General features: G+C 39.6%; 1 protein-coding gene and 1 long non-coding RNA gene across 2 annotated transcripts; one reads left to right on the top strand and one right to left on the bottom strand.

Annotated features, from left to right (window-relative positions):
- Positions 1 to 17,431: 17,431 nt before the first annotated feature.
- On the top strand, positions 17,432 to 40,546 carry LOC120736929 (beta-1,4 N-acetylgalactosaminyltransferase 2-like). The gene is made up of 12 exons (XM_040037316.1): positions 17,432 to 17,706; positions 18,785 to 18,912; positions 19,281 to 19,424; positions 19,697 to 19,803; positions 20,678 to 20,715; positions 21,064 to 21,130; positions 24,704 to 24,817; positions 25,108 to 25,194; positions 29,051 to 29,232; positions 29,631 to 29,774; positions 38,194 to 38,422; positions 38,510 to 40,546. Exons 1-12 carry the CDS (start codon positions 17,704 to 17,706, stop codon positions 38,701 to 38,703), a joined length of 1,437 nt encoding a protein of 478 aa, XP_039893250.1. The 5' UTR covers positions 17,432 to 17,703; the 3' UTR covers positions 38,704 to 40,546.
- An 11,217-nt stretch (positions 40,547 to 51,763) lies between these two features.
- LOC120736930 lies at positions 51,764 to 53,016 on the bottom strand. The gene is made up of 4 exons (XR_005696644.1): positions 52,616 to 53,016; positions 52,459 to 52,520; positions 52,052 to 52,191; positions 51,764 to 51,965 (listed from the first exon to the last, which is right to left on the bottom strand). It is a non-coding gene; the product is annotated as an uncharacterized LOC120736930 (long non-coding RNA).
- Between the last annotated feature and the right edge of the window lie 19,073 nt (positions 53,017 to 72,089).

The following is a 72,089-nucleotide window of genomic DNA, read 5'->3' as shown; positions in this document are numbered from 1 at the left end:
CCAGACACTAAACCAAGGCACAATGTACATTTCAATTCCTTTAATTTTAAATATGTTTATATTGTCTATCCTGTAAAATAGTCAGATGTCTATTCATATTAATGTACAGAATTCACCTGCTTGCTGCTACTACTGCACATTCACCCAATGTATATACTATATATATATATATATATATATATATATATATAATGTTTTTCCTCTACACCCCCCCCCCAATTTTTTTGCACATGTCGAGGAGCGTGTCAGGCTACATTTCACTGTGTGTTATACTTGTATAACTATGCATGTGACAAATAAAGAACCTTGAACCTTCCTGGCCATCCAGTGTAGATGTCAGTGAAACTGTTGGGAAGTCAACGTTGGAGAATCGTTAACATTTTATTTTTACTGTATAATCTGCAGATTCTGACAGAAATCTGCAACTATCCTTTGAAGCACCGCTCCTCTAAAACAGCAATAAGGATCATTATTAGGTTATCTACATTATTATGTAAATAACAAAATAACTTAAAGCAAAAATTGGGAAACGTAAAGTCCGAAGTCTTTATATTAAGGCCATCAGTCAAACAATATTGTTTGCTCTGGGTCTAAACAGAGCACGTTGTGTGTGACATCTTCTTTTGCGCATGCGGGCCGCTTTGAGGGTTCACACTAGAGCGCGTTTGCTGTCGCATTTTATTTGTAGTGTGAACGAGCAGACAAAAAAATCGGATTTGATCAAACAATCGGAATTGAGCATTAAGACCTGCAGTGTGAACGTAGCCTAATTCCAGTCAGTACGCTGAAAAAGTGTAATGGAAATGTGTTCATTCTGTTAGAATATACACGTTAATAAATGAATGTAATCCTGAAGAATCTCACTTAAACAATAAGTCATATATAATGTCTTGTTATATGTGTAACTTTTGTAAGCACAGATCTTTTAGAGCACTTAGCACCAGGTTGTGGAATGCTTTGCCTCATTACGTTGCCTTGATTGCATTTATTCTTTTAAATAGCAGCTTAAGACTCATTTATTTAGACTGCATTATGTTTTATGTAAATGTGTTTTATATTATTTTGAAGCACTTTGTGATTCTTCTCCTGTGAAGAGTGCTATATAAATCAATAAAGTAAAGTAGTTTTGTGATATCGCAAGTAAATGCTGGACTATCAATAATTTAAAATTGCTTAAAGTCAGTGAAGATGTTAAATAAAGCTTAATGTGCAGCTAAGCAATTATTTATATCTTTATATGCAGTGGTAAGGGAGCTTTCACTGCTTTAAGGCTTTTCAATGCATAGGTCAGCTTGTATGCCTTCTGAAAAAACAATTTCCACAGAACTAAACAACAAGAGAATGATTCTGTTGTTTAGTCAGAAAATCAACAGAATGACTGAAAAAAAAAACATCTCCTTAAAAAATAATCAACTTTCATCATGCACATTCTTTGGGTTGTCAATGAGCTGACTGGTGCAGACCCATACCAACCGTGGCCAAATTCGAACACTTTAAACAGAAAGAGCTGAAGAGCTGCGACAGGGAGCTGAGAGGAAGGGACTTCAGTGGCAATGATCAGTTTCTCATAGAGATCCTGGAGCGACGCAAGGCAGCGACCAGAACACCAGGCCATGGCTCTACTGAATCGGGTCATCTATCCACATTAATGCCGTTTTCTTATGTTCTCCTTTCACTCTCTTTTTCCCCTGATTTAACAGAATTGTCTGCATAGGACAATTCTGTCACAGCTGCCGAGGCGAGCCGTGTGGTGTTGGAGGAAAGGAGGACTCAGTTCGAGTGATGTTTATTTACAGGGTGGTGTAATGGCAAACAGGCAGTGAGGGATGACAGGGAACTAAAGAAACCTAACTGGAAAAACTAAATAACAAACCTGAGAACATATGAAACAGGGGAGAGCGGGAGAGCGACACAGACAGGGAACAGGACACCGTGGAACACAGACGAACCAGCAACAAGCAGGAGAACACACAGGGCTTAAATGCACACAGCAGTACTCAGGGGATGAGAGACAGGAGGGCAACACACCTGGAAAAGTCAGAGCTGATGGGACAGGGGAAACGTAAACTGAACACGCTCACACGAGACAGGGACCTTCAGAATAAAACAGGAAACTCAGACACAGAGAACCAGACAAGACGCTGAACTAACTAAACAGATTCACAAACAGACAGTGTGACGCCATAGACAGACAGAACACAGAAGTGGGACCAGGGTAAGCACAGAACAGAAACCTAACAAATGGCAAATCATAACAGAATACCTACTCAGGATAAACAAAAGCATAAAGAAACACAAAACACTGAGTTGGCAGACTCAGGACCATGACACAGACATTTTAAACAATACATGACTGCTTTTGGTCTTCGCAATGCTTGGCATTCACATCACCACACTCTCGGGGATTAAAACTTCTTTTCACCAGTACACAACTCATACTGTCACTCAGACTACTTTTTAGTTAGCAGCTCCGTTATTAGGCACCCAAATTCATTCTATCCCTATCAGTGATCATGCACCGGTATCTATCTCTCTGACACAGAAATTATTATTTCTTATTATTATTTCTTGTGTCAAAATAGATCAAATCAAGCTTGCAAGATAGACCATGGCAGGACCCAGAACAAGCACTCTGTGGAAAAATAAAAAACTCTGCCTTTCATAAGCTCCAGTATTAAAAATCATAACTGCTTTAAAGCTTTAACCTCTCACTGCTGGGTGGGTCAGAAAAAAATGTCTGTCAGAAAAAGAAAATCCAAAATTTCTCATTATAGCACAAAAAGGGGATAAAAACAAAAATCTAGAAAATGGTACTGAGAAGTTTTGCCCTCTGGAGGTGGTGAGTGACAGGAGAACGGAACGGTGGCTAAACTATCCCTGTTGGACAACATCTTTCACCCCATGCAGGAGACTGCAGTGGCTGGCTGCGGCACCCACAATACGGGCACACACACACACACACACACACACACACACACACACACACACACACACACACACACACATCGCATACACTAGTGTAACATTTGCCCTGTCTCTCTGCAATTTTCCTACTATAACTAAGGATTTTATTCTATTTTGTGTAGTACTTTATTCTACTGTATATAGTATCCTATTCTGTTTTTTATAGTATGTTATTCTATTTTATCTTATCCTATTCGATTGTGTTTTTCTTAATTTTTACTGCTCTTATATATACTGCTCACTCACATCTCAGAAAGTGCTGTCAATAAGCTCCATCCTTTTCCTCTATGGCCTCATCTTGTGGCCATAGTTGGCTATTGTCACTGAAAGCTGCACGTACTTGCTCATGTGCGTTGTGGTCGTTCACAGTCAAGTGACTGTATGAGGCAACCTTCCGATTGCTCAGTTTTCACTGATCTGCACTTCATATGGATATTGACATTTAACCATGCCATACAGTGCTCAAGCCTTTCAAATTAGCAGATTGTTTTTCTTATTAATATTTTATAATTAAATGAATAAAAACACGTATATAATATACTTCTGAGCTCCTTTTCCATAGATATGTGGTCCTCAAATGAGAGCCACTGCAAACATATGATTTATTGAATATGATGCAAAAGATTAAACAGAATGTAAAATATTTCAAATGAGCTGAATTTTTAACGTATGCATTAGTAATATTAGTCCATTTAAGACTGATGATTATTCTGCAGAAGCATCCTTTTTAATATTCGACATTTCATTGAAAATTTTTCAGGTTGTTTTTAAACTGTGTTTTATTGGGGGTTTTTCCTTAAAGGAATGTTTTCAAAAATTCCTCCACCACATTGTTTTCTATAACGCTTCTGCTCCTGTTCCTGTAAGGGTAGTTCATTTAAGCTGGATAAACAAGTTTCCTCAGTGGTTAAATCCCAAATTTCAAAGGTCAAACACTTAATGCTGTACAAAGATCTTGAAAAACTGATACATGCCTTTTTGACCTCCATATTAGATCATTGTAACTCGCTCTACTCTGGAATCCAACTTGCTCACTCCAACGATTACAGCTCGTTCAAAATGCTGCGGCTCGTCACCTAACCAGGACTAGAAAGTTTGCTTCTATTACTCCAGCGCTCTCTGACTTACATTGGCTGCCTATTAAATTTCGTATTGATTTTAAAGTTCTGCTGCTTACTTTCAAATGCCTAAACCACCTTGCCCCTGACTATCTCACCGACCTCCTCAGTCTCTATTCTCCCAGCTGTTATTTACGATCATCTGGTCAGTTACTTCTGGCCCAGCTCAGGCACCGTCTGAAGACTAGGGGTGATCGTGCTTTTGCCTCTGTAGAACCAAACCTCTGGAATAGTCTTCCTGCTACCATTCGTGCCTCTGACTCCATTGAATCCTTTAAAGCACGTTTGAAAACTTACCTATTCAACCTGGCAAGATGGCGCCGAGTATGGCAGCCTCGTCGCGAGCTCCCCCAAGCAACGGCTTTCTTCTGTGTTTAATTTTACTTTTCCTTTATTTTTTCACGAGCAGCACTTGTCTCCTTGTGTACGACCGACAAACCTTACTGGACATAAAAGACGGTCTTTCTTATAACTTTCCGGAGTTCAAGTTTTGCAATACGGACGCTCCGTTTGCAGACCCCCCATTCATCTCACCTGAGACCCCTTTGTTCTCTGGCCCTGGAGGCCGCAAACGCCGACGCAGAGGGAGAAGATCTGGCGTTCTGGTTCGACTGAGACGGCGCACTTACAGACCACCGTTACCCAGTTTATTACTGGCTAATATGCAGTCTCTGGAGAACAAGCTGTGCGAGCTTCGGGCACGGATCTCATTCCAGCGAGAGATGCGGGACTGCTGCGTGATCTGCCTCACAGAAACCTGGCTATCGGACAAAGTACCGGACTCCGCAATACAACTGCCGGGGTTCTCTGTGCACCGCGCGGACAGGTCACAGGATCTTACTGGGAAAAGCAGAGGCGGTGGTGTGTGTTTCATGATCAACAACAGCTGGTGTGATTATGCGAACGTGCACCCGGTCAAATCCTTCTGCTCACCGGACCTGGAGTACCTGATGATTAAGTGCCGGCCATTCTGGCTACCGAGGGAATTTACAGCAGTGATTATTACGGCTGTTTACATTCCCCCACAAGCCGACACTGACCGTGCACTCAGGGAACTGTACAGCGCGATCAGCAGCGAGGAAACCGCACACCCAGAGGCAGCGTTTATCACAGCCGGAGACTTTAATAAGGGAAACCTGAAGAAAGTCTCACCAAAACTCCATCAACACATCCTTTTCAACACACGTGGAAACCGGCTACTCGACCACTGTTACACCTCTTTCCGGGATGCGTACAAAGCCCTCCCCCGCGCCCCATTCGGCCAATCAGATCACTGCTCCATCCTGCTCCTGCCCGCCTACAGGCAGAAGCTGAAACAGGAAGCTCCAACCCGGAGGGCGGTGCACTGTTGGACGGAGCAATCGGAGTCTGCGCTGCGGGACTGTTTTGATCACGCGGACTGGGAAATGTTTCACGTGGCCGCCAGAGACATTGATGAATACACAGACTCAGTCTGTGGATTTATCAGGAAATGCGTGGAAGATGTCGTCCCATCCAGAACAGTCAAATCCTTCCCAAATCAAAAACCCTGGATTAACGGAGATGTTCGCGTGGCACTGGCGGCACGGAACACCGCCTTTGCCTCCGCGAACACATCGGACTACAAACACGCACATTACCAACTCCGGAAGACGATCAAAGCAGCCAAACGTGAGTACAGGGACAGGGTGGAGCAACAGTTTGACAACCCTCGGAGTATGTGGCAGGGACTAAACACGATCACAGACTTTAGAGGGAAAACCAGCACACCGCAGACCACGGCCTCTCTGTGTGAGGATCTAAACGTATTCTATGCTAGATTCGACACAGCGAACACCATGAGACCGGACAGTGTGCGCACCGCGGATGACGTCAGTGCGCACACTGTGTCTGAGGAGGATGTGCGGAAGTGCTTCAGGAAGATGAACGCACGCAAAGCTACTGGTCCGGACGGGATTCCCGGCCGCGTCCTCAAGTCATGCGCGGCTCAGCTGGCTGGAGTGTTCACGCACATCTTCAACCTTTCCCTCTCTCTGTCTGTAGTCCCAGCCTGCTTCAAAATGGCCACCATCGTCCCTGTACCCAAATCCTCCACCATCTCCTCATTGAACGACTGGCGACCTGTAGCCCTGACCCCCATCGTAAGCAAATGCTTCGAGAAGCTGGTCAGGGACTTCATCTGCTCTGCACTACCCGACTCACTGGACCCTCTACAGTTTGCATACCGCCACAACAGGTCCACTGATGATGCCATAGCCCTGACACTACACACTGCCCTGTCACACCTGGAGAAGAGAGACACGTATGTGAGGATGCTGTTTGTAGATTACAGCTCAGCATTCAATACCATCGTTCCCTCGAAGCTGGACAGGAAACTGCAGGATCTAGGACTGAGCAGCTCCCTCTGCAGCTGGATCCTTAGCTTCCTGTCTGACAGACGCCAGGTGGTCAGACTGGGCAGCATCACCTCATCCCCCATCACACTGAACACTGGTGCTCCACAGGGGTGTGTACTGAGCCCTCTCCTGTACTCACTCTACACCTACGACTGCACAGCCACTAACAGCTCCAACATCATTGTGAAGTTTGCGGACGACACTACAGTGGTGGGTCTTATCACCAACGGTGATGAGACGGCTTACAGGGAGGAGGTCAGCGCCCTGACCCACTGGTGTCAAGACAACCATCTCACCCTCAACGTCGCAAAGACAAAGGAGTTGATAGTGGACTTCCGGAGGTGCAGAGAAGTACACACCCCCATCACCATCAACGGCGCTGCTGTGGAGAGAGTGAGCAGCTTCCGGTTCCTTGGTGTACATCTGGCTGAGGATCTTACATGGTCAGTACACACAAACAAAACAGTGAAGAAGGCGCAGCAGCGCCTCTTCTTTCTCAGGAGACTGAAAAGATTCGGCATGAGCCCCCGCATCCTCAGGACCTTCTATCACTGTGCCATTGAGAGCATCCTCACTGGATGCATCACCACCTGGTATGGCAACAGCACCGCCTACAACTGCAAAGCTCTCCAGCGAGTAGTGCGGTGCTCTGAACGGATAATTGGAGGTGAGCTTCCCTCCCTCCAAGACATCTACAGGAAGCGCTGCCTGAGGAAAGCGGGGAGGATCATCAAGGACTCCAGTCACCCCAGCCATAAACTGTTCAGACTGCTTCCATCAGGAAGGAGGTTCTGCAGCATCCGGTCCCGTACCAGCAGACTGAGAGACAGCTTTTTCCATCAGGCCATCAGACTGCTGAACACGTCATAGACACCTCAGCTTCACTACTGGAACTTTAACATTATGCACTCCATACTGTATATAAATGCCACTTGTTTTGCACATATTCAACTCTGTATATTTTATATATTTTATTATTATTATTATTATTATTTTTTTTATTATTTTTTTTTACTATTTAATTTGTAATGTGTATACACACACACACACACACACACACGTAGGAAAATATTTAGTATACACATCCAGAAATGCATACACTATTATATATTGTACATATATTTATTAGTTTCAGGTATTTGTATTTTGCTCGTTTGTGTTGTTGTGTTTGCACATCTCTGTTGCTTGTGGGGCTCGCACACAAGAATTTCACTCGCATGTGCTGTGCCAGTGTGCCTGCACATGTGATGTGACAATAAAAGTGATTTGATTTGATTTGATTTGATTTGGCTTTCTGACTCGCTAATTCTCACCGCTCATAATTGCTGTATTGTTACTCTCTCTCTGGATAATCATGATTCCTCTCTATCTCTACTTACTAATGATTTTGTTTGTTTCTCTATTTTACCTTGTTTTAATGGCTTACTGTTAAGTGTAATCATTTACCTTTATTCCTTACTGTGAAGCACTTTGGTGTACCCCCATGCTATATAAATAAAATTCTACTGTATTGTATTGTATTGTAATAAAGTACTTACTAGTTTATTACTATTTAAATGATGTTAGGACAGAAATACTAGCTTCTTTCATGATGAATTAAGTTCTAATTAAGTTTCCAGTAAAATGATTAATTGCAGCCACAGATTCCCAATCCAGATTACCTTCAATGCAATAACTTCAATTTTCAATCTTTGCTTCATTTAAACTGCATCATACTTATATCGATATATGTTGAGATGGAAATTCCTTTTTCTTTTATGTATTGATCATGTATTTTAACAATGGTATACATATAGAGGTATTAGTTAAAGAGATGGAAAAGATAGCATCATATGTGTTTTATATTTTATTCTACACATACGCAATTAGGTATTGTAAGTTAGACTGACACATCCAGGCACCATGAGACATTAGGCAGATAGCAAAAGCCTTCTCCTTATCTTAGAGAGGAGGGGGCCTTGAGGGAACGATTCAAGAGGTAAATCTTTAGTTAAATGAAAAACAACTCTCACTCGGGGAAGGGGGCATTAGAAACCTTAGGATGAAGTTTTACTGGACCCTCTTTCCTACTGAAACACCTATTTCACCTGAAAGTAAGTTAGAAGCTTGAAGTACAATGTACAATAATTATGTTACATAAAAACATCTGGCTGCCACTTGAGACACTATGTTGAGGGACTTGAGCCAACCCCGTTCAGTGTTTTCAACCCATCAAAAAGGTCTTGGCAGATTTGGCAGGGTATGCCTAACCGTTATTATGGTGCATGGTAGGTGATATGCTTAAAAGCTGGGTAGGATGTTCTGTGACAAACCACTGGTTTGTATTTATGGGAGGGGGTGTTACGGCCCTAGCTGGGCCTCCTGATACTGCCCTTGTGTGGGTGTGGTGTTTTTCTCCGCCTCCTCTTCTCTTGCTCCACCCCTCTGTCTCTCTTTTGCTCTTCTCTCTCCCCAGGACGCAGCTGCTGCTCATTGGACTCATTTACCACCTGGGCCCAGTCAGCAATCACCTCCCTGAGGTCATATAAGCTGGGGATGAGCTGTGAGCAGGGTGGGGTGTTCTTGATGTGTAGTTATCCTGCCTGAAGTGTGGAGTTGGGGAAATAGTATAGCTGCTTTACGTGAGTAGTGTGGGCTTGTGGACCTCGGCAGCAGTAAAGCTAGCTGCTGCTAGTGATAGGGTGAGCTTGTGGGCCCCTGTAAGTGCCTCCTCGTGGTGTGGAGTTTTTGTTTGGTTGTTGTGTTCTTTGTTGTTGCAACCTTTTTTCCCTTTTTCCAAGTGTTATTGGTAAAACAGTGTTGCTGGCTCTTTATGTTAAGATTATCTGTAATAAAGACTATTTTATTTACTAAAAACACCTGTCTGTTTTCCTTTCATTCTGTTCTGGACTCATTTGTTACTGGTCCCCTCACTCGCATGCCTAGACCCCTTCGGGGGGGACGTAACAAACATTTACATAATGCAAAACACTATGCGACTCTGTGAAATACTGTAAATGATCAGTTACTTAGTTCAACCATAAACATTTGCTTAGCAGAAATTCTAAACAGAATCAGATGCTGAATATTACAGGAACTGGCTTCTCTGTTGTGGTCACTGAATGCTGCTGTATTTTCTTTTGTTGGACATTCTGATGGTGAACAGTTAGAAAACACACATGCAGTAATTGGTTTGTATTACGGTCTAAGTCAGACTGCAGTTTTTGTGCTTTAAAAATTAAAGGTCTTATAATTTATATAACAGATTCTCTCTAAGAGTATCTTATTTGAAAGTGGAGACAAGATTATCCACTGATCCAATTCACATTACCTGAATATTTTCTTTGAAGCTGGATTCAATTTAGTTTCTTTCACCTTTTCTCCCCACGATAAAAAAAAAAAAATCATAGAACATAAAATCAGTCTGCTACAGACCCCTAGTCCCACCAAAACATTCAGCTTAAGAGGAAACTATACAGTACATTTTCCCAGAAATAAATGTGGTTCAAAATATACATAATATGCTTGAATAACATGTCTGAATCTATTTTACCTTGTGTATTACATACCGTTTCTTCAAGGCCAGTGTACAATATACAGTTTAACCTCAATAAACTTAAAATTCAAGTACATACAATTGCCATACTGACAGTTATGACAGTTATTAAGATGATTATCTAAATTGCATGTGACTGTGTTGGAAGAGATATAGCATAAATGCCCGTTCATCTCTCAAGAGCTGTTGAATGTATTCATTTAAGTAAGTTTTTTTAAAATTAAGAATGTTTTAATTTGGCAGGAGCTGTAGGGAGATGTTTTCATGAGAGAGAAGACAATTATATGCTCCAGTTATACTTTAAAAATTTATTATCAAAATGGTTCAAATTTAAAATACGTTTTTCATGGCGCCATGGACCTCCTCTCTCTGGCTCAGAGACAAAAGGCTGCAGTAAACACTTTTTTATTGCATGTCGCAGAAACGTGGTATTAACATGATTGATCAAAACAGTTTAGATTGGCCTTAGGTCTGATACAGTATCAGCTCATGTTTCTTCTTCTGAAGCTTTCTGGGCATCTCATTATATGGAAACGCCACTTCATCCTTCTGTCAGCACAACTCCCGTTGCCATGACAACCATCTCTGGTCCTCCGTCAACCTGCAAAAAGATCCAGAGAGCTTTTCCAAGCCCAGAAATTTACAACCATGTTTATCTTCTGGTGCTTTCACTAGAGAGGCAAGCCACCCCCTCAAATTCCTTGGAAACAAGGCCTCTCTCTGTAATGTCAAATAATATCAGAGCAGCAGTCCACCTCCAAAACTTCTCAACATTACACTGTGCGCAGTAAAAGACTAAAAACAAATGTCTAATGCTAATTATGAGAAATTAGCCTTACAGATAAAAAATAAATCCCAACAATTTCCTCCTTTTACACTGTGAATACTCTGTCACTTTTCTAATAAAACTTACTGGACCTATACAGGCCATCAGCCTAGCTCACCAGAAGAGTGCAACAACTCTTCTGGTGAGTCAACTGTCAACTGAAATGTTTGATGACACAATTGCTACATAGTGAAGACAACAAAAAATGTTTAACACATGAGAAGAAATCTCCTATTTCGGTATTCTTGTTCCGGTCTCATCCTCGATCCCATCCTCACTTTCCAGGTTCACCAACATACTCCAACAATGGGCATCTGAAGCTGTGCATTTAAAAATTAAGGAAAGTACACAATACCAAACACACCTTTCCTCTCCGCCAGAAGCATGTCTAAGACCTTCCTCAGTGACGTGTATACAAATTGTTCAAATAAACCTGCAATTGTATGTTAAGATTAAATTAGCCAATTAAACATTACAGTGGACAGAGTTATGAAGATCAGACCTAATAAATAAACTGCTGGCTGGCAAATGCCATTCATTCACTGTAAGAAAGGTCATTGGCAAAAAAAACCCCAAAACAAAATCAAGTCATTAATTATCCAGTAATTGAAATTATCCTCTTAAGCAACAACGCCCCCATATACGGAGCCAAAAGGGAGGAGATCACATTTAGGGTTAGGTGTGCGTGCTAAAGAGGTTAAGTTCTTTAAAATAAAACTACAGATCTCGCGTCTCCCCTTCATAACCACCTTACTATCTATCCTCATTGTTGGCAGTCCTAATCAGCTGCGAACATCTTCCTCCTGTACAAAATAAATGCAAGCCCACCACCTCTGCAACTCCTCTCCTCACCAGATTTGTGACTTTTAGCGTGGAGTGAATAGTTGGTGTGTTGTGTATTCATTGTTTTATTTTGTGTGTTTGTGACATTCATTAGTACCCTCACTAAGGCAGGTTACAGTGTAAACACTGTCTCCAGGTGGAGCACAGGAGTGATACACCTCCTGTTTTGTATATGACTTTATTGTTTTAAAAATTTGGGCTTAAGTTTTCAAAATTTAGAATTTATATTTGAATTTCAAGTTATGAAAATAATTTACTAAACACGTCTGTGGATTTTACCGTTAAAATCAAAATACAACTACTACTAGGATTTTGTTTTTTTGTGTTATTTCAGATCAGTTGTGTTAATAGAGTATGTCGATGAAAAAATAACTGTAAATTCAGACACCTGAGGTGGAGCTGAAAAGAATGACACTAAGCAAGGCAAGGAAAAAAAACAATTTGAAGGTGAAGTACACATGTAAAATCAAAAGTAATCAATAATGGCCAATTATATTTTGGACCTCAGAGGGTTATTATGTTTATGGGGCAATCACTTTTTTTTCCACAGAGGGCCATGCTGGTTTGGATGTTTTTCCCCTTAATGATAAACGCCTTAATTTAGAAACTGCAAGAATTAGGTGACACAGTCTGAGTGCAGCTTTATCTTTATCCACTTGGTAGAGCCCCAGAGCTAAACATGTAAAAGCAGGAAGTTGTTTTCAGGTCTGAAAACACAACCTTCTCTGAGCTCATTACAATAAAGCATTTAACCAGAAATTAATATTAAATTAATATCACAGCTTAAAGTGAGGGCCTTCACATGGATAGAATCACACCCCCAATTACAGATACTGAAAAGGACTTCCCACATAATCCAGGAGTTAAACATTATAACAATAGCCTACATGAAGTATTAAACTTTTTGGAATTAAACTATTGTGCTTGTTGCGCACATTGTTTTCCTGTATGGTTAGAGTAAGGGTGTACTTTTCCAGATATGGCTCTGATGAGTCATACAGGAAGCACCCATCCACATTAAGGGGACGGCTGTGGAGCGTGTGAGCAGCTTCAAGTTCCTGGGAGTCCACATCTCCGAGGATCTCACCTGGACGACCAACTGCTCCAAGCTGGTCAAGAAGGCTCACCAGCGCCTCTTCTTCTTGAGGACTCTGAGGAAGAACCACCTGTCCTCAGACATCCTGGTGAACTTCTATCGCTGCACCATCGAGAGCATCCTGACCAACTGTATAACAGTCTGGTACGGGAACTGCTCTGCCTCGGACCGGAAGGCGTTGCAGAGGGTCGTGAAAACTGCCCAGCGCATCGCCGGAGCACCACTTCCTGCCATAAAAGACATCTACAGGAAGCGGTGTCTGAAAAGGGCTGGGAAAATCATCAAAGACCCCAGTCACCCATCACATGGACTCTTCACCCTCCTGCCCTCTGGGAGGCGCTACAGGAGCCTCCGGACTAAGACCACCAGGTACCGGAACAGCTTCTTCCCCACAGCTGTCAGACTCCTGAACTCTGCCTCCTGACATCTGACCCACGTTAAACTCATGGACTGAACATACACACCCAACCACCCACACACACACAATGGACAACTGTACCCTCAAACACACAATAATAACATGGACTGAACCACCACTCACAACCACCAGCACTTTATATAGCCTCTGTAGAAACTATCTACACCCTCACTTATCTTAACTGCACTACTGTATAGCTCTGTGTAAATAATCATTCTGTACATTCGATAATCTTTAATCCTACAACTGTTTACAACTTGCATAGTTCCCATTTCTGTATAGCTGTATATCTCAGATTCTGTAAAGTTATTTATTTCATATTCTGTATAGTTTTTCATATTTATATCCTGTTCATAGCCTGTTCATAGCTTGTACTCACTACAGCCTGTACATACTTATAGTTATAGAATATTCACAACATACTTCATACCGTGTACATTATAACATACCATAATAGACCCATTTCTGTATTATACTCACATATCTATATTATTGCTAATATATATTGTAATATATCTATATCACTAAAGCACTTCTGGATGGATGCAAACTGCATTTCGTTGCCCTGTACCTGTGCATGTGCAATGACAATAAAGTTGAATTCTATTCTATTCTATTCTAAGCTAGCATAAGTACAAACCCACCACAAGATAGATGGCTCATCAATGGTTACAGTTTTTTTTCTTCTTAAAATTAGGTTAAAGTACTTCAAGCACCAGCACCCATTTGCTTTTCCTAAAACAATTGTGCCTTGTGTAGGGTTTCGTGCAGAATCCATGCACATACACAGTCAGGGTGCTCTGGAAAAGAACTGGAGGTTGTAAAACAAACAAAAAACCCGTTGATCCCGTTCAAGCAACCGTAGACAACTTTGACATCTTTAAAAAAAAAAACCTGATATAGAATATGGAACTGTAAACAGCATAAATAACACTTCACAGAAAAACACTTCATTGTGGAGCCTGGTATTACATGACGATAACATGACAGCTTTGGGGAGAGAACACGATTGCTGTGTTGTCATATATATATAACACTAAGGACAAAGACAAACAGTTTAAATGGTAAATTGACCGTTTTTTATGTGTAACATTTACATTTAACCCTTATCTTCATGCCGATATTGCATGCAAATGAGCAACATTTCATCTTTTAAATACAATGCCACAAGCCTGGTAATCTGAGGGTAGGAGTCAAATCTTTACTTTGCACGCACACACACACACACGCACAAACAAAAGTGGGTAACAGCCAGGAACCTTGTGGTGTGGGTTTAAGGTGAAGGCTAGACTGGAGAAAAGAGCCAGGGTGCTCAGAATTACTGTAACAGAAGAAACAGGAGTCAAGGGGTGTTCCAGTCACTGATCCAGGGTGAAACAGACAAATTGTGAACAGTCCGGGTTAGCAGTGAGTCAAGATTGGAGATCTGAGCTGTTCCAGTGAGTTGGGCAGGGAGGCAGGCAGGAGCATGAGCAGTGAAGCTGCCGAGCAGACCAGTGACTGAACAGAGATTTGGTTATTGGAAGTTAGAAGCTGGAGATCCAATAAACTGGAAGAAAACAGCACTCACCCGGACCATGACAATTTGTATGCACAGAAAGATTTTTGAAAGACAAAAAGCTACAACTGAATAAATTGTGTATAAATGTATTGAATGTACACATTTGTAAAATAGCTGTACATGTAGTTATATTGCTTCAAATTTGTTTGTGGATTGGCGCATGCATTTGTTAGTACTCAAAAGTTATACACAAATTTACGGTACACGTTTGCAAAGATTGTTTTAAGCTTATGGATCATATGGTATGCATTCATAGCCATTTTGGGGGTAAATATCTCTCCATAGTAATGTAGCATGGGGGACATGCAGGCTCAGCAAACACATGAATGTGGGGTACATGTAGCCGCTGCACAGTGGAGTCTGGGTGGGAAGCCAACTGTTGATCCCAGTGTTGGTGTGAAATGTAGGATACATCTGGGCACCGCAGTGTGTGACCCAGGCAAGGATGCTGTGGGCAGATCAGTTTTGGTAGTAGACTATGGGCTCAAATTGTACAGGTAGAGCTGCTCCAAAAACCCACAGAGCCCAGCAGCCAGCGCAAGAAATTCTGGATCCTTTGCTTTTAGTTAGCAATTAGCATTAGCAGCACATCCTGCGTCCGATCTGAAAGGACTTTTATGCTGCTCACTGTGACTCACAGCAATGGTCCCGGGTCAGCCCTGACTTTGTGTTAAACTAATCCTAAAGTAATAATGGTATTTCTAACCACTGACATACCACAACTTTATCCTTTCAACAGCTGCTGAAAGTAAGGGGACCTAACTGCTATCGGATATTTATATAGACATCCTCCAGCTTCAAACTGTATCACCCTTCAAGGACCTGCAGTTTAAAAAAGTGCCCCTCCGACAGCCAAACCCATCTGTTCTCTGATTGGATTGTTACATTTGTGATTGACATGACATTGACCAATCAGATGAAAGAAAGAAAAATAGGGGTCAAAATTCGTCATTGTAACTTGCAGTTTTATACGGTTTTTTTGGGCTAAGTCCACACACAAATCTTTTTTACACATACACAAATTCTTTTCACACATACACAAATTCTTTTTTACACATACAAATCTTTTTTACACATACAAATCTTTTTTACACACACAAATTCTTTTCACACACACACAAATTCTTTTCACACATACAAATCTTTTTTACACATACAAATCTTTTTTACACACACAAATTCTTTTCACACACACACAAATTCTTTTCACACATACAAATCTTTTTTACACATACAAATCTTTTTTATACACACAAATTCTTTCACACACACACAAATTCTTTTCACACATACAAATCTTTTTTACACACACAAATCTTTTTTACACACACAAATTCTTTTCACACATACAAATCTTTTTTACACATACAAATCCTTTACAAGTACAAAACTGATTTACAAGTACAAAATATTTATGACCACAATTTGTCCTCTAGACAACTCCAGAGGAGAAAATCACGTCCTGTTTAAGGAGCCAGCTCAGACTTATAATAATAATAATTCACAAACCAAAAGCTCAGTCTTGATGACCTGCTCTGACATTGGAAGGAAAGAAGGTGATGCGTGGGTTTGCTCACTGTGGAAACAGACTTAAGTCATGACTCAGAAGGTTAGGCTTTGTTTTTGGTTTCCCCCCCTTTTTCCTCCCTGTTGACATTCTGAGCTGGAGCTTCTGCTTCAACCTGTGGTGGAGTTCCTGGCAGCTCATTCCTTCCTGCACCTGTTCTTAATGAAGGAACCCATATTTGAGGGGCCGACAGGAGCCACAGTCCTCTGCCAGATAATCCTCTCTGCTATGTCAACAGTTAACCCTGTCTTGTTTTTGTTTAACCTTAGTATATTATTGCCATTTACCCAGGTTTTCTGCTTTCCACACAGGAACTTGTCTGAATTCACTGTTGGAAATTGGTTTGCTTAAACCTCATGTCACCTGTGCACTGTGGATGCTGCTGGCACCATTCCCTTTAGCCTGCTAGCTGAAACCTGTAAAGAAGGAAATCACCAGCTAACCACCTCCCTGCCCACTCTCTCTCTCTCTCTGTTCCATCCCAGGATCCGTGGACCGACCACGGCTGGACCTGTAAACCTTGCAAATTCTCTCTCATTTTTTTGCAAATAAACCAGGTTTATGGTCAAGTAGAGGTGGCACGTTTGCGGTCTGCTCCAGTCCGGGGATTACCTGTCTGTCTGTAGTGAGCTCTGTTTTCAGAGTGACGCGGTTTGTAAAGAATGTGGTTCAACAGTTTGTGGGAAAACTCTTGCTTGTGCCTTTAGTGAAACTCAATCAGACAAAAGTGGTGCAGTTTCTAGACGTGGTTTTCACATCTTTATTGATGCACCAGACAGAATCTTTTTACGAAACATTTAGTGGTAAATGTGGTAGGCATGCAGTGAGCTGTTCTGAAAAACAGGATCCATTGTGGTTGCAGTATCATTCGCATGGTTCAAATGTGCTGCATGCAGATGAAATAGAAAATGTCAGTGAAATGTGTTTCTCCCTTTTAATTCATTTTTCCTCATGGGTGAAAACATTAAAGAAATCATATGTTACATTCATATGTGAATCCAGGAACTTGCTGTTTATGTAATATTGTGAGGATTATTAATGTCTGATAACAAACAAAGTGTTTTATGAAGTTAATTTTATTTTCATGCAATACAATGTGATTTTTATGAGATATTCAGAATCTTTGATGCAGTTGTTAACATATATTATAAGCACATAAGCTGATAAAATCAGATATAGCAGTGTTAAGCTACTGCTGTCTCAACAGTCTGATGAGGATTCCACCCCCATCAGACTGTTTTTCGTTAACTACACCCCCTCCGTCACTGTACACAAGCGCCCAGCCCCTGAACTCTTAAGAGGTTTTTTCAAATCTCAGGCTGTTTGATTTCGTGGCTCCTTAATGTCTTGGATATTTATGCTGAATAAATGAGATAAGAGTGAAACTTTAGAAGGAAGAAATGGTAAGACATGGATCATTTCTATACTGTAGCCAGTGGTTAAATATCATTAGTTTTGTTCATTCTGTTACCATTAACACAATAATAAAATTTCAATGACATATGACATAAATATACATAAATAAATGTAAATGTTAATTCAGTTAATTATGATATTAATTATAATGTTAATTTATTTTCATCTCTTATATGACTACTCCTGATTTCTGTCCAAAGAAATAAAAAGTATATAAACAAGAGTTTTGTTGTAGATATCATCCACGTGAAAGTTAACACTAAAAGAAAAAGGGAAAGATTTGTGCAGACAAGGGCAGACGATTATATATTATATTTAGTTTGATTAATATTTTCTTCAGTGCCACATGCCAACATAATGGAGCAGGGGTGTAGTTTCCAGGGGGGTTATGACCCCCCAATAATCAGACCCAACCAATATAACCCCCCCAGTAAAATTATGAATTATCTTGCATAAATAGGCTGTTGATTTTCTTTGCTCGTTTCAGCTATTACCAGCAAAACAGTTGCATGTTTAATCATCTGGCAATTTAAAAAGATGTATTTATTTATTTAGACAGAGATCTTGACCCCACCAATGTTCAGCACAAAGTTACGTGCCTTTTAGTGAAACTATATAAATTTGATACATCAAAGGCAAAAGAGAAAGTGTAGTCATTTTGTTGCGCTGTGAATATTTTTTATATAAATGTAAGGGGAGTTAAAATGTCAGGATTTTTAGATGTTCGAACATTGTCTCAGATTTCAGTGTGCGAAAAAATGCTTTTCAAGTTGGTTGATGCACCATTTTTTAAGAATATGTGTATTAAGTATTGATATATGAAGCAATCACTCTTGTGTCCAAATTTATTACTGCAAAAATTTTATGTAAATGCATTGGGTATGCCAGATATTGACTCTCCCTATACCAGATGCTGACTTTGCATCTTTAGTACTAAAATAAATAAAAATAATCTGCCACCTGACAGCTGTTGGGGGCAGGAGCATTAGAACTGCCATCTTTGCCCTTAGGTCCTTTGCTAGCAAACTGTCTACAACGTGAGTTTGTGTGTGTGTATGTCCGCAGATGTCATTGAGTAGCACAAGGCTCCAGCTGGTGGCTGTTACTCTGATCATCCTGATGGTTTTCTATGTCATATATTTCTCTAACGTTGATGAAAATCTGTTCAAGTTTTCCAGCGCAACAAAACTAAGGTAATAATTTGTATGTGTGTGTGTGTGTGTGGAAATCCCTCCTCTTATATATTTGGCAGTGTTTGAAAGTGTTTTCATTAAATTGTCTTTAACACACACCACACGCACATGTAGAGTGCTTTGTATGACCACTTTGTTTGTGTGTTTTTGTTGCTGACCAGAGGTGAAACTGCATTTTATTTGAGGAAAGTTGGTATACTGCTATCCAGATGAAGCAACAGTCTTGCTACCCTTAATGCATCATTAAAATACTTTTTAGACTAGTCTCCCAAATTCCCATAAAATCTGAACTACTTGATTTAAATGACAATGTGATATAGAAGAGAATTTTGACCCTTTAGGAGTTCTGTATTTCCTTTGTTCTTCAGGTCAGTTTCTCCTAGGAACTTTTCATTGGCTCATCAATGTACCTGCCCTAAAGGCTCAGAACTTCTTAAAGATTATATAGCCAAGGATCAATACGAAGAGCTTGTTAAACGGCGAGCTAAGGACCTCCAACAGTACAAAACCAGGTAGAGGGTGGATGAATGAATGTTGTGTACTTTAACAGTAATGCAATGGCATTTGTAACTGAACATAATCAATTGGTATCTTTGTAAACTGTAATTAATGTAGACACATTTGGCATTAAATATTACGCTTTGGGAGTGAGAATGTGTTGCACTTCAACAGCAGAGTTGCTTCGCTTGGTGCAGTCGTGCAGTCTGTCAGCGTTAACGCTGACAGCACTAGTAAAAAGGTGATACCTGTTTCTATATCTACCCACATTTCATCTCTTCATCAGGATGGTGTCTGAACTATCCAGACTGCTGTTTGCTTCGCCTAACTCTCCTCTGCAGTATCCTATTCAAGGTTATATAGTACAGCCTTTGACCTCTACTCTCATACCAGGTATGCCAAGCCTAATATATGCAACAGACAAGTTTACCAGTGGTCTGTATTGTTGTGTATGTGCTGTATATTCTGTTGTGGAAGTTTTCCATTTAAAAAAAGCCTGCAGACGAGCGGTAGCTAACATTCTTTAATCAAAACACACAAAGAACAGACAACCAAGCTTGTGGAGAGCCTACATGTCTGCGGGACAGACGGTCAGCAGAGTCTCTCTGAGCCCAGCATGGCTCTCAGTTAAATACCTTCTCCAGGAACAAAAGGCAGTACACAGCTGTTTCACACCTTAAGGTTCACACTCCCTTGCTACCTCCCAGAGTCCTCGAAGAGACAAAAGACTCTTCCTGTGGAGTTGTCTGCTTCCCCCAACTTCCTTACTAGACCCCCACCATCTGTCTTACAGTATGGGTGTGGAACATGTTTAAATCTAGTGGCACCAAGGCATCATACAATAAAATAATGTGATTAATACATAAGTAAAAGAAATTCCTATACAATCCCTTTCTACTTTATTAGAAAAATGGTTAATAAATGTTGATCTGAGACTAAATTTGGTGGTATTTCTCAGATTATTAAGTAAACTTTAATACCTCTGAATTAGAGTCATTAGTGAGTCAAATTAACATGCAATTTCAGGAATTTTCCACGTTTAAAACATAATTAAAAGATAATTAACCAAGAGTGATAATGACCAGCAAACTTATACCTCAGCAAATGAGATGGCAAAATTAAATCTGTATTACAGCCAACATATTCACAGACAAGACAGTTGCATGGGGGTTTTAAGGAATTCATGTTGATCATTTATGCTTCAAAAACGTGTCATGGAGTCTTCCCATAAAAGGACAATGTAAAAGTAATGTCATTTTAATTTCAGGTTTAGGGCTGCATGCAGAAAACAGAAGCAGCTACAAGGTTGGTGTTTCTCCCTCACAGCTAATATGAACTGTACAGGTTGGCTGGTTCATACAAGATGCCTCCTGAACATATACATTTCAAACATTAAGGGCCCTGATTCCCTGATTTTGTGATCAATGTGTGGGGCTGACTTTAATTCAGCTTTAGGATAAATGAAAGAAAAAACACAAACCTCACTTATGGTCTGATGTACAGTATAAAATAGCATCTTTCTTTCCATCTTCAATAGGTATTCCAATGTTACACTGACATAGCATAATTTCATACACAGTTTATTTGTTTTGTAGACGACTGTATAGGATATTCTGAGTGCTTTTTAAATTTATTCAGGCCTTTCTTTTGTAGGTATCTTTAAGTGTGTCTAAAGGCATCCTGACCACAAATATTACACCTGAACAGACAATCATCAAAGGTGAGATTTAGTAAATAAGTGACTATATTGTAGGGGGCATTTTTGTTGGATTGGTTTTTGGACCACATGCCAGATTAGCAGCAAGGGTCAGAACTTTTCAGCCATGTGGAGAAGAAAAACAATCTCTTACAAATATGAAATATAAAACATTTACAGCAGTCTTGTCATGGGCTGGGTCTGGGACCCAGCATTTTCTGTTCATTTTGCATTACTGACATGTACTGTAGAAGACATGCTAAGTTCTTGTTGTTTCTATCATTAGTTAGGATTGCGTTGTTTTGTATTTTGAAATTCTTTAGTCCTTGTTTATCTAGATCCTGTTGTGTCGTCACCCCTTATGTTCCAGTCTCCCTTGTTATCAAGTCAGTATTGTCTGCCTCCTGTCTTATTTTGAAAGAACCTGGTTTTCGTTGTTCATTGTATTTAGTTTCACTTCCCCTGTCCCATTATTAGGTTCATGTGTGTCAGCTGTTTCCCTGTGTGATTCCTGATCCCCCCCTTGTGTGTTTTTAGTCTGTGTTTTTCATTGTGTTCTCTTTGTCAGAACGTCTGTGTCACCACGTCTAGTCATAGCACTCATAGTCACAGTCATCATAGAAATCATAGTTATCATAGTCATCGTGATTAGTCACAGTTATCTTGTTTCGTTTTCCCAGTTTAGTTTAGTAGCAGTTTAATTTGTCGCCCAGTTTGCCTCGCATTATTTTGTATTCATGTTTATCAGCTAAAATAAAACGTCTCACTTTTGGTTTAACTCTCCGCTCTATCTCCTTTTGTGTCTGAACCTGGGTCCTCGTTCTCACTCTTGCACAATCAGCAGGTGTGGATCTAGAGAAATTTTCTTAGGGTGGCAGAGAAATCAAATGGGGTGGCAAAATCAAAGCCTTTTTTTTCAAACACATATGCAGATGGTTACAATGTTGTAATGATTCAAATGTATTAAGTATACACGCTTTTCATATAAATGTAGTCTATAACTTAATTCTTTTCTGTAGCCCACATGATTAAACACGTTAGTTTGACATAAAATTCACATAAAACATGTGAATTTTGTTTTTATGTACTGTAGGTATATATATATATCTATATATCTATATATATATATATATATATAGATATAGATATATATATATTTATATATATATATATATATATATATATATATATAGAGATATATATAGATATATATATATATATATATATATATAGATATAGATATAGATAGATATATAGATATATATCTATATCTATATATAATAAATATGTAGCCCAATACGTATAAAATCCAGAAAGCTGCACAACATGGGGCAGTTCATTTACAAACACATGTCACAAGTTTCACTGTTTTTTTTGTTAGAAAAAAATCTAATTTTTGCATGCTTAATTTACACAAAATGTCAGAAATCTGCACCGTCATGAACAAAAATTTAAATGATTTAACCCTCTGAGGTCCAAAATATGACTGGTTATTTTTGACTCCTTTTGATTTTACATTTGTATTTCACCTTTAAATTGTTTCATTTTTTTCCTGTCTTGCTTGGTATCATTCTTTACAGCTCAACCTCACATGTATTAATTTTGTTGTTTTTTTCATTGACATACTGTATTATCACAACTGATCTGAAATCACACAAAAAACACAAAATCCTTTTCACACATTTTGTAAACATCTACAACTATTTATCTAAAAATACACCTGGAATTTTTTACAATTTTGAACAACCATTTAAAAATATTACTCTAACTAATAATAGAGAACAATTGAGTGTCAAAATAAGATGCCCCACAAATTATTATGTGTTTGTCGGACACAAGACAGAGGAGAACCCCACAGGGATAAACCCTGCAGGCCTGACAACAGGAGTTGTGTCACTCCTCCGGTTTTCTACCTGGTCACAGTGCTTACATTGCAATATGCCTTTATGACAGTCATTAGTACCCTCACTGACACACAAATTAAAACAACGACTACACAACACACTAACTACACACTCAAAGCTAAACGTCACAAATCTCCCACATCTAAAAACTCGATATCAATATCTCTCTCTCTCTGTCACTCGCTCTGTCTCGCTGCTGTCATCTCCAAAACTTTCCCCTCTTCCTATCTGTCCTTAGAAAATGCTTTAAAAGAAAACAAAACAAAATACAAAACAAAACATGACAATAGTTTTTAGAAAAAAGCATGGCTTATATTATATTTTTTCTATCATAACTCTGGATTTACTGGCCTGTGATTAAAATTTAAAAAACGGTGTACACTTTGTAGTCCGAACTTTCAACACGGGCTGAAAGACTCAGCGTGGCTGCAGCTTGTTGCTGTGTCAGCTTAAATCAGTCATGTGATTTGGAGGTGCAGCATGCCTGTGGACCACAGAGGGTTAATAACACTCACCTTCATTGTGTAACAACCAACCACCTGTGTGAAATCTGAAATTCCCATGGTGTTCTTCAAAATGTGCTATGGGCTGAACCTCTTGTTAATGGTGGAGGGGGGTAACACTATGCAGTATATTCATTTGTAGAATTTATATTCACTGCTAACTGTAACTGTGCTCAAAGTGTTAATGCTATCTTATTTTAAAACACAACACTGTCGTATGCAAAAGTAGGGTGGTACTTGGGGTGGCAAGAGATCATATTAGGGTGGCACATGCCAACCTTCTAGATCTGCCCCTGACAGTCAGCTCCCACTGACCGTGACTTGAGAACTTAATGATTTTAACAATCATCAGATGTTTCTTGTGTTATGAAACAAGCAATAACCTTGGTAATGCGACACCTTTTTATAGGCCATCACTTGGTACTGAGGATTGGCAGGGTTGCTTTCTAATTACTGATAGATTTCAGCTGGTGTCATTACTTTCCATGCCTTCTTGCACCTCCCTTTCTTCTTGTGTTTAATACTTTTTCCCTGTATTAAACTCATTATTACACATCTTGATTTACCTTCCTGTTGTGTTTGGGTCAAACCTGACCCATTTACAAATTAAAACACTCATTTGATTACCTCAAGGCCTTATGACATCCTCCACGCTATGCATTTGAACATATAAAAGTAATGAGTACCTCTTTCATTTCAGTGTTATGTTAATTTAAGAGCTGTTAAAACAGACCAGTCAATTGTTACCGGGAACACTAAAGTAAGGGGGGTGGGGATGCACACAACAGGAGGGTTTATGGACAGTTCTAGTTTCTTTGCATATATCGATTGGATATGTTACATCTGGTACATTTGTGTTATTTTTCATAATTATGTTGTATGAGAAAGCAACATACAACACTAGCAATTTGTTTATTTTTCTCAGTGTTGTTGTGAACTCACTGACTGCTTTTCAACTTTTTTTTTTCTTGAAAATGTGTCCCGCCTTTAGTTGTTATTTAAAAAATATAAGAAAGTGTGATTTCAGCTAGGCAAAAAGGCAGAATAAATAGACCTTGTTTGAATTCATTTTTATATCATCTATATAGCTTGTAGAGTGTACACTTTGTCATATTTATTGACTTTAAAACTTAAACTATTAATCAAGTAATTTTAATGCTGTTGTGAAATTTTGTGGTTTGAATTAACAGGATCTGGTAAGAACAAACTGATTATCGAGTCTCGCAGCCTGGTGACCCTCAACAACTTGCTAGCCAAAGTGTCCTATACCAGCACTGACTACCACATAAACACTGGAGACCTTGGTATGTGTTTAAGCAATGTTAAATGAGCTAGAAATTTGAAATTCTATATGAGAATAAAGTTTTGCATGAAATTTGATTGTTTCTGAATTCCGTATGTCATGTCCAAGCAAAATAAGTGGAAGCAAAAGTGAAATTAGACAAAGTGTTTTCCAGTTATGCAGTTTGTGTGCTGTTCTAAGGTTTATTGGAAAATCAGTGACTATGTTTTGTTATGTTTTTGTTTTTTTCTCTTTATACAAGAGTGTCCTTTGCACTGTATTTAATCTGAGCTTTTTGTTTTCTGATTTTAGCCACTTTCCAGTTTGAAATGCATGAAGCTGTGTTTCCAATTGCCATCAAACAGCCTCGTGTACCAGTCCTGTATGACATGGGAACAGGTAGTTTGTTCTTCCTAGGAATTAAAAATCTCTGTGATGGTACCATGTATTGATTCCTGAAATTATGGCCAATTTACACTGCCTTACTCCAATGAATGAAATGTTTCTAACTTAATTCTGTTTTCAAGGTTCTTCACTAGAGGTATACAGTTCTTTCAAAAAGTAGTTGCACCCTTCCTGATTTCTTATTGAATATTGTTTTGCATATTTCATACACTTAAATGTTGCGGATCATCAGATTAATGTTAACATTATTTACAAATAATCTGGGTAAATACAAACGGCAATTTTTAAATGTTGAATTCTTTCATTATTGAAAAAAGTGATCCAATCCCTTTTGGTGTTATTTGAAAAAGTAACTGCTCCTCATTGTTAAATTATGAATTGACTGTGATTGACCACATTTTTAATTTTGGAAACAACTCCTAGGCCTGATTACTACCACACCTGCTCAATACAGGGAGTGCAGAATTATTAGGCAAGTTGTATTTTTGAGGAATAATTTTATTATTGAACAACAACCATGTTCTCAATGAACCCAAAAAACTCATTAATATCAAAGCTGAATGTTTGTGGAAGTAGTTTTTAGTTTGTTTTTAGTTTGAGCTATTTTAGGGGGATATCTGTGTGTGCAGGTGACTATTACTGTGCATAATTATTAGGCAACTTAACAAAAAACAAATATATACCCATTTCAATTATTTATTTTTACCAGTGAAACCAATATAACATCTCCACATTCACAAATATACATTTCTGACATTCAAAAACAAAACAAAAACAAATCAGCGACCAATATAGCCACCTTTCTTTGCAAGGACACTCAAAAGCCTGCCATCCATGGATTCTGTCAGTGTTTTGATCTGTTCACCATCAACATTGCGTGCAGCAGCAACCACAGCCTCCCAGACACTGTTCAGAGAGGTGTACTGTTTTCCCTCCTTGTAAATCTCACATTTGATGATGGACCACAGGTTCTCAATGGGGTTCAGATCAGGTGAACAAGGAGGCCACGTCATTAGTTTTTCTTGTTTTATACCCTTTCTTGCCAGCCACGCTGTGGAGTACTTGGACGCGTGTGATGGAGCATTGTCCTGCATGAAAATCATGTTTTTCTTGAAGGATGCAGACTTCTTCCTGTACCACTGCTTGAAGAAGGTGTCTTCCAGAAACTGGCAGTAGGACTGGGAGTTGAGCTTGACTCCATCCTCAACCCGAAAAGGCCCCACAAGCTCATCTTTGATGATACCAGCCCAAACCAGTACTCCACCTCCACCTTGCTGGCATCTGAGTCGGACTGGAGCTCTCTGCCCTTTACCAATCCAGCCACGGGCCCATCCATCTGGCCCATCAAGACTCACTCTCATTTCATCAGTCCATAAAACCTTAGAAAAACCAGTCTTGAGATATTTCTTGGCCCAGTCTTGACGTTTCAGCTTGTGTGTCTTGTTCAGTGGTGGTCGTCTTTCAGCCTTTCTTACCTTGGCCATGTCTCTGAGTATTGCACACCTTGTGCTTTTGGGCTCTCCAGTGATGTTGCAGCTCTGAAATATGGCCAAACTGGTGGCAAGTGGCATCTTGGCAGCTGCATGACTTTTCTCAGTTCATGGGCAGTTATTTTGCGCCTTGGTTTTTCCACACGCTTCTTGCGAGCCTGTTGACTATTTTGAATGAAACGCTTGATTGTTCGATGATCACGCTTCAGAAGCTTTGCAATTTTGAGACTGCTGCATCCCTCTGCAAGATATCTCACTATTTTTGACTTTTCTGAGCCTGTCAAGTCCTTCTTTTGACCCATTTTGCCAAAGGAAAGGACGTTGCCTAATAATTATGCACACCTGATATAGGGTGTTGATGTCATTAGACCACACCCCTTCTCATTACAGAGATGCACATCACCTAATATGCTTAATTGGTAGTAGGCTTTCGAGCCTATACAGCTTGGAGTAAGACAACATGCATGAAGAGGATGATGTGGACAAAATACTCATTTGCCTAATAATTCTGCACTCCCTGTATAGGAATAACTTAAGTAGAACATGGCTGTGTCCCAATTCAGGGGCTGCATCCTCCTGAGGCCGCATCACAGCGACGGCTGCTCCATATGCAGCCAACAAATGCATCCTTCATTTCCCCAAATTGGAAGGATGGGTCGGGTGTATCCTTTGTGGCCCAACCTATCCCAGAATTCATAGCGCGGCCCAGCCAATTCCAGTTTCCAACAATGGCGGCAGCTACTTAGTTGAGGAGCGTGGCTGAAGAGTTTAAAATATTACTCTTTTTGGGTCACAAAATAAAATTAACAAATTTTCAGGCGAGAATGTAGCTGTGTCAAGTTCAAATATCTGCTCGATTTATCAAGACATCACATATTTGCAAAAAGTGCTCCGATGTTTTCGGAGACGTCAGCTCGATAGCTGACTGGGTGGTCAAGGCTAACTTGAGCCGGCTAGTACAGTGAACTCCCGACACATCATTTTCAGACCCTCGCGCAGTCTTTCACTACTCAGGTTAAACATGATATATAAGTCACTTGTTGATTAAAAATGTTATTGTTTGGTGTTTTTCAGTGTTTTATTTGTTCCTCAGTAAATCAGTTTAGCTGAGATTAAAGTTTTTTCACACAGCTGAATAAACGTCAAACAGAAAACTGATTAAACAGAAGTGTGAGATGGTTGAGAATTTACTCCAATATTCTGTTATATTTTAGATAGCAAGGAGCAGATGGCTGAGTTTATTAAACTCCACCGACACAGTGACACAAATCTGAAGGCTAGACCGTCCCATTTCACAGAATCGCACTTCTGGCCTTCTCGGACCTGGCCCACATAGACTGCAAAGGCAGGGGTCCTCCAAAGGATGCAGCCACTGCATTGGGACATAGCCCATGTCTGACAAAATGAAACTAAAAGATCTTAAAAAGCAACCCATCCTAGCAGGACCTAAAGAAACTTGAGAAGATTAAAAACAATGTCAATAACATCAATCAGTCTGGAAAGGTTACACAGCCTTTTCAAAAAGTGATGAGTCCAGTTAACCAGGATGAGAGCCATTATCCACAAATGAAAAAAGCTTGAACTAGTGGTGACCCTTTCCAGGAGTGGCCGGCACACCAAAATTAATCCAAAAATGCAACATCAGCCAGAAGGTCACTAACATACCCACATCAGCTTCTAAAGAACTGCAGTCCTTGCTTACCTTTAAGTTAGGGTCTGTGTTCATGATTCAACAATAAGAAAGAGACTGGGCAACAATGGCATCATCTGAGAATTCCTAGGTGAAAACCACTGCTGACTAAAAAGAACACAATCTCACATTTGCCAAAAAATGTCCTGATGATCTCCAAGACATTTGAAAAAATATTCTGTGGACTGAGGAGACAAACATTCTGATTTTTAAGGAGATTTGGATTCTGTTAGATCAAGCATAAAAATAACATATGATATGATATCATAAAGGAATATCATATCAACAGTCAAACATGGTTTACCAGAAAATCCTGAGGGAGACTGTCTAGTCCAGTTCATGCCTTGAAGCTCAATTACAGCAATTCTGCAAAGACAAATAGGACAAAATTCCTCCACAGTGAAGAGAAAAAAACATTGTCAGTAATCACTCGCATGAGTGCAGGTAGGTAGGTCTATCCCCCCCTTAAGAAGTGAAATCAGCATTTAAAAACTCCATTTTATATCTGAAACATTTCATTGTAGTGAATGGGGACAAATACTTTTCCATGGCACAATAGGTGAGAGAAGGATGCACATAGAGAAAAGTGTCCTACGATAACTCATTCTATGCTGTAGCAGATCACCCTACTTTTTCTTGAAATAAGTCTTTGTTTGCTTCTGTCTCTCAGATATCAGCTCTCAAGTCACCATCACAACAAAAACTTTCCAGCGCTATAGACACTTAAGAGTGTTGCTCGACAGCATCCGGCAATTCTATAGCAACGTAAAAATTATTATTTCCGATGACAGCTTTGAAACGGAGCACATTACTGGAGAAAACATTCAACATTACATTATGCCTCCAGCACAGGTATATACCTACATTCTTATGGACTAAACTAACTATAAAAAATTTAGAACATATGTCACTTTACTTTAATTCTTGAAATTTTATGTAGTAAAAGTTCTATAAAATCTGATAGGAAAATAATTCAGATTTCAGATGCATTTAAAATGTTATTAGTTAAACTTGTGTTACTTAGTTGTATCAAGCATGTTAAATTGCTGCTAATCTAACTAACTGAAGAACTAACTAATTTTCTTTGATTTGGGTAAGAACTAAATAAAGAATAAATGGACTGCAGTCACATGTGGTCACCACCACAATTTAAGGATAAATCTGAAATCAGAATTAGAACTCTTATCATTTGCAATCACCTTCAATGACTATTAGGACCATTAAGATGTGAAAGATGTTTCCTTTCTCAGGGCTGGTTTGCAGGCAGAAATCTGGCTGTTTCCCAGGTAACCACCAAGTACTTCCTGTGGGTGGATGATGACTTTATGTTTACAGAGAAGACGAAGATAGAGAACCTTGTAGAGGTGATGGAAGCGATGCCAGAACTTGACGTGGTGAGAATGAAATGGCTCCTGTTTGGGTTCATTTACTTCTATTTGCTTTATGGGATACAGGTTGCAACCAAACATCAAATATACATAGCTATTTCTGTAATTAGGTAAAAAAAACTTTTAACTTTGTAACTTAGTTTCTTTTTACCCTTTTAATACACTGATTGGCGTTCTTATGGACTTTACTCTTTCCTTGATGATGATTTATCTGATCCAGTTACAACAATACCAAATTAATTTTGGTTTTTCCAAAAATTTTGATGCATTTTTTTCATTTAATTAAATCAGTTTTAATAATAGTTAACAGCTCTAAGCCTGTCATGTTACGGCTGTGTGCAGGCAGGGATTGGACCTAAACGCAAACTCACTGACACATAGAATAAACTCAAAGCCAACTAAACTGGGAAACTAATAGAACTAATGCACACGAGGAGACACTGGGAAACACACAGCATGAGGGACAATGTGACATGGAATAGAGGGAGACTCGGACATAAATACCCAGAAGGTAACGAGGAAAGTGGAAGCACACGGGGAACACAGGTGAGGATAATTACACGTGACAGGACGGGAAAGACATGAAAACTGAAAATGCTGACACCAGACACGAACTTTCAACGCAACACAAGACATACACAGAGGCAACCTGGAGGGAGAGAGAGAACAAGAAGCAGCACATGACAGAGTGAGGAAAACACAAGGCACAAGAACTAACATCACAATATAAACACAGTTACACAAAGGGAGACACAGAGGGCAACTACATGAGGGAACCCTACTAAATACACAGGGAACCAAACACAATACAAGAAACTCAAACTAGGACACTAGGCTCTGAATAAACTAGGACAACAAAGAAAATGTACAACATAAATTTATAATAAAAAAAGGCATGTCCCGAATTCGAAAATGTGGCACAAAAACAAACCAATGGAGGCCCAGTAGAGTGCAATCAGATGAAGAGTTTATTAAGAACACACGCGTGGGAAGAAGTACACAGCATCACATCAGCGGACTTCTTCGCCCAAAATACACAGACAATGGCTTTTTATAATGTCAGGGTTAACGCCCCTCCACGCGTTATAAGAACATTATTTGCATCTTGAGAACATTATGTGCATCGTTTACAGACAATGATCAATTTTTAGAGCTAAACGCAGACACAGAAGTTCCTCTTTCTAGCATCTTTTCCAAATATGGCGATGACTTCAGGCCCTGAAGGCCCCCGTGGACTTGTCCTCATGTGAGTGAAGTTGGCCCCCCCACCTTCTTCAATTCCAACAAAAGTGGTATCAAACGTTTGTGCTACGTTTGTGCTGGTTTGTGCTGCAAAAATTTTTGTTTGTGCTGCTATCATTTTAAAGATATTAATAAAAATTTCTAGAGGTCATCAAAGGTCAACCAATCCAATGCACCACTTCCCACTGCACTCCCATCCTTACATCTTAAATCTCTTATTCCTTCCTGTTTTTCACTTCTGCTGCTTACACATGAACCCAGAATTAGAAAACTGAAAATCAACTCTTTCTTTTTTTTCTTGAACAACGCCATGAATGTTACTTAAACATTTTTGCAAGCGCATTTGAGTATTTGAGGGCTCCAGCAGCAATATATTCCTTATTAGTATTAGTATTAGTAAGAGGGCATTTTGCTCTCTTACATAGCTAAATTCAAACGTGTGTAAGGAGATTACTCTGTTGGTAAATTAGTACCTTTAGGAACAAAAATGAAAGTCTGCGAGGGGAAACTAAAAGTCATTTAATATAGACTGCAATTATTCTAACCACGGTTAGAGTATGAGCTTAAATGCTGAAATGTATATTTGGTGCAGAAACTAACAAATGATGATGCAGGATTCGGGCGATCGTGGCTCAAGAGTTGGGAGTTCGCCTTGTAATCGGAAGGTTGCCGGTTCGAGCTGGGACAGTTTCGGTCGTTGTGTCCTTGGGCAAGACACTTCACCTACCGCCCACTGGTGTTGGCCAGAAGGGCCAACACCAGTAGGGCCTGTAAGGGCCTGCGCAATATGGCAGCCTCAGGGCAGCTGTGGCTACAACTGTAGCTTGCCTCCACCAGTGTGTGAATGTGTGTGTGAATGGGTGGAAGACTGGGTAAAGCGCTTTGGGGGAGGCAAAGTGGGGGACTAGTAAAAGCGCTATACAAATACAGGCCATTTACCATTCAAAAAAATTAAGGTAATAACAGTACAATAATCAAGAACCAGGGTGAGTAAAAGATACTTCTATGAAATTTGCATATATTTGCATCACTTCTGTGGAATTACAGAAGTTAAAAGCTGAACATGTGCAATAGCACGTGCACAGTTGAAGTTGAAAGCATGTTAAAGCAAGTTTCACAGGATGTTGGGTCGAGCTGAGACAACCACAGGCTTCAGTGTGAGTGCCGCAGTGCTGTAGAATTCTGAAATCAGCCACTTCCTCAACCTTCTCATGCTATGAGGCTCACTGAGCTGTCAGCATGGTTATATGTGCATATGTCTGTGCTTTCATGAAGCCTTTAAACCACTAGTATTGTCTAACTGTAATTGTTTCACAGCAGACTGATCAGTGAGCGTGATTCTCTGTTTTAGAAGGCATTTGCATTTTCTTTCTTTTATTGGTGAGTTTTCTTCTCCCCTGGGTCTATTTACAGTTTAGTATAAAGAAGAAGTTAATAAAAAGAGACAGGATACTTGTGCAAAAAATAGAAAAGAACATACTGAACTGTGACCATGCTCCCCCTTGTGGTGGCTAGTGGGTAATACACCACACTACAATTACTACTACAGGTTTTCAGCCATCATTGTACAGTGGGGCAAAAAAGTATTTAGTCAGCCACCAATTGTGCAAGTTCCCCCACCTAAAATGATGACAGAGGTCAGTAATTTGCACCAGAGGTACACTTCAACTGTGAGAGACAGAATGTGGAAAAAAAAATCCATGAATCCACATGGTAGGATTTGTAAAGAATTTATTCATAAATCAGGGTGGAAAATAAGTATTTGGTCACCTCAAACAAGGAAAATCTCTGGCTCTCACAGACCTGTAACGTCTTCTGTAAGAAGCTTTTCTGTCCCCCACTCGTTACCTGTATGAATGGCACCTGTTTGAACTCATCATCTGTATAAAAGACACCTGTCCACAGCCTCAAACAGTCAGACTCCAAACTCCGCCATGGCCAAGACCAAAGAGCTTTCGAAGGACACCAGGAAAAGTATTGTAGACCTGCACCAGACTGGGAAGAGTGAATCTACAATAGGCAAGCAGCTTGGTGTGAAAAAATCAACTGTGGGAGCAATCATCAGAAACTGGAAGACATACAAGACCACTGATAATCTCCCTCGATCTGGGGCTCCACGCAAGATCTCATCCCGTGGGGTCAAAATGATCATGAGAACGGTGAGCAAAGATCCCAGAACCACACGGGGGGACCTGGTGAATGACCTGCAGAGAGCTGGGACCAAAGTAACAAAGGTCACCATCAGTATCAGAGTTGCATCCCAAGAACACCATACCTACTGTGAAGCATGGGGGTGGAAACATCATGCTATGGGGCTGTTTTTCTGCCAAGGGGACAGGACAACTGATCCGTGTTAAGGACAGAATGAATGGGGCCATGTATCGTGAGATTTTGAGCCAAAACCTCCTTCCATCAGTGAGAACTTTGAAGATGAAACGAGGCTGGGTCTTCCAACATGACAATGATCCAAAACACACCGCCCGGGCAACAAAGGAGTGGCTCCGTAAGAAGCATTTGAAAGTCCTGGAGTGGCCTAGCCAGTCTCCAGACCTCAACCCCATAGAAAATCTGTGGCGGGAGTTGAAAGTCCGTGTTGCTCGGCGACAGCCCCAAAACATCACTGCTCTCGAGAAGATCTGCATGGAGGAATGGGCCAAAATACCAGCTACTGTGTGTGCAAACCTGGTAAAGACCTATAGTAAACGTTTGACCTCTGTTATTGCCAACAAAGGTTATGTTACAAAGTATTGAGTTGTATTTTTGTTATTGACCAAATACTTATTTTCCACCCTGATTTACGAATAAATTCTTTACAAATCCTACCATGTGGATTCATGGATTTTTTTTTCACATTCTGTCTCTCACAGTTGAAGTGTACCTCTGGTGCAAATTACTGACCTCTGTCATCATTTTCAGTGGGGGAACTTGCACAATCGGTGGCTGACTAAATACTTTTTTGCCCCACTGTATGTATTAACAACCAACACACACATTTCACACACATAAAAACTTTTTTAATTGTAATATGGAGGTAAAAAGGTTTTACCATACACATTTAGGGACAAATGTGTGGCTGCTCGTCTATAAGTTTGTTTCTGTTTATATCATTTCTGACCTGGATCATTTACAAAAGTCGCACAAACCAGGCTTTCTGCACTGTCACCTAACGCTCCCTGAAATACAATAACTTCATAAACGACTTCTCTGATTTTTTAGCTGGGATTATGCCCAATTGTGCTGTTAAGAGGCAATGTCATCGAGCAGAACAGATGTGATGGATGGTCCCAGCACAGAGCCTTGAGAAACTCCACATAGCAGCTCTGTGGATTCAGACTTAATCTGGTTTGCAGACACATTAAAACTCCTATCAGATATGTAGGAAGAAAACCACTCAAAAACAGAGTCTGCCGTGGTTTTTGTTACAGCCTCCAAGAGACTTTCCCAACGTGTGGTAATCCAACTGCTCTCAGAACTGTTCGGTCCAGTGACTGCTGTCAAACAAATCCTTTTTATGCTGACACAGAGAAACTACCAGCTGACATAAACACATCAGGTTTTTATTCTGGGTTAAAATTAGTATTGTCAATAGATAAAAAAAAAGACTTAACTAATTAATTTCACAATTTTCTGTAATTGATCGCGATTAATTGCAATTACTTGATGAATAGCGTGGCTGCAATTACACTTTTTAAACTTTATATTTAAGCTTGTAACAAACATTTATGCAATATAATGAAGTAAATGGAGAATAAACACAAAGAATGTGTGCTTAAATTCAGAGAGAATTTGAACAGTTTTCTTTTAGCACAGGTTCTCTCCTGTGAAATACAACTTTTTTTAAAACCTACATACTAATAGCTAAGTATACACTAATATATAATATATATATTAGTGCTCTCAAACGATTACAATTTTCAATCGGATTCATCACAGGGTTACTGTGGATTAATTTTGATTAATCATGATTACATATAATTCATTTTTAATCAATATTAACTGCATTTCATTTTGCATGAGCAAACAGACTCGAGAAAAAAGCGGAAAATATACGCACTTAACATGTTTATTGACATCTTGTACATTCATGTTAACAAAAAACTCTGTAAACATTTATCCTCTCTCGCTGTCACTCTTGCAGAGTCACTTCAAGTCCTTGAGACGAGGAACCAAAGCTATGTAAAGTGCGTGTTCTCAACGACATTAACAGGTGTGCAGTTTGTTGCAATCCACTTGGCAATTGTGTCAGTCAATATGTTCGAAGCAGACTTACTGAACCCCCAATGCTTCGTGAGTGGTTTGTCGCAAGTTGGGTGACGCGTTAGCCAAAGTCCTAGCAGCATCCCCGGCTAATGTATGCTTCGCATCAATGTGATATTTTAAGCTGCAAGTGCTTTGGTGAAAAGAAAATTCCTTCTTGCACAATGTGATTGATTCAGCTGCCCGTCACTACCAGATCCACTGCCCATTTGCGTATGTGCGAAGGTAACTCTACTTGGACAAACTGCCCAAAATGCGTTGACAGAAACATTTCAGGGATTTTGAGTCATTCTGCACTCCAGATGCGTTAATAGCGTTACTAAAATCGCATTAATCGTGATGATGGCTTAATCTACGTTAACGCGTTAATTTTGACAGCACTAGTTCAAATGTGTCAGTGCTAGCACTAGCAAGAAGCACTAGCGATCATGGCTCAAGAGTTGGCAGTTCGTCTTGTAATCAGAAGGTTGCTGGTTCGAGCCCTGGCTCCAACAGTCTTGGTCATTGTGTCCTTGTGACACTTCACCCGTTGCCTACTGGTGGTGGTCAGAGGGCCTGGGTGCGCCAGTGTCCAGCCTCGCTTCTGTCAGTGCGCCCTAAGGCAGCTGTGGCTACAGTGTAGCTGCCATCACCAGTGTGTGAATGGGTGGATGACTGAATGTAGTGTAAAGCACTTTGGGGTCCATGGGGACTAAGTAAAGTGCTATACTAATACAGGCCATTTACAATTTAATTGGCCTTGGTTATGGCAGGTTAAGACTCTACAGAACGTTGTAGAACCACATATCAAAGGATTTAAGTGAATCTTTGTATATATTTGAATATGTGTGAATAATTCTGACCATCTGTCAATTCGAGAAAAAATAATTAAAGTCAAACCAATTCTTTTGTTAAGTAATTATAATTTTAAGATGTACAGTCATTCCACCCAGTTAAAACATCAGTCTACATAAATAATTAAAGGCTCAAAATTATTTTGGCATTCATGCCCAGGGTGGGCATTAATATCTACAAAAGAAGTTCATCCTCTGCTAATACTTCTGTTATTGCTGTTATTGTTAATAATCTAGTTCCTTTATACTGCTGTCTTCTGTCAGGGCTGGCTCATTATATCTGTACCGTTCACTATTATTTCTATTGTGCTGTAAGCCTTTGGATCTCCGCCTTCCTTCTCTTCTACTTCCTAAGTAGCTTCCTTCTAATGCTATCATAGTACTAAGCTACCAGGTACTTTCCGACCAGTGTGGATGTTGGTCTGCTTATCTATAGTTCCCACATGTGTTGCATGTTTGGTCTATTTTTTAAGATAAAATTCTGGGTATTTTTCTCTACTATCAAAGTAAAGCCAAGCAGAGATGTGATATTCTGGTGATGGCACTGACCTTTGTGTACTCTTTGTGTACTGTGCTCATATGTTTCCCGGAGGTTTGGCTCTTACGCCAAGTTTAAAGTGCATGTTTTTGTGCATTAATGTCTTTTCAAACCACCAGATGGCAGAAGTGAGTAAACATTAACAGACGGAGATGGATTACTGCTGTTCAAGCTGAAGGAAGTCTCATCACTAAGCAGGCCAGAAGCAAAACCTCAATTTATATTTATATTTTTAACATGTACCATGATCTTACTCGAAGACACCGTCATGCACAAAGACATAATGTCATTTAATTTTACACATTCAGTCAAAGTTTCACATGTAAATTTGTTCATTAAGAAAGCTGGTGTACTGCACTGCTGTTGTGAATAATCTTAAAAGGAATTAGTTAAAAATTTACACCAGAAGGAGACATTAGCTTTGCAGCAAGATGCCTTTGTGAGGCGCCAAGCTGTTTTCAGTATTTTATTTGTTTCATCATTCTTTATAATATGGTGAATGAAAGGCATCTATCAAGACGCATTGAGACTTAAATCTGAGCCAAACATTAAGGCTGTTGTTACGTTGTTAAACACACAAACACAAACACACACACAGACACACATACACAACCATTAGGTTTTTATTCTTGGTTAAAATTTGTCATTAACTTGACTTAGCTGAGGTTTATTTTTGCTCCCCAGATGTCTTGACTGACCCTTACTTCCTTGTGTGTATTTAAAGTCTCTCTTCAGTCTTTATCATTCCACTTATGGGCTCTATATTTCTTGGTCTGTTTATTAACCCCTTTTAATGGTGCATTTTGAGTTGCTTTGCCTGCTTTTGAGCCTTTGCATTTAGGTCCTTTTGTCCTGCACACCATGGTAGTTATGATAGCATAACGTATCATATAACTCATAGCTCTTGCCAAACAATGTCGAACAGGTTAGATTTGGTTTGGCTTAAAATTCCTAGAGAACCACATGATTTTGCATGTATTTATTGAGATAATATATATCTAATAATAATTATTATATTTTCATTCACTTGCTGGTAACTGAAAACATGAAAAACTATATTTATTAATGGTCCGAGAAAGAAAACAGGCTGTGTATTATGAAAATACCATGTTCTTTTTTCAAGATTGTATTAGACTTGGGAATAATTACTTTTTCAGGGTTAAAATATGAATATAATATATAATACATGTAAATAACAGTTGCATTTAGATTTTTTTCATTGTGTCTGAAACGTTTACAATTCAAACACCTTTGTGACTACTGCATAAAAAGTGTCTTGTTCTGTTTTGTCACTTAAACATGTCCGATGTGTAGATAGTGCTTGATGTTCCTAAGCCACTGCATATAACTACGACTCATAGTAATAACATATAAAAGAAAATTACAAATATCACATGTGATTTTCATTCATATATTCAGATTTTCATTTAATACATAAACGTTTTAGATAATAATTAATGATGACAGCAACCTAGTGGTTGTCATGAACAATAATATCTACATCAGAGTATTTATTAGTAAAGATTTGTTTTGTAATGTTCTCTGTTCTTGTTAGGTTGGTGGGTCGGTGAAAGGGAATCAGTTTTACTTTGCTCTCATCTATGAGGAAGGAGAAGAAATTGAAGGTGGCTGCCTTTACAGGAAATCTGGAGGGAAATTTCAAACACTTCCTGGTTACCCACAATGTTCTATGACCAATGGAGTTGTCAACTTCTTCCTGGCACGCACAGATGCCGTGCAGAGGGTGGGCTTTGATCCTAAGCTCCAGCGGACAGCACATTCAGGTAACTCCAGACCTCATCAAAGTTTGAGTTCTAAGTGGCAATTAAAGTTTTTTACCTTATGGGGAAAATGTCTCTTTCTTTCTCCAGAGTTCTTTATGGATGGTCTGGGCACTTTGCTAGTTGCCACATGTGGTGATGTGTCCATTGACCATCAACTCACAACATCAGAAAACAAGAGTCCTTTATACAACAAATTTAGATACCCTGGACAAGGTGATGTTGAGTTCAAACTGAAGCTTCACTTTTACAAAAATCATCTAAAATGCATTAAATATGGATAGAGTCCCAAAAAAATGAGAGTCACTGGTTTTAGAACATTTTATGTTTCTTTTGTTTTGGATGTTATTGCCACAGTGAAAGAAAATAAAAACAATTATACTCTGGTCTTCCTTTCACCATGTATGACAATTTGTTATTTCTGTCATTTCGTTCAAGTGTTTAATTTGGATAACTATGTGAAAATTGTAATGTCACTGCCACTGACAATTGTTTCTAAATTTTTAACACTGGTATTTTATTTATTGCTTCTATTTAAAATTTTGTTTTATTGTCTGTGAAATGTTGTTTCTTTAATCCAACTATGTAAGGAACTGAAATCAGGGAGTACTGTTTCGCTGAAAGGATGTTCATCGGGGCTGAAACTCGTGGCAGCAAGTGGCCTGGGCCTATATATATATATATATATATAAAACATAGGTGTACACCTTGTGTCATCAATTTGATTGATGGCCCCAGCCTTGACCTTTTGACTTTACCGGAAGTACTCCGGAAGTGTCTAATCGAATCCAGATGTGTGTAATATGATCCATAAGCGCGACGAATTGCATCCGGTGAGGGGAGGGGGGTACTCCGGCAGTGTCTAATCGATTCCATATGTGTGACTAATCGCATCCGGTGGGAAAAAAGGAGGGGGTTTGTGGAGGGAGGAATATAAAAACAGAGGGGCCGGCGCACACTTTTCTATGTGCAGACAAGATGGAGCCTTTCACTCTGCACCCCTGCTTTCCTCTGTACTTGGACGGGGAAGAGATCTGCTCTCCCGACGCCGTAAGCATGGGAGGCAGCAGCAGCGACTGGTCCTCATTAGTGATCAGCAACACCCCCGTCACTGTCTACAGTAACAGATGCGATGCGGCTGATTTCATACAGGTCTCAACTCCTTGTATGTGTAAAGTAACCCTTAGTGGAAAAAAAGCACATATTCAGAACTCTATCCTAAATAATTTTATTAAATCACCCCGATGAGGTATTTTGGTTTTGTGCAGCCACTCCTTTTCAGACCGAAAGTAAAGAGTTTTTCTTCATTTTTTGAGCTTCTTTTACAGCAGGTTTTCTCATTAACAGAAAATAGACAGAATCCCTAAAAGAAAACGGCCTTGTTTTACGTACAACAAGAAGGAATCAGACGACCGTCTGTTCATCCCGGTCAATTACCTCCGAGAGATCGGGATGTTTCCCCCGTCAGGTACCATAAGCGTATAAGAAAAAACCCCAAGAGAATGTATTATTTGTGTAAGACTGAGAGAGAGAGAGAGAGCGAGAGAGCGAATCGATCAAACTTTTCTACAACACGTTATACCACTCCGGCTCAGGAGAGGCGATTTAGCACGGACCAGCTGGATGACTACGCCGGATGGAAGCATAACCGGAAACGTGGCATGGACTTTCCCTTTGACCTTCATTCAGCTCCATGATCAGCCGTTAAATCTTTCCTCAATATTGCTGTAATGTAACACCAAAGTTAGTTTTTTAAGATCAGACAGGTCCCAAAACATTCCTTACACATTCCCACAGTCACTGAATAAGCATCTGTGGCACAAATAAGCTTCAGGGACTGACTTGTTTTTTAGAACCGACCTTTGACACTTGGATGTTGGCTTAATTTTTTATCCAAAGACAAATTTGACCCTAATAAAAAAAAAAAAACACAATACTGTGGTGAATACTTACCTCAACTTTGATGGGTTTTTTCACAGCTATTTATTTTGAAAAAAAGTAAACATGTTACAAGGACACATTGCACATTGCAGAGTACATGAATGGGAAGTAGGAACCCCCCTGACCTTACACACACACAACACAGACATTACATGGGGATACAGGTCAGAGATCGGTAGCGTTACAGAAAATAAAACACTGAAATATACACTACAATGGGAAAGTACAAGAGGAAAAAAAAGAGACCTCTGCTCATGCTGGGCTCCTGGGAGGACAGCATGAGAACAGGAAACAAAAAAAAACTCCTCTGAACAGAAAAGCACATAAATGTCCACAGTACAACATTATGGAACACGTGACAAGCCACAGGGTCGGGTGGGGGGTGAGGAGTAATCCGAAGCAAACACAGCAGCCATCCTGCACTGTGCTACCATTCCAGCGTGGGCTCAGACCCGCCATGTTCCCAGGAGGGAACAAGCATCGAAGGCGTTTGGAAAGGGAGGGGGGATGAGTGTGTGCATATCAGTGTATATGTATGTATGCGTGTCCAGAGTTCAGCTGAGACAGCGTCCTTTGCCCCGCCAGGCTAAGTAAACAGTCTTCCAGCCAACCCAGGTGGCCTTGCATGGAATGGGAAGGAACATACTAAACACAGTCGTTATCAGGGAGTTTTTGTTCAGCTCCAGCCTTGCGACCGCAGCTGGCTCCGAAAGGGTATCCGCATGAAGTGATGGTGTTTTTTACTTTACTTTACTTTACTTTACTTTACTTTACTGCTCATATGAATTTCAAAGCAGTTCTACAGTCCAACACTGGTCTCTCAATCTCCCGTTGGAGAGCCGCGAGCTTCACCATACTTGCGTTCTGTGATGTTGTCATTTCTTGTGCTCAAAGAACCGATTCTGAGAACTCACGGCAGTGTGCCTCCCCGAGAAAAGTGCGACCGCCTTCGTCAAGAGCAAGAGCAGAAAACATTAGAACTCATTTTTTGTTGGACGCAAGAACAACTCGAGCATCTTTCTTTTGGGAGCCAAACTAGGGCTTACAAGTTTGCCTTGCAGATCCCAGCTTCATCCAGAAAGGCTCCCGTGCTGTCATCGCCGTGGACCGGCTCTACGTGGACGGACAGCTCTACCGCAACCCCGGCACCACACCGTGGTTATATTGACTACACTCCAGATAAGAACCCGCTACACTCTTTTCTTATTCATTCACACTTTCTCCTTTAACATGGGTTTAACCTAGTAATATCAATATGATGTCACAGCAGATATAACACCGTCACCCTCCGTCATTACTTTAATTGGAATGTTTCCGTTTCTTTTCTTTTATTTTGTTGTTGCTCACAGTTCATGTGGTTTCTTTCTTTCTCTTGTCTTTCACTGCTGTGATCACCTACTTCCCCACTCACCTACAAACAACACCCTCTATTTCTCCATATTTTCACACCACGATCACGCAAACACATCCGCTCAACGGCAGCACATTCACAACAGCCTCACAGCACGCACAGACTTGCAGGACACATACGCAAGCCACGCTTGTTCATATTAGTGAATATTCACACACATAGTCAGACTTATGGAGCCTCTCACCACACTTTTTTTCTCTTTCTATTTACAAACAAGTGATGTTTCCACATTCTCTCCACCCGTCTAAACGAAACACCCAGCGTACATCATTAGACATACACACACAATTATGGGCACGCTGAGGTTTGTCACATGGAATGTAAATGGAGCTGGCACCAGAGGAAAGAGGTTAAAGATATTTAACCAGCTTAAAAAACTACAGGCAGATGTTGTTTTATTACAAGAAACTCACAGACCTGTCACAGGTTTAAACAAACTTAAAACACCTGAGTTTCCTAACGTGTTTGCAGCCGGTTATAATTCTAGACAACGGGGAGTAGCAATTTTAATACATAAAAATGTTAATTTTACAGTACTCGATACAGTTACAGGGAGTGCAGAATTATTAGGCAAGTTGTATTTTTGAGGAATAATTTTATTATTGAACAACAACCATGTTCTCAATGAACCCAAAAAACTCATTAATATCAAAGCTGAATGTTTTTGGTAGTTTTTAGTTTGTTTTTAGTTTTAGCTATTTTAGGGGGATATCTGTGTGTGCATGTGACTATTACTGTGCATAATTATTAGGCAACTTAACAAAAAACAAATATATACCCATTTCAATTATTTATTTTTACCAGTGAAACCAATATAACATCTCCACATTCACAAATATACATTTCTGACATTCAAAACAAACAAAACAATCAGCGACCAATATAGCCACCTTTCTTTGCAAGGACACTCAAAAGCCTGCCATCCATGGATTCTGTCAGTGTTTTGATCTGTTCACCATCAACATTGCGTGCAGCAGCAACCACAGCCTCCCAGACACTGTTCAGAGAGGTGTACTGTTTTCCCTCCTTGTAAATCTCACATTTGATGATGGACCACAGGTTCTCAATGGGGTTCAGATCAGGTGAACAAGGAGGCCATGTCATTAGTTTTTCTTCTTTTATACCCTTTCTTGCCAGCCACGCTGTGGAGTACTTGGACGCGTGTGATGGAGCATTGTCCTGCATGAAAATCATGTTTTTCTTGAAGGATGCAGACTTCTTCCTGTACCACTGCTTGAAGAAGGTGTCTTCCAGAAACTGGCAGTAGGACTGGGAGTTGAGCTTGACTCCATCCTCAACCCGAAAAGGCCCCACAAGCTCATCTTTGATGATACCAGCCCAAACCAGTACTCCACCTCCACCTTGCTGGCGTCTGAGTCGGACTGGAGCTCTCTGCCCTTTACCAATCCAGCCACGGGCCCATCCATCTGGCCCATCAATACTCACTCTCATTTCATCAGTCCATAAAACCTTAGAAAAACCAGTCTTGAGATATTTCTTGGCCCAGTCTTGACGTTTCAGCTTGTGTGTCTTGTTCAGTGGTGGTCGTCTTTCAGCCTTTCTTACCTTGGCCATGTCTCTGAGTATTGCACACCTTGTGCTTTTGGGCACTCCAGTGATGTTGCAGCTCTGAAATATGGCCAAACTGGTGGCAAGTGGCATCTTGGCGGCTGCACGCTTGACTTTTCTCAGTTCATGGGCAGTTATTTGGCGCCTTGGTTTTTCCACACGCTTCTTGCGACCCTGTTGACTATTTTGAATGAAACGCTTGATTGTTCGATGATCACGCTTCAGAAGCTTTGCACTTTTGAGACTGCTGCATCCCTCTGCAAGATATCTCACTATTTTTGACTTTTCTGAGCCTGTCAAGTCCTTCTTTTGACCCATTTTGCCAAAGGAAAGGACGTTGCCTAATAATTATGCACACCTGATATAGGGTGTTGATGTCATTAGACCACACCCCTTCTCATTACAGAGATGCACATCACCTAATATGCTTAATTGGTAGTAGGCTTTCGAGCCTATACAGCTTGGAGTAAGACAACATGCATGAAGAGGATGATGTGGACAAAATACTCATTTGCCTAATAATTCTGCACTCCCTGTATAGATCCAGAGGGTAGATTTCTAATTATTAAACTATCAATATTGAACAAAAAACTATGTATTGTAAGTATATATGGTCCAAATGTTGATGAACCCTCATTCTTCCACGGATTTTTTAGTGCACTCTCTGAACACCTCGATTGCACACTCATTCTTGGAGGCGACCTCAACCTTGGACTAAATGAAGAAATGGATAGGCTCAACACAACAGGAACTCAGCGCAATTGGCAGTCCACAAATATAATCAAACAGTATATGAGCGACTTTGGCCTTTGCGATGCATGGCGCTCCCTTCACCCCAACAGTAAGGAATATACTTTTTTCTCACATGTTCATCACTCCTACTCTCGTCTGGATTATTTTTTGGTCAGCAGCTCACTGCTGAGTAACATTACAGACACTGAGATTCATCCTATAGCTGTCAGCGATCATGCTCCTGTATCTTTAACACTAATGCACAAGAATAATACTACGCCAAGTAAAAGCTGGAGATTTAATACATCACTGCTTAAAGATGAAGACTTTATTCAATATTTTAAAAAGGAATGGACTTCATATTTAGACTTTAATGACACTCCCGGAATATCTGCTTCTGTTCTATGGGAAGCAGGGAAAGCTGTGATGAGAGGTAAAATAATTTCTTTCTCATCACACAAAAAGAAAGAAGAAAACAAAAATATTCAGGAATTAGAAAAAAACATCAAATCACTAGAAGAAGCCTACGCGTGCAACCAAGATCAGGAAACATTGAACAAAATACGCAAAACAAAACTAGAATTAAATGAAATTATTAATAAAAAAACACAATTCCTTGTACAAAGACTTCACGTGCAGAATTTTGAACACATTAACAAATCAGGTCGATTTCTAGCTAACCAGTTAAAAATAAGTAAAGAAAAAACAACTATATGTGCTGCTAAAGATTTATCGGGGAACGCAATATATGACCCTGGAAGAATAAACAACATTTTTAGGGATTTCTATGAAACTTTATACTCACCACAAATAAACCCATCTAAAAATGAAATTGATTTGTTTCTTGACAACGTAACTCTTCCAAAATTACTAGACAATCAAGCAATGGAACTGGATTCGCCACTGACGCCAGGTGAACTCCAGGAAGCCCTGATAAGTATGCCCAATAATAAGGCTCCAGGTCCAGACGGCTTCCCTGCAGAATTGCTTTTTAACAACATACTGCAGCTACCAACAATGAAAATGCTGTTTTGTGTTAAAATGACGTCTTTCTTGTGTTATTGCTTTGCAGGGCAGCTGAGAGTGGACAGAGCTGCACAGAGGACCAAAGATCCACTCTCAGCACTTCATAGCTGACTGGCCACAGCACCACCCCTCCTCACCCAGGGTGAGGAGGGTCCTGACCCCGCCTGCACAGAGGGAGTTGTGAACATGCACTTCTGTGTCGGTGGGTTTAGGATCCTCCTCACACTCACACTGATGAAGACTGTCACTGGAAGATGTCTCCATTGCATCAGCAGGACGTAAGCATTTGTAAAATATTACAGTTTGTGATGTTTTATATATATTTTTATTGCATCATTTAAAACTATGAGATATAAAATAAACCAATTTTCATAACATTTTCTGTGTATTTAGTTGTTTTCTTAATAAGTTATTTGGAACATCATCGCAACCTGTTCACACAGAACAATAAAAATTGTTCTGTGTGAACTAAAAGCTCAAATATAAACCATCCTGACACACTGACACAAATGATCTGCTGTTTATAAGCAGGACAGTGTTTTCATGAGCCTGGGTGAAGCTCATTTGCATGAGTTTAACCTCCTGGTCAAAAACTTGCATGACTCTGTTATCACTGTAACTTTCTTCTGTTTATTTATTCATTTCTGCTAATTGTAGTAGATTAATATGTTCACCAACTGATTCTTGGCCTGAATGTTTGAATGTTTGCAGTTTCAGGTCCTACTGATCAGTTTTAAGTATTGTAGAAAGTGAGCAGCAATTAAATCGAGTTCTGGGATGAAATGGGACAAAAGGGTAATGTGACAGCCACATTAGTTCCCTTCCCTCGTTTAACAATGTGTAAGCAAACTGCTTTAACCTGCAATTTACTGCATGTTGTTAGGCTGCATGGTTCAACCACAGTCTGCTAACCACCCGTGGTGATCGAAGGTTTTGAGGTCTTGCTTGAGCTACTGATGAAGTTTTATCAAAGCTTGTTAAGTTTCCCAACCACATTTCATCCTGATGGTCCAAGGCTTACATCTTTATGCTCACAGACGTACTTCTGTAATTAATCAGTGACCGATTTATTACTTTAAGTTACAGTGTGAGGGGCATTAATGAACATAAATCAGATTTAACTGGATTATGTGTTTAGGTCAAGAGACACAGACCTTCATCTTTAAGAGGCTCTTCTTGAATGTCTAATCACGATGTTTGTGTTTGTCTGCAGCATCACTGCAGCAGAGAGGGTATAACACAAGGCCACAGTCATGTGGTATTCTTATTCTTATATATAAAAAGGGTTCACAACTGAAAGTAAAAAGTAATACAGTTAATGCACATTCACATTAGTCGACATAAGCATAAAGACAATGTAAATAAGATATGAAAATATTTTAAAAGGTATTATTTTTCATGTTGCATCAATGGTTGTCATTTTATTCACGAGAACTGCGATCTGTACAATACTAATCGGCTAGTTTCTGGGATCGATTGGTAGTGTCTCCAATCTCCACTAGGGGGCTTTCGCACATTCTCCTCATTGCATTAAACTACTCTGTGAGATAACAACACAAAATCACTCTTGTGATTCTTTCCTTCCTGTTTTCAGGGGTGTAATAATGGCTGCATTCACTGAGGAACGTAGAGGAACAGTTAATATATGACAGCCTATATTTAGTATCATAGGGTCAGTGCAACACAACCAGGCTTTTTTACATCAATAGCTCAATTATGTCCAGCAATATTGGTAAATGGCCTGCATTTGTAGACCTGGAAACATTCCTCACAGATTTAGTTTCATATTGACATGATAGCATCACACAGTTGCTTCAGGTTTGTCGGCTGTGCATCCATGTTGCAAATCTCCTGATCCACCACATGCCAAAGATAATCTGCTGGATTGACATCCGTTATAAGATGAGTATACTGTGGTCATAAAACGATGGTCAGCAGCACAGCTCAGAGAGCTTGTACCTCTGGAAAGGCCACCTGAAGTTTTCAGCAGCGAGTTAGAAAAGAACGGAGGGTTCCTCAAACAGTGTTTCCTAGTGTTTCATCAACAAAGTAGAACTTATTCTTCAGACTGTGCAAAATTTGCTTTCATGGTTATCCTGCTGCGAGGGTGAGCTCTGAGATGGGCCGAAGCCATGCTGAAACCAAACCCAAATTTCATTGCAAAGTGTTTATGACAAAGGATTTAGCTGATGCTGCGGGCAATAGGCTGTTTACCCTTAACCAAAGTGAGAGGAGGGTTAGCTCTTTATCTCACACCTCATCGTCCTTATGACTGCTCCATTGACTCGCTTACTGCTCCTCCTTCACCTTCCAGTAATCAGTATAATTTTTAAACCCACATGGGTCGTTTCGGTTATTTGAAAATAGCATTTTCAGCAAACGCACCAGGAGTCTTTCAGGCCCTGGTCAATGACATCCTTTGTGACTTCATCATCCACATTTTCTTTATTTCAACAATATTCTTAACTTCTCCCAGTTGTTTTATACCTGTCAAGTCCTTCTCAAATGTCTCCTAGAAAAAAACATCTCAATTTAAAAGGTGAGAAATGTGAATTTCATGTTGATTCAGTGTCATTCCTGGGCTTTGTTGTTGAAAAGGTCATTTAAAAGCACACTCAGTCAAAGTGGTTGAATGGCCAGTTCCCTCAAACAGGAAGCAGCTTCAACAATTGCTGTTTTGCTGACTTTTACTACCTTTTGTGATTTCAGAAAAATAGCTCTATTGTTATCAAATGCAAATTTTATTTGTCACACACACACAACCATACACAGTATGAGGCAGTCCTGTTTGAAATTTCCACCAAATCTACTTTTGTGTTTGTAGTGCTGTGTTTCCTCAGTGGATGCAGATGGTCAAAGTCTGTGTTTTCAGATATGTAGAGTGTCATTTCTCTACATAACACAGAAATAAGAATTTACAAATCAAACAATTATTCAGAAACAAAATGTGCAAAACCCAAAATAAACGAATCTTCAGTTTAGAGCAAAGGAATCATCTATTAATGTTGTGGAGTTGTTAAACACACACAAAGTGCTCTAAGATGAATAACTCGGTGTGGAGATCAGGGAAATATTTTACTGCTACTATTCATAACCATCATCATTACCATTACATTAATTATCATTTCATCAAAGCATTTATTCAATAGATTACACATGTTCTTAGTTAAGATTATTACACCTATCACAGAGAGCTTCTGTCTGGTAAAAGGTTGGAAGCATCAGCGGGCGGGGTGAGGCTGAGTGCGCTGGAGGTCGAGACACACACACACAAACAGTAGTTAGACTCATATTTAGGTAAGAGTTCAAATAATAGTTTGCAAAAGCTTGTGACTGCAAAATTGTGTCTGCCTAAGGGACAGTTTGTTCCAGGAGATAAGCGAGAGTTAGAAGATTAATAGGAAGCACCTGGCCTCGAGACGGAGAAGATGTCCTTTTAAATGTGTCCAAAGTCGTCAACAGAACATTTGTGGTTTTGAAACTTATGCCTGTGTTGTATCTGCTTGACGCATGAGGGGCGTCATAAAAGTAAACCCTGATGGTATAAAACAACTGCTTGTGTATCATTGGGCGGAGATCGATGCTGTCTGTGGGCAGTGTTCATCTCCCCACGCGTGTGTTCATTAAAATCATTGTTTGACCGAAGCTCTTCTGGACCATTATTGTTTTGTGCTCACCCTCAATATTTGAACTCGTAACAAACAGCAATAGCGGCAAAACATGTAATGGACGTGCTGGTCCACTAGACAACATCATGTTGATGTAATGCTTTGGGTCTCTTATGCAAAGTAAAGAGACTGAAATAAGGTGTCCATGAGTATCAGTTTTCAACATTCAGTATTAAGAGACAAAGACTGTACGGGTTGGGCCAGTCGTCAAGTCCTGGAGCAAAGTGAGCCTGCAAATCAATAAGATGCAAATCAGTTTATACCTTTCATATAATGTTTGAATTTGTTTATTCTGAGTTTTATTGTTCAGTTAGTTTCCACAGTTCATATATCATGTGTAATTTTTCATTAGTTTCGGTGTTTGTTTGTATTTTATTCTATTCTTGATGGTTGTGTTGACAGATTTGTCCAAATTTAAAGCTATAGATGTGAACTTTTGGTTCCTTTATTATTACCTGTATAATTAGTTTCAGTGTTTGTGAAGTGGGGAAGGAGGACCCAAAAGCAGGACTCGTGCGATGAACAGTGCTCTTTATTTACAGTGGAGTAAATAAGACAATAATCCCTTGAGCTCCCTCGACTCCTGTGTCATGTCTTCACCCAAAACTCCGTGCTCTCTGCTCCGTGGCTGCTGTCCACCTGTGCTCCACTCTCCTCCTCCTGGGAAAAAAAACAATAGAGGCAGCCGTCAGGACACCATGCCGCCTAATCAACAAAAAACAGTCCCAGTCTAAATAATCTAAAAGACCAACCACGGCTCCAGTGATGGCAACACACAGTTCTAGTGACCAACCCAGTGGGCGGCACTCGAGACAAAGCAGTTCAGGTGGCCTGCAGCGGTTCCAGCGGCGCGAATGAGATCCTTCTGGCGGTCTGACACGGGTCCAGGAAGCAACAACGTAACAGTTCCAGTGGCCTGCCAACTGAAGCAGGGAGAACAAGGGACAGAAAAACCAAAAATACATCTGTCCGTCAACCATTCGAGAACCCTGGGTCCCCAGACCCAGGTCCTTGACAGTTAGTTTGTATTTTATTCTATTCATGATGGTTGTATTGACAGATTTGTCCACATTTGAAGCTATAGATGTGAACTTTTGGTTCCTTTATTATTACCTGTATAAACACTAAGCTGTTTATAAATAATCCATATTTGTGGATTTGTACAGTCCTGAAAGATGCCCACACATCCAGCTACACTCAACATTAGTCCAGCTGAAGATCCTAATTTCATGTAGCAACTTCTTTTCCCTGATCCCGCCTCCACAGACAGATGTGCACAGAGGTTTAACAAGGCACAGGCCTCGATCACTGAAGACAGACCGCATCAAGAGTGTGACCTCCAAAGTGCTTTATTTATTCACTTCAGCCAGCCTCTTTTATGTCTCCATTTATTTAAAATCTGCTCTAAGAAATATTTCCTGTGATCTAAAATTTGGCACATTTGTATTTGTGTCTGATAACAACAGCAGCTAATGTGCTGTACAGCTGATTCTGTTGAGGGGTTTTTTTTTAAATGACATAATTAACTTTTTTAATGTTTTGTATTGGAGTCATTAATTCATTAATGCATGAATGAATGTGTATTTTAAAATAAAATACAGACATTTAGTATCAGGCTTTACAAAAAAAGTATCAACTATGTTAGGATCCATGTTCATCATGTGTGATGTGTGTTTACATTTGAAGGTGTTTGTGGATTTGTCACCTCTCTTCAAGGTGTGGTTTGTGTTTGATGCTGAAACAGATACAGACTGCTGATTGGCTGAAGTAGGGTTCAATGAAAATTGTTTGGTTGTTGGTTTGGGCACTGCTCAGGTCCACATGAAATAAACTGCTGCTCATGTGTGTTTGTCAGTCATCCAGGTCATGGTTGTCTAAGGAGCCTGGAAAGAAAGCGACTTTACTTCTTTAAGGTTCTGGATGATGTTTAACTTCTGATCCAAGAAGCTTCTTCAGTTGATGTGCTTCCTTTGCTCATTTTCCACCTCTGCACAGTTTCGTTTGATGACAATGCAGTGCAGTTCACCCAAACATACAACAGAGGGCGCTATGCACATTCACTGAAGTGCAGAAAAATACAAGTGGAGGAGGAAACAAACAGCAGCACCAAGAGAGAAAACTGAAGTGTTCAAAGCGAGTTACTTTAGTCTCTTATTGTAATATTAATCGACATCTAAACATCACGTTGATGCTTCATGTTTGAGTTCTGTGTCCTTTTACTGCTCAGTTGGAAAATATTGATGCAATTTAAAAGACGAGGAGAAGAGTAATTTCTCTGTACTACTTCAAAAGTAAGTTGAAAGCACTGCCTCATATGGAAAATGAATCATGATGAAAACCTGAAACAAACAGTGTTTGTGAATATGAAGAGTTTAGTTTTCATTTTGGTCTTAGAAGTATAAAAGTGCAGGACTGAAGACAAGATGGAAATGATGTGTTATGAGAAATAAAACACATATGTCACTATATACTATAATTTTATTTTGTTTAGTTTTTGTTCTTGTAGGTTTTTTGCTTTAGTGTAAATTTTGAAAGCACTGCTTTTAGTTTGAAAATTGGATTCAGTGTTTAGAGTTCGGACAAAACAATGGACGGTTTCAAGAAATGTATTTTATCAACAAAACTTATTTTGATGGTTACTGTATTTATTTTAATGCCCTCAGTGCAGTGATTGAAAAAAAGTTCATCTGCCACCAATGAGCCAACAGCCTCCATGTAAACATTTCCACCCCAACAATCAACTCAGATTCATGAAGTTTATCATGTTCAGGCCCTGCAGCTGATTGGTGGCATGTCTGATCAGAAAGCCTTTCTGCATCTTCACAGTGTGAGTCTGAGAGTTTCTGAACAACAGGATGAGCTGCTACACACCTGACACCACATTCAAACACACACACGCTGCAAATCTGACACAATATTTTAGACCAAAGAAAAAGGTTCACAATTTGCAGTTAACATGAAGATATTCTAGAGTAGAAACAACACACAGCACACAAGTTTCATGTAGAGATGATTGTTTATTCTGGATGTTATTTTCATTCAGTTATTTTCCATTATTTTGAGCAATTTTCTGATTTATCCAGTTCATGTCAGAACAAACATTCACAGTAACAGCTGGTCCAGTACAGACACGTTCAAAACCAGAACTGATTACACCATAAATCATGTTGTTGTAAATCACTCCACCACCAGAATCACCCTGAGAGAAGAGAAATGTAGTTTGTGCTCCCCAAAATATCTAAAACATACACAGATGATATACAGTAATATTAGCAGTCAACTAACCCCACGTGCATCTACTTGATGTTCTTCCAGACACAGCCTGTTGTTATATGGCACATATGCAGTACACTGAGAGTATCTGGTAGGCTCACAGTCAGCAACACACATGTCTGCACACTGAAGATTAGGTGGTTCATCAGGGACTAGAGAAAAAGGAAAAGAACAAAAGTTATTCATAATCTTTCAAAAGCTAAAATTGTGAGTAGAATGATGTTTCGTCTTTTTTATGTTTCCAAATGATTTTTAAACCAGGAACTTGGCACACAGTATATCTACTCCAAAATTTACAAAAAGAAAAAACTTGTTTTTCATACAGTATTAAACAAAAAACATAAATGTATAAAACAGTCACAGAAACCGAAATCAGATTCTAGCATTAACTGTGAAATAATCACAAAATATGGTCTTACGTGTGTGGCCGGTGGCATTTACTCTATAACCACCAAGTCCTGCAACCTGAACGACGTCTCCTCTAGAAACAGACAAAAAACAAAACAATCATAAATTAATTTCACATCCATCCATGTGACATGAACACAAAATAAATCAATAAATCATATGATGTACTCTGCAGGCTGGGTATTTCCAGGTGGCTGAAGTGTTTCCAGGCTCCTTAGACAACCATGAGCTGGATGACTGAGAACCTACAAACACACACGAGCAGCAGTTTATTTAATGTAGCGGTGAGCACTGCCCAAACCAACAACCAAAAATATATATTGTACCCTACTTCAGCCAATCAGCAGTCTTCATCTGTTTCAGCATCAAACACACAACCACAATTTGGAGAGAGGTGAGAGATCCACACACCTTCATGAGAGGAGCCACTAATGTAAACTAACACCACACATGATAATCATGGATCCTAACATAGTTGATACTTTTTATGTGAAGTCTGGCACTAAACCTCTGTGTTCCTGTCATACTGCATGTACTATATATACATGTAGCATATACAAAGCACAATAATTAAGCTGGTAATAATTAACAATGTCTTCTGTAAGTATTTCATTTTAAAATACACATCCATTCATACATTAATGTTTAATGTGTGAAACATTTAAAAAGTTAGTTAAATAAATAATAATAATAATGATAAAAACCCTCTGTAAAGGACTTTTGGACTTGATACTTGATGTCTGGATCTTGCGCTTTTGCACCATCTGGTGATGAACAGTGGAATGTAGAGTTGGTTGCATTTTTGAGTCTCCACCCAACCCCTTTTTTTTGCTAGCACACATGGTTAGCTCCACACATGGAAAAAGTAATGTTCAAAATTAAATAAGTGCAAGAAACAAGTTTGAAAAAGATAGTAAGGCCATAAAGGACTATTTAGCCCCTCCTGGAGGTCAGCTTACTTTGTGTTCTTTAAATGTTTTATTTTCTGTGATTAATCACGTTGTGACTGATTTACACAAAGTAGAAGAATGCATTTTGATGTGATGTTTTAAAAAAAATCGTTTTCTTCTTTGAGCAGTTCTCCCGGGTCGTCGAGACCAGAATAAACCCTGTTTTATAACTCTACATGGTGCCTACGTCAACCTTTGAAGGCGCTACACCTTCAAAAGAATCAGCTGTACAGCACATTAGCTGCTGTTGTTACCAGACACAAATATAAATGTGCCAAATTTTAGATCACAGGAAATATTTCTTAGAGCAGATTTTAAATCAGCAACTTTGCAAATTTAGAGGAAATGTTTTTGGACAACAAACGTGTCACATTTTAAACAGGGTTTGAATAATCAGCGCTGACATACAGACATTTATGCGCTGGGTATAACAGACATGCTTACCGTGTGAAAGGACCACGGATGTCTTGGAGCAGAGAAACATGCTGTATTGTTGTTTTTCTTTATTGCATAAGCAGCGCCCGACTGTCAGAAACGCTCTGTGCGGGTAGCAAAGTCGGCTCCAACGCACCTGCAGGCATCCATTTGAAAGAAAAGTGTCGCTGCGGCTAGGCTCTCGGGATAGTCAGGCTTTTATTTATATTTGCGGCATTCTGGTGCGTTAAAACTAGCAGCCTCTGTGTCCCGCTTGGATCACCATTCTGAAAATTCAAATATTTAAATAAAATGATGAATCGGCGAGTGATGAGGAGCAACGTAGATCCGTAAAATGAGGCTTGATTAAATTAAACTCTTATGAACAGTGATGACGCGTTCCAAACAAACGATGCTTTCTACATGGCCAAATTGTGAGCTAACTACCTCACACCGCTGTGTCCGGGGTCCGAAAAAAAAAGTTAAAACGATATACCTTGTGAAAGTTGTGAAGTGCTGAGGAAAATACTGTGTGTCTGATGGGGTGTTTTTATATAGGTGGACTTGGTTTCAGTTGACCTCTGACATGGAGAGATGAAAAGAGCAGTTTGTAAAGAAAAAAGGTGAAAAACTGTGGAGGTTCAGTTAGTCGGTAGGAGGTGTCATTGTTAGATAAAGGAGCAGTTTGTAAAGAAAAAAGGTGGAAACTATGGAACTACAGTTGGGATGTGTGTGCTGGGATGCTCTTGATAAGTATGCAGCTTTTATTGTTTTATGACTTGTTTTGCTGACTGTTGGGGCCCTACCTGCAACCCCCTCTGTCTAATCATCAAGTCTTACTGTTGCAGTGCGTTTGTGTGGCTACTAGACAATTATAGGTTGCATTAAAGGAACATTGGGGGGTCGATACAGTGCTATTGTGGCTAGTTAAGAATATGTGGTTTTTAGAAGTATCACAAGAAAAGTTTATTTCTAAAGGGATACATGTTGTTTGTGGTACTCTGTTTTAAAAACTACTAGCCTCTGTGTCTTTCAGAGCACAAAAGAAAAGTGAAATGCTCCTAAACTAGTTAAAAAAGTGCCTTTATATTACTACTGAGGCTGAGGCAGTAACAAAGTTCTTTAAATCATCAGGCAAAACAATCCAGAAACCTTGGGTTAGCCGTGGCTATCCGGGTCACCTGAGCCCGAATAGCCTCCTTCTCCTCCTCCTGCTTCCCTGCACAGGAAATAATCCAAAGTCCGTTAAATTCAAAAAAGTCACAGAAATAAATGTCTGCTGGGTAAAACATGGTCGGGTTAAAAGTGAGCCGTTTAATGTGGCTGATAAAAGAGTACAAAAACAAAAGGCAGATGCACACAAGAAAGAACCTAACTAGAACTAAACTGGGAAAATTGAATGCTAAACACAAAAGGCAAAGAACAAAACCTTGAACGTTGCCAAAAAAACAAAACAAAACACATAAACATGGAAAATCCTGGAGACATGGAACAACAGACAACCTGACAAAGAATGAACAGAAACACACAGAATAAATACACACAAGGGTGATTAGGGGGAAGTGGAAACACATGGGGAAACAGCTGACACTAGTCTGACACAACGAGACAAAGGAAGCAAAGCTGACTACACTGACATAGGACACAGACCTTCAAAATAAAACAGGAAACATGAGATGCAGACAAGACAATATAAACTTGATAACATAAGACACGCAGCATGAAACACATAAAGGGCAAAGGGAGACTAAAACACAGGGGTAGAAGACACAAGGGGAATCTAAATAAACAAATGAGCTTAGATAACCTAATGAACTTAAAAATAAACCATAAACATCAAAAATAAACTAAAACTTAAAACGCTGGGTCAAAAGACCCAGGATCGTGACAGTGGGAGGTTGAAGCCTATCCCAGCTGCCACAGGGCAAAAGCAGGACAGGCTGCCAGTTTATCACAGGACTAACACAATATATGTGATAGAAAATCAACTGAAATGTTTGATATTTAGTTATAATAATAAGAGAATAATTACTATTTATAATAATATTATAGTTGTTATTATAAAATGTATTTATAAATATGTGTATATTTTTTTATAACACCCAACATAAAAGGCTTCTTTCCAAACCTGAGCTGTTTCAGACGCTTCTTGAAATTCTGACTTCTCTGAACTCAGTGTAAGGTGTCTGCTCCCTCACTGCGGCTGTGCCTGGAAGTACTTCTGCTTCTTGTCTTCCCCTAATGCAGCTTTAAAGTATTAAGTATGAAGCAACAGTGCTTCTCTTTGCGCCTCTGAAATCTGTGTTCTCTCTACTGATAAACAAAAGAAACAATGTAAAATGTATTAATAAATCAGTAACAAAAATATAGTGTAGAAGGTAAGTAGAGATTTTCATACCATCTTCAAGCCTAATGCTTTTAAGTCCCACACTCAATGCAGCCTGACTCAAAACCTGATTCTAAATGGTTCAGCACAGACAGAGAGGCACAAATGTTTAGTATTAACCTAAGTTACTGATCATTTACAGTATTACAGAGTCTATCAGTCTTTGCATGATGTAAACATTCCTGTAAGTTTCTAGCTGACTCTCAGGTGTCACAGGTGTGCCAGCTGGAAAGTGGGTCAATAAACCTGCATCCTGAAGTTTGTCATGCAGGATTAAAGGAGCCAGACTTTGTTCACACAGGTAGAATTTTATTTTACACTGACTCTGGGTAAGTATGAGTATCATACGGTTTAAATGAAGCGCTAGAACTAGCAGAAATTTATTATAGATCCATTGAAGCTAATCAGGATATTTACTGTGAATCTGTGGATGCGATTAACCATGTTACTGGTAACTTCATTAACTTAGTAACTTAGCAACTTAGTCATAACAGGAGTTAATATTTCTGTCTAGACACCATTTAAATAGTAACCGCTTTACCACAATATAAGCTAACCTTTACACCGTAACTTTAAGCTAGCACCATAAAGACTGTAAAACACGTAATAATATCTACAAATGCATCTCAAAGCTCTTACATCAGCACTCGCAGTATTACTCAACACAACCACATTAACATTATTGAGTGCAGTGTTGGGGAGTAATACATGTACAGGTGTTACGTATGTAAAGTACAAAATATGAGTAACCACTTTGTTACAGTTACCGTTTAAATAGGTGATAATTAGAATACAGTTACTGAAATAAATGGATTACACAGCGGTCACTTTCTGTTTCATATGTTAGGCTATCCCATCTCTAATTTTGGTAATTAAACGCATTGCCGGAAACCCAAATAAAACACGTAATAAGAGGCTCGAATGTACTGTTAATGTCGATGGCGTCAGTTACACAATGGACCCGGAGCCAGCACAACAGAGCCCGCAGCAGGGCAGGAATGCATTTCTTACTTGGAAATTCCAACACCACTTCACATTTAAAGAAGAAAAGGATGGGCGAAATCTAGGGTTGCCAACCGTCCCTTAAAAAACGGAATCGTCCCGTATTTAGAAACAAAAGTACACGTCCCGTATTGAGCTAATAAGGGACGCACTTTGTCCCGTAATACAGTGAGAATCAAAAGTAGTCTATAAATGTTAATGGAATTAACGCTTTGTTTGAAAACATAATTCCCAGCCCCTCTCCTGCTTTGTGACCAATGAGCTGACAGCACACTTATGACAATTCGAGTATGACAATTCAGATTACCGCTCATCTCATTGGTCGAGGAAAGGTCGCTTGCGGAGAAAATACCGGAAGACAACAGATGACCACAACAAGAAGCATGGCCAACAGGGAAACAAACGCCGACACTGCGGTGCAAGTCTCGGACGACAGTACACCTAAAGCTGGGCAGACACTGTGCGATTTTTTCAGTCACGTTATTCAGCTCCTGCTCAAACTGCACGATTGACTCGCAGGGGTTAGAAGTTGGTAGGTCACGATGCAGGTCTCACACTATACTGCCCGATGCTCTGATGCGACCTGAGTGCTCACACTGTGCGTCCATAAAATGAAGGTTATAATAGAAATTCTGTCGCTCTCTCTGTCTTTCACTCACACAGACACACCACCACCATCAACTTTGCTAAATTGCTAATGAACAACATTGATCAGGCAGCTGTGATTGAGCAGCAGTGTAAATCCAACTATTTTCACGGTTGTTGTGGTCGTGATAATTTTGTGATGCCACATCGAAAAGGCTCGGATGAGCTTTCCAAAGTTCTACAAGTTGTGCCTCCATCGCTTGTGTCCAGATCACACGCTGCACAGCCGTGCTGCTCCGTCTTTTTCACCGACGTTTACGTGTTTGCGCGTGATTGATGATCGGGAGCTGGTCGTGAGGTGTTAATCGCTTCTCGTTACCCCACGTATACTACACGATGCACGATGAAGGCCAAAATCGGGCCGATCACCAAATCGGTCGCACGACTCAAAAATTGTCTCAAAATGGGCCAAAAATCGCACAGTGTGAGCCCAGCATTAGAGCAGCAATGTTTGTTCACTCAGAGAAAGGAAAAAAAAGGCTGCAAACGTACAGGGAGGAATGGGAAAAGGAAAACACCTGGCTGGGAAAGTGCACGATAACACCTATACAGCGCACTGCACTGTGTGCCGGCGCACTTTTTCCATAGGCATGCTTCTAGTGGTGGGCACATGAAGAACATGAGGGGCGTGAAAGCTCGGGGAACCCTTAACCAATGTTTTGTCCACCAGGCCACGGCAGAAGCAGATATGGTATGTAATTCAATTCAATTCAATTCAGTTTTATTTATATAGCGCCAAATCACAAGATAAGTCGCCTCAAGGCGCTTCATAGATACAGAGAAAAAAACCCAACAATCATATGACCCCCTATGAGCAAGCACTTTGGCAACAGTGGGAAGGCAAAACTCCCTTTTAACAGGAAGAAACCTCCGGCAGAAACAGGCTCAGGGAGGGGCGGGGCCATCTGCTGCGACCGGTTGGGGTGAGAGAAGGAAGACAGGATAAAAGACATGCTGTGGAAGAGAGACAGAGGTTAATAACAGATATGATTCAATGCAGAGAGGTCTGTTAACACATAGTGAGTGAGAAAGGTGACTGGAAAGGAAAAACCCAATGCATCATGGGAATCCCCCGGCAGCCTACGTCTATTGCAGCATAACTAAGGGAGGATTCAGGGTCACCTGGTCCAGCCCTAACTATATGCTTTAGCAAAAAGGAAAGTTTGAAGCCTAATCTTGAAAGTAGAGATAGTGTCTGTCTCCTGAATCCAAACTGGAAGCTGGTTCCACAGAAGAGGGGCCTGAAAACTGAAGGCTCTGCCTCCCATTCTACTTTTAAATACTCTAGGAACAACAACTAGGCCTGCAGAGCGAGAGCGAAGTGCTCTAATAGTGTGATATGGTACTACAAGGTCATTAAGATAAGATGGGGCCTGATTATTTAAGACCTTGTATGTGAGGAGCAGGATTTTGAATTCAATTCTGGATTTAACAGGAAGCCAAAACAGGAGAAATATGCTCTCTCTTTCTAGTCCCTGTCAGGACTCTTGCTGCAGCATTTTGGATTAGCTGAAGGCTTTTCAGGGAGTTTTTTGGACATCCTGATAATAATGAATTACAGTAGTCCAGCCTGGAAGTAATAAATGCATGAACTAGTTTTTCAGCGTCACTCTGAGACAGGATATTTCTAACTTTAGAGATGTTGCGCAAATGGAAGAACGCAGTCTTACATATTTGTTTAATATGTGCATTGAAGGACATATCCTGGTCAAAAATGACTCCAGGGTTCCTCACAGTGTTACTGGAGACCAAGGTAATGCCATCCAGAGTAAGAATCTGGTTAGATACCATATTTCTAGGCTTTTCAGGGCCGAGTACAATAACCTCAGTTTTATCTGAATTAAGAAGCAGAAAGTTAGCGGCCATCCAGGTCTTTATGTCTTTAAGACATTCCTGCAGTTTAACTAATTGGTGTGTGTTATCTGGCTTCCTGGACAGATAGAGCTGGGTGTCATCTGCATAGCAGTGAAAATGTATGCTATGTCTTCTAATGATGCTGCCTAAGGAAAGCATGTATAATGTAAACAGAATTGGTCCTAGCACTGAAGACTGGTTTGTTTTTTTAAACCCTCTGGTTAAGGTTAATATGGGCATGTGCAGTGAATATCAGCGCTATGTGGCCAGAAGTGTGATAATATAATTTATTTTGTGTAATAAACAACTGCAAGGATGGATGATTACAACAAATAGATGACTAATACATAAAAGTAATACATAGATGAATAATGATGATGAGTTAAGATGCGTAATCATGGGAACAAGCGGGTTTACAAACAGGAGCAGCTGATTAGCATTAGAAAAGCTGAAATAATACCTCAGCTGAAGCCAATTGTACTAAATTCACTATATGTGCACAGTTACAAGAATATATTTGTTCTATTGCTTTCTATTAATTTATATAATTTTAAGTTAAGCAGGACAGAGTTCTTTTAAAGAAAGATTTACTTATATTCTCAAAAGTTAAGCATGACAGGCTTCTGTTTAAGAAAGAGACCTGTTTTACTGTGTTAATGTTGTCATTTTGAGCTAAAAATAAATGGCTAAATGATCATTTGTTTCCCATATGGTCATATCACAAAGAATATGCATCTGCTTAAATCAAATTCAAGTCAAATGGTTAAAAAATAATTTCACACACAAAAAAAAGAGCTACCACACTGGGAAGGGTGAAGACAACTGGGTTGCCCGGCCCTGGCCACGAGGTGTCCCTTATTTATTTTTCATGGAGCTGGCAACCCTACACATGTATCTCGTATCTAGTGTTTCTTTTTAAGTTTACTATTTTTCAAATTCTATATTTATTAAGTTATGCAGCTTGTTTGCACAACAAGGCTAAATAATTATATAAACTTTTCTCAATCTAAATAGTGGACTTTGGTAGAATTAAAAAATAAGTGTAGTGCAGGTCTATGATGATTTTTAGTGCTGCTATCATCTAGTTCTGATTGTGGTTCTGTCTTGGTTAAGTCCTCAGTAGTCCTGATTTTGAACTGTTGTAGTCCTGTTTTAATTCCGGATCAGTTCTGGGTCTGGTTGAATTGGGGTTTAGTCCTCGTGTCTTGATACAGCCCCGACTTTGTTCTGCCTTGCTGCTTAATTAAAAACCTAGTTTAAGGTGTCCTGCACATGTGATATATATTTTTCCTATATGAAGTCATTCTTTTTTGAACAAAACTCAAAACAGAGCCAATTAATGCACACTACCCTTTAGGGCTAAGCCCCGGGTGTTTCAAATGTCTGGCTCCGCCTCTGGAGTGAAGCTGGTTGTGTTGTCATATGCGCATGTGCCGATATGAAACCCAGGAGCCACATTCAGGTAAAAGTGTAAGAACAAATGATCTGTCAATAAACGATAATGTTGGATCAGTGTTTCAATGTTTATATCTTTTATTAGATGTACATGTGGTTATGTTATTTGCCTTTTGGTTGAAAGTACACTGAGAGAGGACTTTTTTTATTAGTGATCTTAATAATATATTTTTTTCATATTAATGTATTTTTTTCATCTAATTGAATCCAATCTATTTGTGTATGATTGTCAGTCCAAAGAGGGAGCGAGGAAAGAGGGGAACGTGAGGAGAAAGTGCAAGGTCAGGAAGAACAGGTAAGGAAACAGAGAGGGAGCAGTGACAGGCACAACAGAAACTGTTAAACTGCTTGAGGGAGTTAACCACCAAAAGTATTTGCCAACTTCAAGGTGAGGTGACATGGGTTAAAATGAAAGAAACAAATCTGCAGAGCCATAGTAGTATCTGCAGTAAAGATATTTTCATACATTGTACCATAGGCAAAATTGCCTCTGTTTTTATAAAAACAAAATTATTTTATCAATAATTTGTACATTTCAAGGACTATTTTTGGAGTCTATTTTCATATATCTGTATTGTATTATACACACACATTAAAAGTGAATCTCTGTCCAAAAAATGCACTCAGTTTACTTTTTACTCACTATGATCATCATTCATCATTTTCCCCCAGTAATTAAGGTTAGGATATGTTTGTTTTTTTTATTCCAATCCATTCTTTGTTTGCAGCATTTAAATAACCTTTATCAGATCTGATGGTTTTGTTACAGACTTTAAATAAAGTGTTTTGCTTTCTTTCACAAATGTGGGGATTAAATTGTGTTAAAATGTTTGTGACGAGGACCCAGGCACAGAGAGACTTGATGAATTTAAGAATCTTATGATTTAATAAAGAAATTTGCAGACTTACTCAGAGATGGTAAAATTATGATGACTGATAACGGAGATGAAGACAACAGACGATGAGGACAGGGAGGAACAGGGGTTTAAATGCGCCAAGGAGACAGTCAGAGGGAACTCAGGACAACTGGAGACATTAAGGATGCAGGGACTGACAGAGCCAGGGAAGAAGTCTCATCGTGACGAGTAAAGTTTATCTTGCCTGGCTGAGCAGCTCTATGGGTGCTCAGCACCCCCAAAGCTCTGATCCTAGAATCGCCCCTGGTTGGTAGAAATTTCAAATATCAGATACTTTTAGGTACTCTAAGGCTACGTTCACACTGCATGCGAAAGCGCATCAAATACGACTTTTTTGACCCTATGCGACACATATCCGATCATGGCATGACAGTGTGAACGGCACAAATGCAATATTTTCAAATCCGATCTGGGTCACTTTCTATGTGGCACTGAATCCGATGCATATTTGATGTTTTAGAAAGCGACTGCTGTTTGAACGGTCAAGTCGCATTAAATCCATCTTTTACGTCACTGACACAAGACAGACGCCAATTATCAGCGCTGGAGAAGCGCCCAATAAGACATCGCGAACACTTCCTGGCCATCCAGTGTAGATGTTAGTGAAACTGTTTGGAAGACAACGTTGGAGAAACGTGAACATTTTATTTATAATGTATAATCTGCAGATTCTGACAGAAATCTGCAACTATCATTTGAAGCACTGATCCTCTCTAAAACAGCAATAAGGATCATTATTTTGTTATTTACATTATTATGTAAATAACCAAATAAACAAGTCTTTATATTAAGGGCCATCAGTCAAACCATACTGTTTTCTACAGTCATTGGTCTAAACAGAGCGCGTTGTGTGTGACGTCTTGTTTTGCGCATGCGGCCGCTTTGAGGGTTCACACTAGAGCGCGTTTGCTGTCACATTTTATTTGTAGTGTGAACAAGAAGACAAAAAAATCGGATTTGACCTCAGAGGTTGTCTAAGAGAATATTGGGAGCAACAACACCATGAAGGGATAAAGTTATTGAGAAATTTAAAGCAGGCTTAGGCTACAAAAAGATTTCCCAAGCCTTGAACATCCCACGGAGCACTGTTCAAGCGATCATTCAGAAATGGAAGGAGTACGGCACAACTGTAAACCTACCCAGACAAGGCCGTCCACTAGTGATGGCCTAATGAAGCTTTCTGAAGCTTGTATTGAAAAACGGTTCATTACTCGAAGCTTTTCAACACAATCCTCTCTGGTGACATCTTGTGGCCAAAAATATGAAGAGCAGCTTGAATCCACAAAATAAAACCAACTGCTTCACTATGATTGCCCACTCTACAGAGTGGAATTCTGTCTGATATTGGGCTGCTGTTGTGTTGCTTTGAACGTGTATTTTTTGGGGTTAAAAATGTGGTTTATTTGTTTAATAAATAATTTTGACCAGTAAACTTTCCTGGTTTAAACATGCACCATTGTGTGGTCTTTCTTTGCTTGTGACTTCTTGATGTTGGTAAATACAATAATTGAAAAATACCACGTTACATATAATAATGTACAACACATTATGGAGTATGCTTCTGCTGTGAGGTCCTGCCTCCATGCACTTATGCAATTAACCGCTAGACGGGTATATTTATAATTAATATTAAGCAAATTTTCCTATACATATTTTTGACCTGGGGGTAGAATTGATTGTGAATTGGAAAGGGAAAATGCTTATGGACTTGCAAATTAAAAACATGATGCATTGACGGTAACCCTTTTTCATTTTTATTTAAGAAGAGAATTTGTTCCACTGTGCGATGGCTGAACCTGTTCCTTTTCGTGGAGATAATTTCTCCTGCCTTAAAGAAAATCCCTTCACATGGCACAGAAGAGGCTGGAGTGCAGAGAAACTGGTAGAGATACAGTTATACAGTCTACCTGGGCCCCACAAACTGTCATCTAAAGATAATACATAAATTAAATTGCTGCACATTTGGCAGACTAACATTTTAAGATTAATTAAAAAATAAAATATATGTTTTTCTAACATTAAATGTTAAGAGTCAAATGGAAGTTTTTCTAAAGTTATTTAATGATATTTATATTATGAAATTTTAAGTTTTTCCCGTTTTCAGATAAAATAAACAACAAACAAAAGCAAACAGCAAGAACACAAAGCTGGAAAACCCACCTGATTGACCAAAATCTACTCAAAATACTCCCACACAACAGAACCTCCTCTATTCCTCGCTGGCTCCAAATCTCTCAGTAGAATGATCAGTGGTTCGCTATCTGTCACCATCAAAACACTCCACAAATCCCGCGAATGACTCACTTCCTTATAAACCACTGAATCAGACACCGAAGCAGTTCGGTTCTAAATGAAGCTTCAGACGTCACTGATCACGTGACTCTGGCCAAACGAATCAAGCTTCGACACAGTGCTTCTGGAGCAGTGTGTTGATTTTTTTGACACACGCACCGGAGCTTCAGCTTCAAGCGAGCCATCACTACCGTCCACCTAAACTCACAGGCCGAACAAGGAGAGCTGATCAGAAATGCAGCCAAGAGGCCCATGGTGACTCTGGACCAGCTGCAGAGATCTACAGCTCAGGTGGGGGAATCTGTCCACAGGACAACTATTAGTCGTGCACTGCACAAAGTTGGCCTTTATGGAAGAGCGGCAAGAAGAAAGCCATTGTTAACAGAAAACCATAAGAAGTCCCGTTTGCAGTTTGCCACAAGCCATGTGGGGACACAGCAAACATGTGGAAGAAGCTGCTCTGCTCAGATGAGACCAAAATGGAACTTTTTGGCCAAAATGCAAAACGCTGCACATCACTCTGAACACGCCATCCCCACTGTCAGATATGGTGGTGGCAGCATCATGCTCTGGGGGGGCTTCTCTTCAGCAGGGACGGGGAAGCTGGTCCGAGTTGATGGGAAGATGGATGGAGCCAAATACAGGGCAGTCTTGGAAGAAAACCTCTTGGAGTCTGCAAAAGACGCAACAATGGGATGGTTTAAAACAAAACACATCCATGTGTTAGAATGACCCAGTCAAAGTCCAGATATAAATCCAATCGAAAATCTGTGGCAAGATCTGAAAACTGCTGTTCACAAATGCTGTCCTTTCTGTAGCCAAAGCCTGCTTTAAATTTCTCAATACCTTTATCCCTTCATGGTGTTGTTGCTCACAATATTCTCTTAGACAACCTCTGAGGCCGTCACAGAGCAGCTGTATTTGTACTGACATTAGATTACACACAGGTGCACTCTATTTAGTCATTAGCACTCATCAGGCAACGTCTATGGGCAACTGACTGCACTCAGACCAAAGCGGGCTGAATAATTACGAACACCCCACTTTGCAGTTATTTATTTGTAAAAAATGTTTGGAGTCATGTATGATTTTCGTTCCACTTCTCCCGTGTACACCACTTTGTGTTGGTCTTTCATGTGCAATAATAAAATTGATTCATGTTTGTGGCTGTAATGTGACAAAATGTGGAAAAGTTCAAGGGGGCCGAATACTTTTGCAAGCCACTGTATGTGTGCTGTGTTCCTCCATCTTTCTCCCTCTCTGTCGTCCCCTCTCAGTCTTTGTGCAGTCACCCAAAGGTTAATTATAAAAGTATATCAGAGTTTACAACCGAATAAAAGGCATAAACTGGTCCATATCAGTTTGCTGCTGCTGGCGAGGGCGTTGCTAGGATCTTGAAGCATACAGGGCTTACCCCAGCCCTGAAGTCTTTTGAATTTTCACTCAATAACAGCACCTTGTAAAGTTATTTGTTTTTATTTATTTAAATGTATAGTAAAATTAATATAAAGTGGTAAATGTTATGCACTGCCTAAAGTTTGAAGTCACAGAATGATACTATTTAGTGCAGTTTTTAATCATTACCAGTCTTCATCTTAGAGCTTGTGCTCTTATTGTGCCATGATGTCTCCTTTTAAACTGTGTGGATGTTCACCTCTTCTTCATCCTTCCTGTTCCTTTCACCAAACTGCTCACTCTTGTTCTCCTCTGATCTCACTTCCTGTTCTGGTTATAAGAAGAATGCAGTCAGCATGTGTCAAAGACACTATAGCTTTTATCACTCTTGTCCAGCATAATAATTGTCATGTAACTGCAAGAAGACTTAATGAAACTGAAACAATGCACCCTAACACAGGCATTTGAACTGTGCGCTAATGAGTACATGAAGTGTACCTCTACCTCTACAGCTGAAAAGAGTTTGCCTCTATAATTTCTGGATCTACTGATTTGTTTCTGATGTAGCAAATGATGATGTAAACAAAAAAGATTTGAACTGAAAAGATTTTGAGTTCATGCACACTGGAAAAAAAATTCTCATTTGTTTAAAAATATGGCTATTTTACTGATCTATGGTTATTATTAAAGAGGAAGGAAAGAAGAAGAGGAAGCCTGAGCCCAGGTTCTGTCCATTTTCATAACAAGTGACAGCACAGACATCTGAGCTTTTTCGTCATAAAGATTGTGATGTGAAGCATCAGCAGGTAAAGTGTTGTTAAAGTGTCACTTCAATAATGCTGCTGGCAGAAAGAAGTGTTGACACATACTAGCTTTGAATAAAAGGCGTAAAACACAAACAGTCTAATCCTGGGTGTTGCTTTTAAGCTTAAAGAATATAATAAGTTCTAAGACAATTCAGTTCACTTCTTACTGTCCATGTTGTGTTGTGGTATTTACTTTATCATGAATGTACGCTACTTTGTTCTAGGACTGTAAAAAAATAATTGTATTCATGAAATAAACTAGACTTTCACAGTCTGCATCTTCCACAGTTTTCATGCTTTTGTTCACTCCAAATTTGACACAAACCCACAGACAACCAGAGTTAACTATGTGAAGCAATCACAGACACTGTAATGGCTGATTTTTCTAATAAACACAATCAGGTTAACATTAAGGTTTAACATTGAAGGAGATTTGTTCCATAGTCACAGTTATACTTGTATTTCCTTTACTTACATCCAACACTACTATGTTCTGTTTCAATCCAGGTGCTGGCAGTTTATCCTTTGTTGTTTGGACAAATAAGCTTAAAGCTAAACCTTCAAGTTTTTGATGGGAAAGTTTGTTAAACCATTGCTCAACTTATGTCTGCACAGAGCAGATAATTATGATGTACTTGTAAAAAGACTTGATAAGCAGGTCACAGCTGAATCAAGGGGTAGTAAAAATAAGACCACGCGGTCTCAGCGTCACTACACATGCAGTGGGTTATCGCACACATTTGAAAGACTCATTGTGTAACTCAGGATGTGACCCCTTATAAAGGAGACAGAGAAGTTCTGTTGTTCAGTCAAGTAAAACCTGGTGAAAGTGCAATTCTAAGACTCTGGTCGTTGCTTAAGTGTATAGATAAAAAATCTTTTTTTCATACATTCTTTTCTTACTATATTAGTATAATCGCCAAATCGATCATTTCATATTTATCTCCTGAAACGATCTACATTAACTTTTTATCCCTAGAAATGTGTTTCCAGAGTCCCAGGTTTAGTGGCTTCCTGTCCACCATCACATTAGCTGAGTAGTTGTCAAATTTGAGGGGAGCAGAGAAGATCAGACACCAGTCAGCAGGTCAGAGGCCATCTCTCATTTCACAAATCAATCACTTGATTTATAAATGGAACAAACACCCCATCAGACCAGGTAATGACCCATTATGAGACAACAGCCGTCTGAGAGGAGATGTTCTGTATCACAAAACATGGGAAACAAACAAACTCTAGGCACTCTGAAATATATAAAGCTCAACAAAAAAACACAACCATATCAGATCCTGATGTAATTCATTTTGTTGTCTTTATTAGTCATTTAAAAAGAGGTCTAGAAAAAGTGTCCAGGAAGAGATTCTACTATTTATGCAGCACTGCCCCCGTGTGGCCACAAAGACACACAACAGCTTCATTTCTCAGCCTGTTGCCTTCTTTTTCCTTCATGATGTAAACAGTGAATGAACAGAAAGAAGTCAACCCATAAACTGTTAAACTGATACAACAGTCATGATGATTAGGTAACAAGTTGTAGTCGACTTTCTGCTGGTCGCTTTGGTATACAATTTAAAAGCCATTTTCTTTTATAAATACACCATACACTTTGTTCTTGACCATTTCTTTTCCTCATATCCTTAATGGACAGTGGAGGAACACTACATCTAGCTTCTGTTTAACATTTATCCAGGCGCCCCCACACTGTACCTCTACAGAAACCAAGGGAGAGACAGACACACAAAGATTTCCACTTCAATCTTGATCTCAAAATAGAAAAAGTTTTATCACAAAATAATTAAAAGAGCACAAATAAGAACCAAAGACAAATGAAATAAAAGGGCAAGGCCCTGCGAATGAACACAGCACATCTTGCACACCTTTAAAATTCACAAATTTCAGTTTTCTTTGTCAGTCTGTGGTATTAAAAAAATCAACATGATGACCAATCTTTGACCTTTCACCTCTAGCATAGTTTTCTCTGGATTTCAATCTGGCCACTCCTGAAATGACATTTATCAGTGTATGTACAGCATCCATTTTTGGTCTAGACAGTCTGACACAGACTGTCTCCATGGCAACCTCCGAGACTCTTCTTTTCCTAAAAAAAAAAAAAAGTCTCTATATGACCACCAACAAACCTGTTACACCATATTTTTTTCACCAGCTCACCTTTGCTGAAGGTTCTCATACAAATCTAAACATCTTTTGAGAAAGTCCACATCACTCTGATCTGTAATGAAAACAGAAAAACAATGACAACACCAGCAGAGGCCTCCGACATAAACCTGCCAACATAAATCTAGATAACTTTGCTTCTCTTAAAACATTCAACAAAGATTAAATTTCTAACAAATATACCAATATAAATATATATTCCAGAAACAGGACATTCCAGTTAGATCCTCTCCAAACTTATACTGGGCAGCTCAGCCCATCATCCACTTTTACAAAACAGAAAGGCGCCTGATACAACAGCCCCAAAAGTGACAAAAATCCACCTCCAAAAAGCAAAACTTCTCATAATGGAAAAACAAAAAAGATTGTCAATCCTATCAAACACTTTCTCTTAATCTAAAGAAATTATTCCAACATCAAACTGTACAATTTACAAAAAACTACCAAGTCTCTCATGAGAAAACTCTTGTTCACATTAGAGCTGTGTGGTACACAGTACGACTGATCTCTGTGAGTGATTCGTTTCAAACGTACTGGTGGCCAGTACTTTTGAAGGAAGTTAGTAACCTGTGCATAACAGAGCCACGTCTCCATTTCTAAGCAGAGACAAATCTCTGTTTTTTAGGGAGAAGAGAGAGCCCCACATGATGACTCGATGCCAGTAACAGTCTTTTACAGAAGTCTGCAGGCAGCCACCCTGTGCAGGAGCCAGCTGACCAGCAGCAGCACTAATCTCCTCCAAAGAAAAGTTAGCATCCAGGACAGCTCTGTCCTCAGAGCTCAGCTGAGGAAACCCCTGCAGCAGCTTCTCCATGCAAGCTTTATTACTTTACTCCATCCCTAACATGGTGGTGTAAAAGTCCACGGCATACTGACCTGCTCTTGAAGCTTTCACCAGTGGCTTCATGGTGGTACAGTACTCCCTAAGGAATGCAACTTCTGCAGGACTCAACCTGTAAGACACAACAACAAAACCCACCATGACTATAATAGGGATCTTCTGATTTAATATTCAGAGTCTGCTCACGTTTTTAACCATCCATTAAGGAAAATTCACAAAATTTGCAACCATATTGGTAGGTGTCCAACTTTACTCACATTTTCACCTTGAACTCCTCACAAATGCTCCTGATGGCATCTTCCCCCTTCTCATCAATGATGCGTATTATCCTTTCAATGGCAAGGTAGGTTGAATTCCATTGTGTTGCATTGGGACGAATGATCTGTAGTTCACACTTGTCCTCTGCCACTTCATTAGCCAAATGAGACCGGCCAGTTTTGTTCCAAATGGCCTGGCATTTTGCAAAGGTTGCACGGGAGAGCCTCTTGTAGGTTTCATTCATGCAGGGACTCTTCCTCTATCCAATGGCATGTGACTCCAAGGTAACTTTTCTGATGAGCTGACCAACAATCAGTAGTGGTAGCAACAAATTTGACTTTATCCAATGCTGCAACCAAAGTCATCTTCATGTGATCAGCAGCTTCACAGATTCTGGCACGGACAGCGGGTCTGGAGATGACTTTGGCTTGAAGTTGTAATGTGGTAACCAATTCTCTGAAAGATGGCTGTTCTACCACTGCAAATGGCTGTAGACCCTCACATATGAAATTGATGACAAGCTTGTCAACAGTTGCTTGTGGAACATGTTTGTTTGCAGCTCTCAACATCAGGTCTGGTAACTTGGCTTGTGTATTTGCTGAGAGCTTGTTTGGTGTGGCTGTGGTCTTTCGCTGACGAGATGCTGATGCCACAGTGATATTGTACTGCTCAATCTTCGATGGATGTTTCCTCTGTAGAGATAAATATTATCATACGTCAGGTTCATACATTACTTCATAACATCACTGTGATTAACACTACAGGAAAACACATTTTTAAAACATCATTCAACTAGACATGAGCTAATCTTTGATTGTTTAGCATAGTATAAAAGAGCGGTGAATTTGGTCAAATCTTGCAGATATATTGCTGTATTTATTTACAAATGTAAACCAATTTTGAACGATCATTGCAAAAACCATGAATGTCTGTATACATTCTAAGTTCTGTAATCTGTATACTATCTGTAAAAAGAGTATCGACCAATGTATCAGTATCTAAATTTTTAACTCCTTTTTATCAGTATCACCCTAAAGTTTTCAGTATTAGTCAGGTCCTAAAAATACTAAGAGAGCAAAATATGTGTATCTAGCAAATGTAATTTAAGAAAAGGGATCACATACACAAAAATGCTGCCCATACAGCTAACAAATAAAAACAATCCACATTATGTTCTTTAAAAAAAGATATCATATTGGGAAACATAACCCTACTGATTAAGAGCCATGTCACTATGATAGACCTATATCAGGCCAATGATACTGATCAACTGATCCATCAATCGGGCTCTGGTACATGTCAGCTGAGAGCTGGAAGATTCATTTGAGATGCAGCTCAGCACTGTGTTCAAGTTTTGTTTTTTATATAGGCCAGCTGACTGTAGGCCTGTGAGTTTTAAATGACTACAAATTAATTTATTGTAATGACGGTGGTTATCCAAATAATAAGCTAAAACATTCCTACGAATTGTAGCTCAATTATGCATGCACACACGCACATTAGCTAGCTCCGTCTTATTTTAATATCAGGCTAACCAATGGCGGTGACAATATCTTAGCCAAACTAGTAACCTTAACACACATGAAAAATAAGAAGGCAATATTGTACACGTATAGTTGTAAAACCTCTTACCTCAATGTGTTTTTTAAGATTAGATGCTGAAGTCTTGTAAGCTGAAATGACTGTAGAGGTCAAACAAAGTTTGCACTGCATCTGGACGCTGTCTCCTTTTCTCCCTCTGCACATGAAAAATTCCTCCAGGTATGGCCACGGGCACGCGTCCTCCGTCTTTTCTACGTCGTTTTCATGGTTGACAGTGTTGTCCTCTGTCTCCATTTTGGCTTCTTTGTCTCCAAATCTTCCGTCTATAAAGTAGTTTGTACTCCACCATTTAGCACCTCTAGACACCTGTGCCTGCTGCTGCAGCGGACTTTATTCTTTGCTTACGTCTTAAATTGGCGCGGTTGGGATTGCACGGCCTTATTGGCTGCAAAAATGCAGACGAAAGGTTTGAATATTAATTCAAATCGTGGGCGTACTCAGTAGCGACTTTTGATTTTATAAGTAGCGAAGTAGATTACATGGTGTAAGTTGTACTCAAGTATGAGTAAAATTAGACAAAATGATTCATAAAAGTACAAGTACCCAATGTAACCGAGGACAAGGGATGAGTAAACGGGGCAAAGAAATAAATTGATCGTTTATTTATTACATAAGTTAGACATAATTCCCAGTCATTTCCAGACAGGACT

This window comes from Simochromis diagramma, unplaced genomic scaffold (assembly GCF_900408965.1).
Source record: "Simochromis diagramma unplaced genomic scaffold, fSimDia1.1 OVJJ01000516.1, whole genome shotgun sequence".
NCBI classification, from domain to species: Eukaryota; Metazoa; Chordata; class Actinopteri; order Cichliformes; family Cichlidae; genus Simochromis; species Simochromis diagramma.
This window is presented reverse-complemented; position numbering and strand designations above follow the sequence as displayed.

Coding starts and splice junctions, on each gene's coding strand:
- LOC120736929 (XM_040037316.1), top strand. Junction 18,913..19,280: donor TCCAGCGCAACAAAACTAAG/GTAATAATTTGT, acceptor TTTGTTCTTCAG/GTCAGTTTCTCCTAGGAACT. Junction 19,804..20,677: donor GACCTCTACTCTCATACCAG/GTATGCCAAGCC, acceptor TTTTAATTTCAG/GTTTAGGGCTGCATGCAGAA.